General features: G+C 48.5%; 3 protein-coding genes and 1 pseudogene across 3 annotated transcripts in view; 1 reads left to right on the top strand and 3 right to left on the bottom strand.

Annotated features, from left to right (window-relative positions):
- The first annotated feature begins 22,888 nt into the window (after nt 1-22,888).
- Nucleotides 22,889-25,422, top strand: LOC136529393 (hydroxycinnamoyltransferase 4-like; annotated as a pseudogene).
- A 1,015-nt stretch (nt 25,423-26,437) lies between these two features.
- On the bottom strand, nt 26,438-29,553 carry LOC136525715 (uncharacterized). Its single transcript, XM_066518606.1, has 7 exons — nt 29,231-29,553; nt 28,876-28,966; nt 28,631-28,833; nt 28,453-28,519; nt 28,234-28,350; nt 27,035-27,575; nt 26,438-26,805 (listed from the first exon to the last, which is right to left on the bottom strand). Exons 1-7 carry the CDS (start codon nt 29,551-29,553, stop codon nt 26,438-26,440), a joined length of 1,710 nt encoding a protein of 569 aa, XP_066374703.1.
- Nucleotides 29,554-31,674: 2,121 nt separating this feature from the next.
- On the bottom strand, nt 31,675-32,136 carry LOC136525714 (uncharacterized). The gene has a single exon (XM_066518605.1). The coding sequence runs from the start codon at nt 32,134-32,136 to the stop codon at nt 31,675-31,677; it is 462 nt and encodes a 153-aa protein (XP_066374702.1).
- A 38,331-nt stretch (nt 32,137-70,467) lies between these two features.
- The window catches only part of LOC136529481 (hydroxycinnamoyltransferase 4-like), a 2,066-nt gene continuing 622 nt past the window's right edge, over nt 70,468-71,911 (bottom strand). The window contains exon 1 of the mRNA XM_066522554.1: nt 70,468-71,911. This exon is cut by the window's right edge and continues 622 nt beyond it. Coding sequence (XP_066378651.1) covers nt 70,789-71,911 — 1,123 coding nt within the window. The 3' untranslated portion in view covers nt 70,468-70,788.

Genomic DNA, 71,911 nt, shown 5'->3' with positions numbered 1-71,911 from the left:
AACTAGACGTAGGGCACATTGTCTAAACTAGTATAAACCCTATGTCATTGAGTGCTAGGCCACATCCGGTCACAACGTATGGCAAAACTACAAATATTTATGTGTTGGTCACTTTTCGCACCGACACTAGGTTTAGGATAGATGGACGTACTATTAAGAGGAGCAAACTTGTTTACATATCGGTCATCTAGTGACACTTGAGCGATCTAACTTTACATACGTGTTAGGATCGAGTGGCATTGAGAAAAGAGTGCTAATCCTTTTGAAAAAATGATTGTGAAAAGCTAACACAAGAGAACAAGGTGGTGTTAGCACATTTGCAAAAGAGAAGTCGAAAGGTGAAGAAAGGAGGTGAAACCGGGCTTGGGGCGCTGTCCTAGGGGCACTGCCACCCCCTATCCGGTGCACCGCCACCCTAGTGGCGGTGACTGGCTGGTCGAGACCAAGAGCAGGGGTTGGAGCTAGCACTGTCGTACCTTGTTCGGTGGAACCGCCATCCCTAGGGCGATGCCCACATGGACTTGGTTTCGAGCAGCAGCAGAAGGGCTATCATCGGACATGGTGGTGTACTATCAGGTGTTATCTGGTGGCACCACCACTTTTTCCTGAGGGTGGTGAGTTCGATGCTGAGGCAAGGGGGTCACCGCCACGGTCACCGACATGGTGATGACGGTGCACCGCCCTATTTTCCAGAGAGAAGGGTTTTTGGGGTGTTGGCTAGGGTGGCACCACCACCCCCTGTCCGGTGCCACTGCCGCCTGTCCGATGACCACAACTAGTCAAACTAGCCAGTGGATTCAACCATTGGGGGGACCACCACCCCATGTCCGGTGACCGCACCATCATGTCCGGTGCCCTCGTAGAAAGTGCAGCTTTGCTCCAACAGCTCTATTTGGTTTGGGGGTTATAAATAGAGGTGGAGCTCGGGCATTTGGCTAGTTGAGCACCTTGGGGTTGTGTTGCCCTTGTGTGTGCTTGGTTTGATAAGGCTCTAACTCACTTGTCCTTGCGAGAAGTGCGAATCCATTGCAAGTGAGTGATTCTAGTATGTTGCATTGTAAGATTGCATCGAGTGGCACTAGGTGATCGAGTAGCAAGCTGGTGGTGGTTGTTACTCTTGGATGTTGCTACCTCCTAGATGGCTTGGTGGTGGTCTCCGCCAAAGCACACAAAGAAGATTATGCGGTGCTCCGGAGAAGTGATTTTGAGGGGGATTGTGCTCACCCCATGGGAGCCGCAAAGAGCAACTCTTGTAAAGCGAGACACAAAGGGCAACAAGTGGTCTGGTTGGGTCAAGCTTGTGGTAAGCACTCCACGTGGGAGAGTGTGACTTGCGGGTCACCAGTAGCAAGAATGAAAGGTCCTAATTGGCTAAAGGGGGTGAATAGCCTAATTCAAAAAATATAAACCACTAGACAAACTTGTTAGACAACTAAAAGGCTATAAAGATTTTTGCTCTAGCTCTAACAAGTGTTGCAAGCCTCATATCCTAACAATTCTAGTTGCTATAATTTCTAAGACAATCAATGGCTAAGTCACTAAGAGCTCTCAAAAGCTAGCTACACTAAAGAGCTCAACTAGGTGAGAAGCTAAACTAGCAAAGGTAATATAAGCTCTCAAAACTAATTACACTAAAGAGCTTGTTACAACTAGTTGGCATGAAGTAAAGAGAGGATGGAGAACTTTATACCACCATGAAGAGGTGATGAACCAATCAACCAATCAACACAATATGAATACCAGGTGAAATCCAATGGCAAGAGACAATCAATTTTTCTCCTGAGGTTCACATGCTTGCTGACACGCTAGTCCTTGTTGTGTCGAGAAACACTTGGTGGTTCAGTGCTAAGAGGTGTTGCTCAAATCTCATCCACCCAATTGGACACTGCAAGAACCTACCCACAAGTGAGGTAGCTCAATAACACAAATAATGTACTAGAGTTGCCTTTGGCGCTCCGCCTGGAAAGGCACAAGACCCCTCATAAGCAACCGATCGAGGCCAAAGACAATCACCAACTCTGCTCAATGATCCTCCAATCACCGGGTAGTCTAGGTGTCAGCAAACACCAAGAGTAGCAAGCTCACAACCAGCCCAAATCACCCAACTAGTGCCACAAGATGATGCAACTCAATGCAATGTACTAGAGGCTCTCCAATCTCACTCAAGATGATGAAATAAAGTGAACAAGTGAGTGGAGTGTGTTGCTCAGCTTCCAAAGGGTGTGCACAAGTGTATGAGGTGCCAAGAGAGTGTCCAAGGCTGGCCACACCCTCTATTTATAGCCACATAAGCAAATAGAGCCGTTACCCCTTTGGAGCTATTTTTGTGAGGGCACTAGACAGGGCGGTGCGGTCACTGGATAGGGGGTGATGGTGCCCCCAATGGTCGAATTCCAACGATCGACCAATGGCTAGTTGGTCACCGGACAAGGTGATGGTGGCACCAGATAGGGTGTGGCTGTGCCACCCTGGCTGAGCCCCTGAAAACCCTGCTCTCTAGATAATTAGGGTGGTGCACCGCCACCCCACGGTAGTGACCAGGGCGGTGCCCTTTCAGCCCTAACTCCAGCAAGTCCTAGCCTCGGTTAAAAAGCGGTGGTGGCATTGGACAGTCACCGATGGTGCACCGTCACGCACATGGCGGTGCACACCGCTGTTTCCGGTGACCACCTCAAAGCTACTACTCTTGGACATGTCCATATGGGCACCAGACAGGCCTAGGCGGTGCACCGCCTCACCTGTGGCGGTGACCACCCCGAGGCAAAAACCTCTGTTACCTGCATTTTTTATTCTCGATTTGATCCACAAACAGTCTAACACTACTTTGCAAGGGATGCTAACTCTCAAAGTGTTTTCTTAAAAACATGTTAGAGCCAAGTTAGCATTTCTCAAAACATTTTTCATAAATATTTTTGCTTGCTCTTCGATGTGCACTAGGCCTAAATGCAATGCATGAAGTCCAATACCTAGTGGCACTAGATGACCGAATTGTCTAGTTAAGAAATACTCTTAATAGTATGACCATCTACTCTAAATATGATCACACTCTCTATAGTGTCTTGATCAGCAAAATAAAACCCCTATTTATACCTTTGCCTTGATCTCCATAGGGTTTTGTTTTTCTCTTTCTTCTTTTCCAAGTTGAGCACTTGATCATCATCTCATGTGGCCATCTCATCATTTCATGTGATCAACATCACAATTTGAGTGTCACCATGCTCCTCACTTGGATTGCACCAACCTAGCTCATATCACAACTCATGACAAAGGTTAGCGCTAGGTTTCATCAATTATCCAAAACTAAACTAGGGCTTTCAATCTCCCCCTTTTTGGTAATTATTGACAACCTATTTACAAATATATTCAATTAAATCTTTTTTAGATTCATGTTGCTTGCCTAAGCATATTACCATGTGTAAATATTATGGACAAGTTTCATCAACCCAAATTGGTAGTATTAGCTTCCCCTACATATGTGCTAAGAGTTTGGATTTGAAAGCTTGCACATATGCATGGATTAGAGGTTTAGAAGAGTAATAGCTACCAAATAATGATAAGGTGTAAAGAATGGACCTTTGAAGCGTGATACCAATCGGAGTTGCCAATATACACCATCCTTAGCACCATTAGTAACTAGACATTCACAAAAAACTAGAAAACCCCATGAGATCAATATTATATGAAAGGGTCTAGTTTTTACATGATAAGCACAAGTCTAGTTACTCTTCCTATGCATGCTAGTTTTTATTTCATCAATCATTTTCTATGATCTAGCATACACAACACAAGCATGGATATAGAATTTAAAACTTGTGCCATGCAAGCAAACATATGTAAATGCACATACAAATGCAATATATAAGTTTATGAGCTTGCTCCCCCTACTTGTGTGCTTCAAATTTTAATTGATCCTCTTTCATTTGTTATTTCATTTGTTTGCTCCCCCTATCTTTACTATCTTTTGTGAATTTCTCTCCTCCTTTGTCAACAATTAGCACAAAAGGTGAGCTCAAATTTTAGATAGGTTGGGATGAAACCATGTGAAGTGAGGATCATTTTTCCAATTTGGTTCAATCTAGATCACTTACAAAAGATATTTGATTTAGTTTAATCCAAGGGCAAGCTTCTTCACACCTCCAAATAAGGGTTATCATTCACCATGTTGAGTTAAACACTTATAGCTTATTTTTGAGATTAAACACTAGGTTCACAAGCCCACAAACATGTCATATACTACCACTAGATCATTTCAAGCATATAAGCAATAGTGGTACCATACAAGCATCAAATTCATTTAATTTCCATGAATGGGCCTAAGACATGTTAGGAATGACTAGATGCACTGAACAAGTCCTTAGCAATGGATGAATGACATGTCAATCAACTTTACCGTGCTTTGCTTGAAGGAGAGGCATGTCATATAATGGGGTGCATCAACACATACTTGAGAAGTCAAGTATGTTCAATTCACTCCTTAGCTTGCAAAATCTCTTCTCATCAAGTGGCTTGGTGAAGATATCGGCAAGTTGATCATCGGTGCCCACACTCTCAATACAAATGTCCCTTTTTTGTTGGTGATCTCTTATGAAATGGTGGAGGACATCAATGTGCTTTGTTCTTGCATATTGAACCGGATTGTTAGTGAGCTTGATTGCACTCTTATTGTCACATAGCAATGGCATTTGCTTGAACTTGATTCCAAAATCACTCAAACTAGACTTCATCCAAAGTAATTGTGCATAACAACTACTGGCCAAAATGTTGACATGTGCCTAATGTGCTCTTTCTCTCAACTTTACATCCTGCATAATCTGAATTGGAATATCCGATGAGCTCAAACCTTGTACCTTTGGGATACCACAATCCAACATTTTGTATATGCTTCAAGTACCTCAATATTCTCTTTGTTGCTTTTAAATGACTTTCTCTTGGTGAGGCTTGAAATCTTACACACATGCATAAACTAAACATCACATCCGGCTTTGATGCGGTCACATAGAGTAGGCTTTCAATCATAGATCGATACATCTTTTGATCCAATCATATTATGATCCTTAGGCCTCTCAACTAACTTCTATACTTGATTTTTTGTGAAGTTGTTTAGCTCTTCATGCATAGCATTTAGCCAATCAACATCCAATAAAGCTTCATCTATCTTCTTTGGTTCAATGGATGACACAAATGAGAAATGTTCACAAAATAATCCCAATCTTGATCTTGTTTGTACACCTCTTGAGATATCTCCAATTATAGAATCCAAAGGATGATCTCTTGCAATATTTGTTGGTGGGAGCACTTGCACTTGATTGCTTGCACTTGGTTGGTCATTTAGTTGAGATGATGCACTAGCCACTTGTTGATCTTGCACTTGAGATGATGAACTAGCTTGACTTGTATCAACTTGCACATTTCAGTTAGAGAGCACTTGATCTTTGTCATCTTCAACTTCAATCACCTCTCTAGGATTTATGTCACCAATGTCCATGTTCTTCATTGCATTGACCAATTGAGTGCCTCTCACATCATCTAGATTCTCATCTTTCTCTTGAGAACCATTGGTTTTATCAAATTTCACATCATGAACCTCCTCAAGAGTACCACTAGCTAAATTCCAAACTCTATAAGCCTTGCTAGTAGTGGAGTAACCAAGCAAGAAACCTTCATCACATTTCTTCTCAAACTTATTCAATCTAGTGCCTTTCTTCAATATGTAGCATTTGCAACCAAAAACCCGAAAGTATGCAATATTGGGCTTGCTTTCATTCAAGAGCTCATATGGTGTATTCTCTATCATGGGATGACAATAGAGGCAGTTGCTATAGTAGCACACCATGTTGATTGCTTTAGCCCAAAATAAATGACTCACATTGTACTCACTCAACATTGATCTTACCATGCCAATCAAGGTTCTATTCTTCCTCTCAACTAGTCCATTTGATTGAGGAGTGTACCTGGCCAAGACTTGATGTCTAATTCCAAACTCATCACATAAATCATCTACTCTTGTGTTCTTGAATTTACTTCCATTGTCACTTCTCACTTTCTTTATGGTTGTTTCAAACTCATTGTGAATTTTCTTGATGAATGTTTTGAAGGTTGCAAACACATCACTCTTGTCAACAAGAAAGAACATCCATGTATATCTAGTGAAATCATCCACTATCATAAATCCATATTTGCTTCCACCAATGCTAGTGTATGTGGTTGGCCCAAACAAATCCATATGCAACAACTCAAATGCCTTAGATGTGCTCACCATGCTCTTCTTAGGATGTGTGTTACCAACTTGCTTTCTGTCTTGACATGCACTACATAACTTATCCTTCTCAAATGTGACATCTTTCAAGCCTCTAACTAGATCATGCTTAATCAACTTGTTCAATTGTTTCATTCCAACATGACCAAGCCTTCTATGCCATAACCAACCCATGCTAGACTTAGTGAGCAAACATATTGACAATTGAGCTTCACTAGCATTGAAATCAACTAAGTATAGATTCTCATATCTAAAACCTTTGAATATCAAGTTAGAGCTATCTACACTTATGATCTCTACATCATCAACTCCAAATATGCACTTGAAACCAAGATCACACAATTGAGCTAACGACAATAGGTTGAAGTTCAAGCTCTCTACTAGTAGCACAATGAAAATGCTCAAGTCATTGTATATTGTAATCTTACCAAGCCCTTTGACTTTGCCTTTGCCATTATCACTAAATGTTATACTATCAATCCCATTGTCATCATTTGAGTTGATTGAATTGAACATTCTTGAATCACTGGTCATGTGTTGTGTGCACCCACTATCTAGCACCTAATGCCTTCATCCGGCTTTATAGTTTACCTACAAAAGAAAATAAATTATTTTTAGGTACCCAAACTTGCTTGGGTCCTTGAAGGTTAGTTACTAAGGTCTTTGGTACACAAATAGATTTCTTCTTTCAGCCCACATAGGTGTACCAATGAACTTAGCCTTCACACCATTCACACCATTGATAAGCTTGTAACAATAATCAAAGCAAATTGAGGATACATTAGCATTGTTCTTGTTCTTGTTCTTTATGTACGATTGCTCTAAGTGCCCTACTTACTTGCATCTATTGCAAAACCAACTATTGCTCTTAACAAAGCTAGCTTTGGGAGTAACAAAGGCCGCCTTGCCTTTCTTGGGGGTATAGCCTAATCTCTCTTTGTTAAGAGAGAACCTTTGGCTATCCAAGCACTTTAGCAAGCGGGCCTCACCGCCATAGGCCTTGCCTAGGGCGTGAGTGAGCTCATCCACCTCTCTCTTGAGAGTCTCATTCTCAACCATTAGTAAGGCATCACAAGTGAAACCATCACTAGTAGTAGAGGTAGAAGTGGTGGTGGTGGTGGATGATGAGCTACAATAAGGGTAAGTAGGAGCAATAACAATAGATTCATAAAAAGATTCATCAATTATGTCACATGTTATGCCCACGACACATGACACTACAACCCTTTCCTTATCTTGTTCAAGAAGCAAGGAATGAGCTTTCTCAAGCTTGGAGTGAGCCTTGTCAAGCTTCTCATGGGTTTCCATTAGCCTCTCATGAGTAGCATTGAGCTCATCAAAGGATTGCTCAAGAGCACTAAGCTTCTTTTGCAATTCTTTGCACTTCTTGTTTTTCTTGTTAATTATTGAGTCGGCTTGTTCTAGCATGTTCATTAGTTGTTCATTTGAGAATTCATCATCATCACTATCATTTTTACTTTTACTATCATCATTTTCACTCTCATCATATTTTATCTTGGAGCCCTTGGCCATGTACCATGATGGAATGTCAAATAGTGAAGGCTTCTTGTTGATAGCAATGCTTGCTAGAGCCTTCTTCTTGGATGCCTTGCCATCATCACTTGAATCATCATCAGTGGAGGCATCACTATCCCATGTCACCACATAGGAGCCACTCTTCTTCTTCTTCTTGAAGGCCATCTTCTTCTCCTTCTTTTCTTTCTTTTCCTTCTTGTCCTTCTTCTTCTTCTCATTTTCTTCATTATCACTATTGTAGGGACATTCCGCTACAACATGATTGGGACTCTTGCAATTATAGCATAGTCTCACATACTCCTTTATCTTAGTGTGATCTCTTCTCTTTCTTGCACCATAGCCCTTCTTCTTCATCATCTTGCCAAACTTGTGCACAAAGAGATCTAGTGCTTCATCATCACTATCATCATTGGAGCATTCTTCATCACTTGATTCTTCTTTCTTAGCCTTGCCCTTGCTCTTGTTCTTGGATGAGGTGCTAGCCTTGAATGCTACACTCTTCTTCTTCTTGTCTTCGTCTTCCTTCTTCACAACCTCATCATCATCATTATATTGATCTTCGGTCATGACATCTCCAAGTACCTCATTGGGAGATACATCCTTCAATCCACCTCTAAAGATGATAGTTCTCAATGTCTTGAATCTCTTTGGCAAGCACATTAAGAACTTATGAGAGAAGTCATCATCCTTCACCTTCTCATCCAAACTCTTGAGATCATTGATGATGACTTGTAGCCTATAGAACATCTCTGGAATGGACTCATCATCTTTCATCTTGAAGTTTGATAGCTTGTCTTTGGGCATGTAGAGCTTGGCACTTTTTACCATTGAAGTGCCCTCGTATGTTTCCTCTAATCTCACCTGAACTTCACTTGCCTTCTCAAGATCTTTGATTTGCTCAAACACCTTTGAATCAATGTCATTATATATTGTGTTGAGTGCTATGGTATTGCATTGTTTGTTGATCGTGTCATTGTTGGTGAGATTTGTAGGGTCAAGAATCACAAACTCATTCTCTACTACATCCCACACCTTGTCATTGATTGAACCAAGGTACATCTTCATCTTTCTCTTCCAATAGTCAAAATATATGCCATCAAAGAACGGTGGTTTACCCCCAACATGGTTGAACACTATTTGAGCCATATTTTGCACCGAAGGTTGTTAAGCCTTGAATCAAATGGTGATCACGGCTTTGATACCACTTGAAAGGTCCTAATTGGCTAGAGGGGGGTGAATAGCCTAATTTAAAAACTACAAACCACTAGACAACCTTGTTAGACAACTAAAAGGCTATAAAGATTTTTGCACTAGCTCTAACCAGAGTTGCAAGCCTCATATTCCAATAATTCTAGTTGCTATAATCTCTAAGACAATCAATGGCTAAGTCACTAAGATCTCTCATAAGCAAGCTACACTAAAGAGCTCAACTAGGTGAGAAGCTAAACTAGCAAAGGTAATACAAGCTCTCAAAACTAATTACACTAAAGAGCTTGTTACAACTAGTTTGCATGAAGTAAAGAGAGGATGGAGAAGTTTATACCACTATGTAGAGGTGATAAACCAATCAACCAATCAACACAATATGAATACCGGGTGAAATCCAATGGCAAGAGACAATTAATTTTTCTTCCGAGGTTCACGTGTTTGCCGACACTCTAGTCCTTGTTGTGTCGACCAACACTTGGTGGTTTAGCAGCTAAGAGGTGTTACATGAACCTCATCCACATAATTGGACACCACAACAACCGGCCCACAAGTGAGGTAGCTCAATGACGCGAGTAATGTACTAGAGTTGCCTTTGGCACTCTGCCGGGGAAGGCACAGACCCCTCACAAGCAACCGATCGAGGCCGGAGACAATCACCAACTCTACTCAATGATCCTCCAATCACTGAGTAGTCTAGGTGTCGGCAAACACCAAGAGTAACAAGCTCACAACCAGTCCAAATCACCAAACTAGTGCCACAAGATGATGCAACTCAATGCAATGCACTAGCGGCTCTCTAATCTCACTCAAGATGATGAAATCAAGTTAACAATTGAGTGGAGTGTGTTTCTCACCTTCCAAAGGGCGTGCACAAGTGTATGAGGTGCCAAGAGAGTGGCCAAGGCCGGCCACACCCTCTATTTATAGCCACACAAGCAAATAGAGTCGTTAACCCTTTGGAGTTGTTTCTGCAAGGGCACCGGATAGGGCGGTGCGGTCACCAAATAGGAGGTGATGGTGCCCCCAATGGTCGAATTCCAACGGTCAACCAATGGCTAGTTGGTCACTAGACAGGGTGACGATGGCACTGGACAGGGTGTGGCGGTGCCACCCTGACCGAGCCCTAAAAACCCTGCTCTCTGGATAATTAGGGCGGTGCACTGTCACCCCACGGCAGTGACCAGGGCGGTGCCCTTTCAGCCCTAACTCCAGCAAGTCCTAGCCTCAGTTAAAAAGCGGCGGTGGCACCGGATAGCCACCGACGGTGCACCGTCATGCACATGGTGGTGCACACCGTCGTGTCCGGTGACCACCTCAAAGCTACTGTTCTTGGCCATGTCCAGACGGGCACCGGACAGGCCTGGGTGGTGCACCGCCTCACCCATGGCGGTGACCACCCCGAGGCAAAAACCTCCGTTAGCTGCATTTTTTATTCTCGATTTGATCCATAAGTAGTCTAACACTACTTTGCAAGGGATGCTAACTCTCAAAGTGTTTTCTCAAAAACATGTTAAAGCCAAGTTAGCATTTCTCAAAACATTTTCCATAAATATTTTTGTTTGCTCTCCGATGTGCACTAGGCCTAAATGCAATGCATGAAGTCCAACACCTAGTGGCACTAGATGACCGAATTGTCTAGTTAAGAACCACTCTTAATAGTACGGCCATATACTCTAAATGTGATCACACTCTCTATAGTGTCTTGATCACCAAAATAAAACCCCTATTTATACCTTTGCCTTGATCTCTATAGGATTTTGTTTTTCTCTTTCTTCTTTTCTAAGTTGAGCACTTGATCATCATCATATGTGGCCATCTCATCATTTCATGTGATCAACATCACCATTTGAGTGCCACCATGCTCCTCACTCGGATTGCACCAACCAAGCTCATATCACAACTCATGACAAAGGTTAGTGTTAGGTTTCATCAATTATCCAAAATCAAATTAGGGCTTTAAAAGAGGACCGGCGACAACCTTGGAGCTTGTCTCAATGGAGACTAGCATGTTGGCAAGCACTGAACCTCAAGATAAAATCATCGTGTCATCCTTGTCTTCCTATTGGTTTGTAATTCCCTTACACAAGCTTGTAATTACTTTCACATTCATTGTGCTTGTGTAGCTTGCTAATTATCTTCTTGCTTGTGTAGCATAGAAGTAGCTCCCTTGCGTGACTAATTCGGTTTGAGTGACCTTGTTAGTCACATTGCTTAGTTTGTGTAGCTAAGTAATTTGCGCTCTCTAATTTGGCTTGTGTAGCCTTGTTATTGAGCATTGCAAATAAGCTTAGGTGACTTTGTGCTTTGGCTTACTAGATTGTGTAGGAGCTCCATCAGTTGTGTGAAGTACTAGTTGCATAGGTTTGTGTGATCTTGCAAGCTAGATTGGTTAGGTGAGCTCTAGCTAGCCCGGCACCTTAATTGCTTGTTTAGGATCTTTTCAAGGTGTTGATAACTTAGATAGAGGGATGTAGTCTTGACTAGACCGATAGTTTTAATTCCGCATTTATTTTGGATAGCCGGCGTGATTAATTTTAGAAATGACTATTCATTCCTTTAGTCCGCCATCTCGACCCTACAGCGGGCGACGACGGGAAGAAGGTGCCGACGGGGAGCTCTCCCTAGGTGGGGAACGGGAAGAAGGGGCCAATGGCGGGCACAACAGCCGGCGTGCGGGTGCTGGCCGATGGAGGCGCCATGGACGATGGCACAGGATGGAGGTGCCACGGGGAGTGGGACGAGCGGACGACCACATATGGAGAGTTTTTTTTTGAGAGCGCGTCTAAACGGTCACGGAACATACGCCCGTGGCGTATCATTGTCCTAATTATATCGGTTGCTATCATGGAGAATTTGTTTTTTCTTTCATTTATCCTTTCTTTTAATTTCTTTCTGCCACTGGGTTTGGGTGGCTATGGCTACATGGTCTAGGCAATTGATCATCATTTCTGCCTGCAACACCGTACCGTTACAAAGACCAATTGAGATGATCTTAAGGCTTACGTATTTTGATCGAGCATCGTCGGTAAGTGGATCATTGCTGCCTAACCTTTTTGGGCTGTAGCCTCTGAGCTTGACCTATATATTTCAGGTTGTGTGATAATGAGCAGTCAAGCTAGCTACTTATAATCAACACAAATGTAATTATCTGTTTACTCTTACCTAAACCACAGAAAAAGGACGATTAATTATTTTTTCTTAGATTGCACAGCACACTGCAGATACTCACAATGCACGCACACTCACTCGTATGAATGCACGTACACAAAACCTTATGAGTATCTTGGAAGACTGGACCGACAAATACTCGAGATTAACGAAGTCACCACATGCGCCTCGTTGTCGATAAAAACATCGCCTACAACTAAATTCACAACACCATTAAATCCTAAAAAATTCACTTCTACGGGGAGTCCAACTCAGAACATGATGTGCTACTAAGGCTATGTAATCACTAGGCTAGCGTATAGACCCTTTGCAACGATTAATTAAATTACTCTACTGGTGGTCCGGTGCTCCCGTTCCTATCCACTGCCGTCACAACAGGCACAGTGGTGTTAGACAGATAAGATGATCAGAGCATGCATTAGCTAGAGAAGAAGCATTGCACTAGTAGAGAAATGATCTTTCATTCGCTTTGATTTTGGGTTTTAGTCTCAGTATTTTTTGCGTCCGGGAGTAAAGAAAGAATTAGTTCCGGTTGAAGCTACCAACAAGGACTAAAGGCCCCTGTCCTAGCACACTTTCACAGCAAGCCACCTTTAGTCCCGGTTGATGTTACCAACCCGGACTAAAGGTCGACCTTTAGTCCCGGGTGGTGTTACCAACCCGAACTAAAGGTCCTTCAACCTTTAGTCCCGGTTGGTAATACCAACCAGGACTAAATGGTGACCTTTTAGTCTCGGTTGGTGTCACCAACCCGGATTAAAGGTCTTCTACCCGGGACTAAAGGTACCCCACAGGTCAATTCAAAAGGAGAGTGTCCAGGACCCTATCACATGTGGTGTACAGCTGAATTGGTAAGGAGTTTATGCGCGAGGAAAGAGGTCATAGGTTCGAATCTCACACATTGCAAGAGATGTCTCCCTACAATTTCGTTTATTTTTTTTCCGAGGATGGACCTTTAGTCCCGGTTATGTGACCCAGGACTAAAAGCCAAGACCTTTAATTCTAAATTCGTAGTCCCGGTTGAAAAACCGAGACTAAAGCCAGTTTCCATCCGGGACTGCAACCCATTTCTCTACGGGTCATTCTCTGCGTCTTGGCCTGCCCGGCCGTCTCTTTTGGAGCTTTTGTAAAGAAGCAGTGTAGCATCATCGATCTTTTGCACGTACGTACTAAAAGGATGAACAGACAAATAAACCAAGAAGAGTTCAGTTCACTTAGGCCTGGTTTAGATTGCAAATTTTTGCAATCTGGACACTGTAGCACGTTTCGTTTGTATTTGACAAACTTTGTCCAATCATGGACTAACTAGGCTCAAAAGATTCGTCTCGTAATTTACAACCAAACTGTGCAATTAGTTACTTTTTTACCTACATTTAATGCTCCATACATGCGTCCAAAAATTGATGTGATGGAGAGAGAGTGAAAAAACTTGGAACTTTGATGCAATCTAAACAAGGCCTTAGCCCATTAGGAGATCAGATCAAATCTCTTTATTGCCAGCCTGCATGCAACAACTCAAGCCTCTTGCAGTATGCGCCAATTGATCCACCTGCTATGCACCTCTGATGAAATGGTTGCAGTTGCTATCTACTTTGACGTATAAGGATAGTCCCAATAATAAAAACTACGTGCAATTTTTATAGCTATTAATTTTTATAGACACTGCATGTAGAAACCATGGTCTTAATAGATAGTTTGTACAGAATAATTTTTTATCCAATTAAATATACATCATCTCTTCATTCTCTACCAATCATATCCCTTAGTGTCTTAGTTCTCGTGTAGACATGGTTTCTAATTTAGACCCGGTTTCTATGATTTTTTGCTCTCTCTCTTTAATAACTACATTGCTACATCAGCAAAACGCTTAGGTGATCGTACGATTAATATCCATAGAAATCATACTCCTATATATACTAATCAAACGTCACAAAAGCATGCACCAGCAAATTAAAGCAAGCATACTCAACTGATCAAATCTCACACGTCTAGAGCCACTATATGACCAATCCAAATATTACACTATAGTACACCATATACATATTAGTTTTCTCGAACCATCGAAGGAATGTCGTCTAATATGCACAGTTCGGTGTGCTGTTCCCTCTGTTCGGCTCATACATAAGCCGTCTGAAACTGTTTTATCGTGAGAGAAAAATACTGTAGACTCTAGCTGATAAGCCGGCTGATAAGTTTAAACGAACAGGGTTGTTAGCGCTGGGACTACTCATACGTACTACTCAGATAAGATAATTTTGTTTTGATTGTTTTCTGATTTGATGGGGCCACCAGCCGCGTGCGATCTCATAAGCGCTAGCTACCTTTCGGTTTTGGTGAGTGTCCCAACGGAACCCTCCTCAGAGTAGATGCCAGCTGTTGAAAATTGAGGAAATTGGCCAAAGGGTGCTTGGTCTAGTGGCTAAGACACTCGAGCGGCACTCCACAGGTCCTGAGTTCGAATCCCCGTGGGAGCGAATTTCAGGCTGTGGTTAAAAAAATCCCCTCGCTCGCCCCAGGCCAAAGCACAGGTAAAGAGATCGGCCCACACCCCAGGGTAACGTCTCCCTGTGTACGGATGGGGCGGGGGTTCGGGGGTTTTCTCGGTCGGGGTACTGAGATCTTCTCTCTTAAGTACAATACCGTGGGGGCGGTCTTTCCCCCACCGGCCGAGTTTTTTTTTTTAAAATTGAGGAAATTGTCTCCTGTTCTTTGACCCATATCGATGGATCTTTCTGATCGGAAGCGCGCTCTCTCTCTCTCTCTCTCTCTCTCAGAATTGATCGGAAGGTCTCTCTCCCATACAGACAAGAAGTACACATTTCACCGGGTCGGGCCTAATTGTTTTGTTCCTATATTATATTTAGATCAGCATTCTCTTTTTCGTACTGCTGTATATGGATTGCCACTTAGAAGTAATTAATTAATTAATTACTCCTCTATAGGACAAGCTAGATAGATGCATGTGTGGTACAGTAGGATAGTGAGCATGTTTGCTTTCTGTGCATCTGTGCTAATTCTGCATATTTTGTGCTACCCCACTATTTGTACGGCTAAAACTTAATTAATTTCAGGACAGTGCCTGCCTGCCAGGTGCCTGCAGCTTGTGGGTGCTGGGAGAAGCAGAAGAAGCTCCAGCCAGCAGGTTCGGACAACCGAAACCGAAAGGTAGCTAGCGCTTATGAGATCGCACGCGGCTGGTGGCCCCATCAAATCAGAAAACAATCAAAACAAAATTATCTTATCTGAGTAGTACGTATGAGTAGTCCCAGCGCTAACAACCCTGTTCGCTTGAACTTATCAGCCGGCTTATCAGCTAGAGTCTACAGTATTTTTCTCTCACGACAAAACAGTTTCAGACGGCTTATGTATGAGCCGAACAGAGGGAACAGCACACCGAACTGTGCTTATTAGACGACATTCCTTCGATGGTTCGAGAAAACTAATATATATATGGTGAGTGTAATATTTGGATTGGTCATATAGTGGCTCTAGACGTGTGAGATTTGATCAGTTGAGTATGCTTGCTTTAATTTGCTGCTGCATGCTTTTGTGACGTTTGATTAGTATATATAGGAGTATGAGTATTCCATAATTTGCTATGAGCATGCTTTTGTGTTGTTTAATTTGCTGCTGCATGCTTTTGAGTTCTAGTCTTCACGACTAGATCAGTGTCGCCCAGTGGAGTATTTTCTCTTTGGCTAGATCATCTATGGTTGTGTGTGGTCTGTGCCCGGTCTCTTTGGCCGCGCACGTCGCAGCTCTGTTAGAGAGCCTGTGCTGCAGGAGCGTGTCTCCCTGCGTCGTTTGTTTCCTTTGTTGCGTGTGCTCTAGGGAACTTGTGTTGTCGGAATCCTTGATTTCCGTTAGCTTTGTACTTTAACAACTCTACTTTCTCTTAATAAAATACGTAACTCGTGGGACGGCAAAAGAAAAAAAAAGTAGGACATGTGCCCCTAGAGGTAAATTTTAGTTTACCATGGCACCATGCATCATGACGAGCGCTAGCTTTGTTTTTCTAAAACAATGAAAGTACTAGTACAGCAATAGTAGTAGTAATGCTCACTAGTACAGCCTAATCGTAGCACAATAGTTGTAGCAGGATCAGTCCTGTCTCCCTGAAGCCTGAACTCCTGAAGCCCCCAACAGGGCGGATCCAGGGGGGGGGGGGGGGGCTGGAGCCCCCCTAGAGCAGTGAAACCTTTGAAGCCCTCACGAATTTTTAGGTAAAGTTTTATAGTGGATGAGGAATTAAGACTTAAGATTGAGCAGCAGTCGAAGATATGTGTTGTTCAGCTCCTCCTAAAATTTTTTCGGGATCAAGCTTGTCCTCACTCATCAGCCAGTCAGGACTTCCATCGTCAACGTTCTCCGTCGGCAGCCGCAACGACAGCTTCCTACCCCGGGGAAGATGTATACCGTGGACCCCAATATGTGTCCATGTGTGGCTAGAGCGCGTCATCGTAATGGATGGTGCTTTTTTTTTCATGGAAAACCTAGATTACAACAGGGCACCATCAGACATGCAGTGTTTAGTTTGAAGATTATATTAACTATCACGACCGGACGCGCTCCGCTGCCCCGGTTAGAAAACACGTCAACAGCAAACACAGCGCACTACAAACACTGTGCACTACAGTGACATTCTACAGTACAGTGGCAAATAGTGTAGAACGGTGTATGGTACAGTACATGGAGCACTGAGGAGCCAGGAATTTATTCCTAGTTGAGGGATCTTATTATTATTACATCCAGCTTAAGCCAAGCGGGTAGGATTATATGTTACCTGATTATCTCTATCTTGTGATAAGTGTACTTCTATTGGTTCAAAATTTATCCTACTATATGCGTATTTCTATCTCCTAACCCACCTAACACTTGTAGGCTTAGGTTATTTTTCCCACTTCTAAAGTGCAATTATTGCATGATCGAGAGCAACTTTTCCATAGGGACACCTATGTCATTTTCCTATAACACTAGTTTGTCCTAATTTTATTTATTGTGGGACAAAGTGAGTATTCAAACTTTAGGCTTACGTAGAAAAAACACCCTCCATTAGTCCCTTTAAAACAATTATTATATTTAGTCCTATCCCAAATCCCCTCACCTCATTTTCAAATACGGGGTATTTTCTTCTCAGCATATGCATTTTACGTGGTTTTTATCCATGCTCAGCTCTTTCCCTACCAAATCCTAGCATGCCCTCTGGCATGTGACACTATCAACATGTGTCCCTCCCACGCAGCCACTAAACACCACCAACACCACCTACGTCTTCATACCAGGAGTCTTCAATCGATCCAATGCTGTTTGAGAACTGAGTGCTAGCTCAGTTTGGTGTGCGCTGCCGGTGTGCAGGCCACCCGCCTAGGTTCGATGCCTAGCATCGGCACCGGGTGTCTCATCGGCAACAGTGTTTCTCTTAATAATTTTAGTTGCTTCGCACGGATGTGCCACCACTGTCATATCTTTCAGCCATGTTCTCTTAGCCTTAGATATAGGTTGTAGGCTTAACTTGCGTACTAGGAGTGTGTGTGAGTGTGTTAGGGTGTGTGCGTGTGGTGTAAGTTAGTATGTGAGTTCAAATACTACAGCTTGTATTCAAAGGTTGAAGCACTAAAAAAAAATCCAATGCTGTTTTCCCTCCATTGTTGTTCCTCCCCCTTTGCATTTGGACAATCGCTTGTAGAGAGGATCAGATGATCGTGTCAAGAGAGGGAGATCAGTTCTCTGAATGGAAGACAAGATCATTGAAAACCGTGGGGCCAGACTACTTATGTGGCACATAATTTAAGGGTCTGTTTGGTTCGCCTAGTAGCTACTAAATTTAGTAGTTTTTAGTCACTTTAGTAACTTTTTAACCAAACGCTATGACTAAAAGGACTTTAGTCCTCTCTAGTAACTCTGGAGTTACTAAAAGTAACTAAACCGTTTAGTAGCTACTAAAGTTTAGTAGCTCGAACCAAACACCCCCTAAATGTTGGTACATAAGAGCACTATGGTGGCAGAGAAAGATTTATAAATATTTAGGATAACCCCTATGGCCCTGTTCGCTTCGCTGAAAAGCCATGGCTGAAAGTACTGTTCGCTGATTTATTGTAAGAGAAAAACACTACTCATTCGCTGAAACAGTACGGCTCATACAACAAGCGAACGGTGCCTATATGAGATAATAGAATATTAAATTTAGGAGAACTCTTAGACATGCTACTTATTTTGGGCCATTGGCTCGACCTAAAACTTGCTAAAATGAAGTAAAATAGAAATAGAATAGCATGCAATTGTTCTCTAGAAAGAGACGAACAAAACTAGCTGGCTTAGAAAGAGATGAACAAAACTAGCTGACCTAAAACTTGCTAAAATGAAGTAAAATAGAATGGCATGCAATTGTTATCTATAAATAGTCACCATAACTTTAAAAACTTTCAAATAAATGCATATTAAAGATACATGGATGTGCCCTGTAGAGTTGGATAAACAATGGAAATAGATGGAGAAAATCATACAAAGTAATTAATAAATTTATTAGGACTGTACAAGGATTAAGAGTATCTATATGTATGTTGTGTTAGAAACCGAGAGAGAGAGAGAGAGAGGACAAGGGTAATTACTTTTTATTAGTTGTATGTATTAAGCATGAACTTTTAGATTCGTGCAGAAGCATGGGTTGAAGCCTTAGTTATTTTAACATAGATACAGGGTAGTCGTTTTACGTCTAGGTTTATTTCTCCTAGTTGTCCGATTGTTTTGGGTGGTCGAGCGAGACTGTGCACTTCAGCCGTTTCCTTTTTAGGTCCGGAGTTGTTCTTGGCTTCCTCTCGTATTTTGGAATTTCTTTTGATCTGGGCTGAAGCACTGTGATCTCTTGTTTTTCTCTGTAACTCTCCTTTTTTCCTTTATCGTCTAATAAAAATAACGGCAAAGCTCTTGCCGTCCTTTTTAAAAAAAGCCTTAGTTATTTGAAATGATACTGTGATGTGTGATCTACGTTTGGATTTGTATGCAGAATGTTCTAGATGTATGATTAGTTTACTATGCTTGCTCTTTTGTGCACGCAGAGCACAACTGGCATTGTTAGTTAGAATTACACAAAAGACCAAAGCATCAGGCCGCTTTTCCAGTTCCAGGGCCAGTAGTTCCCGTTCTTTATCAGAAAAGTTAACCAAAGCATCAGGCCGCTTTTCCAGTTCCAGGGCCAGTAGTTCCCGTTCTTTATCAGAAAAGTTAGCCACAACAACTCCTCCATCTGCATCTTAAAAGATTTAGTCTACAAGAGAAATCTTTCCTTCCGTCGCCGATAATTGCAGCCTTTGGAATTTCTGTCCTTTATTAGTACTTGAGAAGGAATGTGAGAAGCTTACAGTCTTGAATATTGCCGGTAGCTCAGTGAAGGCAAAGAAATTCTGTCCCTCCTTTTGACTGCACATTCCGGCGTCGGCCTCATCACGGGCAGTGAACAGCGATGGACGCATGGAGGATGGAGCACAGGGGTAGTTAGTCAACAAATGGACACGTCAATCAGATCAGATTTAGCAGCTACACCAAACGTCACCATTGGCGTATAGTGTTGTCCGCATCAGTGTTTCAGAGTTTCCAGACGTTTTCCGTGGCGCTGTGTCACTGTCCCCTGAGCAGCCACGCGTCAAGCATCTTCATCGTCCAGAGACCAGAGCAAACAAACTTCAACAACAACAGACAACAAAAGGCAAAGAGCTGTACACCACACACACAGGTTCCAGGTTCAAGGGCATAGGACGTGTCTGGAACGCAAGAATCTCTCAGGAATTCGACATGTTTCTACGATGCTAGCTAGTGGTGAAACAATCTTTGCTTTTCAGTTCAAAAAAGAGAGCTTGGTTTGTGTCTTTTGAAAGAGCTAGCTAGCTTCCATGTCATGGAACGCTGGCTGAACATGAATCATAATTCTCTTCAGCAGCATAATGAGTCGCCAGCAGTGTGCATGAGTAGTCAGGTACACTCCTGTAATCAGTACACTTCCTCCCACCAAACGCAATGCATGACATGATTGGCTCATGCTCATCCACGACAGAGAGCTCAGAGCTGCATGCGATCGAGTATCTTATTTGTTTTCAACGGACGAATATGGTCGGTAGGTGCCATGTCCTGGCCAGAAGCAATCCATTTTTGTTTTTTCCCCATAGTCTATACACTCGATCTGTTCGTAAGCTATGACATCGTAGTCCTACTCTTCCTGTTCGTTTGTTGGTTTCAGCCAGCCCAAACCAGCCAGTCAATAGTGTTTTTCTCTCACAATAAATCAGCACCAGTCAGCTCAAACCAGCCCAGAAACCAACCAGCGAATAAGCCGACTATCATGAAAGAGGGATACGTTTTCACTAGAAAATAGGAACTTATAGTTATAGCACGGTTAGCTCGTACTTAGGCATATATAGGCACATCAGAAAAGATCACATCATGAGCATGACTTGAGGGCGACTGTATCGTTGTTAGTGATTTTGACTGCTATACAGAGGAGTTTCATCAAGACTGAACTAGCGTTGGTTCGGTATTCTAGCATACTATACGTGGCCATTTTTCCTACCTTAGCACGGTTAGCTCGTAGTTAGCCATATATAGGCACATCAGAAAAGATCACATCATGAGCATGACTTGAGGGCGACTGTATCGTTGTTAGTGATTTTGACTGCTATACAGAGGAGTTTTATCAAGACTGAACTAGCGTTGGTTCGGTATTTTAGCATAGTATACGTGGCCATTTTCCCTACCTTTCGTGTGCGTGTGTGTGTGTGTGTGTGTGTGTGTGGGGGGGGGGGGGGGGGGGGGGGGGGGGGGTGGGGGGGGGGGGGGGGCGCAATAGTCCTTGTGTCTTTTACATTTCAGAAACAAAAGAAGGGTGCAATGTAACTTTGTTTGACAACGTACGATTGTAAGTTTCATCAAGAACGAAAAGACTTCACTGAGAGGAGCTTATCAAGGCGAAAATGGAAAGTAGTCCTAGTTTTTGTGCCTCTTGTTGTTCCACATGTTTGGCTTGTTTCCCTCAAATGAAGCGTGAAGTTATTTTCAGCTGTTGTGGCACTCTTGTAGTTGTTGCTTTTGCTAGTTTTCCACCAATGAACGGTGCAGCGGTACAGCTTAATTTCTGGCCTGCTTTTTCCTTATAAACCCTATTTCTTCTTTTCTCCATGCAATAAAACTCACAACAAATCTCTTTCCATCATTCAAGGGAAAAATCACGAAAAGAATGTTTCTCCATTTGCGCTAGATGCCTTCTTTAATTTTAACTTCTTACATTTCCGTGAACAAATATTTGTGAGGGCATCTCCAAGAGCCTTCTAAATCTCACTCTTTAAATCATTATTTAGAGAGTCATTTGCATAAAAAATCACTTTCTATAACTTTTCACTCTTCAATAGTTTTTCTATATCTCATGATGCGCACTCTAGAGAGCCATTCTCGTCTTCTATTTTTTGCTAACGAAAAATCTAAAATAAAAGATGGCTATATTTGGATGATCATTTAGAAAACACCAAAATCTCTATTCCTAGCATTTAGGAAGGATATGGAGAGTCTCTTGGAGATACTCTGAGAATCCTTAGGAGGGTAGAGTTATGGCCGGACAACGAAGTGGCCACTGTTTAGAAGGGTTATATTTGTATATTTCCATACATTTCTTGCATTTTTGAAGTGAAACCCCATGCCATGCAATTGCAGAAGTGGGATGGGAAACATAAGAGTTTATGTCTGTATATCCACGAGTCGGCTCCACACCAGGCTAGACGTACTCACCGTACCAAAGCCCACAATAAATTAAGACATTGGGTCTAACTCAACACAAAAGACTAGTTTGATAGGTGCATCAGTAGACACAACCTGTTCCTGGTTGGCCATGGACTGCCTAATATTTCAGCTAAAATTCATTAATACTACTAATGATTTAGAAAGTCCAATCTAAAAAAGTTCAACTGCCTTAAGTATTTCAGTCTCCAGATTGTTTGTGCTTGATATCCGCTAGATTTAGATTACGTCATGGACTATATTATACCATAATAAATATAAGATGTTTTTGCTAGGCATACCCTAGTTCAAATCCTAGGCCCGTCATTAGATAGGTGAGAGCTGCTCATGTCTTATATTATTGTGCTCCTTCACCATTAATTTCAAATTTAAGACTAAACATATCGAGTCTTGTTTGATGGGCGAGGATCGTTCCCGCTTATATTGTTGTGTTCCTTGTTGGATATAAATGTGGTTACAACCGTATACTGCACCCTCTTCTCATTGTTGAGTTCCTCCTAGGTTTTCCGTTTTGATCCTCTGCGCGCACGACGGATTGGAAGAGCAGGCCTCCGGAACCACGCCCGCATCAGCAACACCTACTCGGGCAGCGGCGGAGCTACATGCAGGCAAAAGAGGGCCATGACCCCTCCTTGCTGATTGAAAACTCCACTAAGTTGCTATTAAACTGGTGATTAAAATTAATAAGTATGCATATTAAGTAAGAAATTAGTGCTGATGGCCCCCTCTTATTACCCCCATCAAGCTCCGCCACTATACTCGGGTGTGTTGGACGATCATATTTTTAGGGAGCATCTAACGTGGCTGCTTTGCTGCCGATCCGATCGACGACTCTGTCTTCTTCCTGATGGACGTTCGAGGGACTGCAACATCATCCTGCTTCGACTATGGTCCACGACATCGAACAACGCACTATGTCGACTAGTGCTCATAGAGCCACCGGTGCCTTGAGCATGGGTCCCTCCGCTGTGTATATTTCTAATCTTACTGTTTCTATATTCAGTAAGGTTTTTGTGCTATTAACATGATCAACATGTTCATCATAGTTGCCGCTGATAGTTCACACGTGCACATATTTGTCGTCACAAATTTATTACTATATTTCTAGATAAAATTAAACATGAAAATACCTAATTTCCTGACATTCCTTCACCATCAAGCATCAATATTTGATGTGGGGCTAAAGCTTACAAGTTTTCTCTCCATGCTAGATCGAGTCTAGGATCAGGGGGTTAGGTGACGTGCAAATCATTGTTCTACCACTGACGGCTTGGTCAATTTGAGATGCATTTCTGTAAAATAGCAGTGACACCGGACAACGTTATAACGAGCTACTAGAAGAAATTTCCTTAAAAGAACATGTGCCGTGTACGTTTCCCGGCGTGTACATTGATGCAAATGCAAATGGAGACCGAAAGTTCAATGAATCGTTCAATCATCTCACCCATCGATTTACTACCGTCTAAGGCCCTGTTTGATATAAAGAATTTTTAAAGTATTAAAAAAATATTATGGCTTTAGAAAAGAGTTTTTTTACAAAATACTTTGGTTTTTAAAAGCTATTGAGTATTTGCATGCAACGAATCTTAGTCTCTAAAACCATGGGTTTATGAAAGCTATAGAAACTTCCCTCGTGACCTCTTCTTTCTGACCCACAGTTTTTGTACTTTGACTTATAAAATTATAGTTTTATAGTTTTATGATACTACGCATCATCTACGCCCTGAGCTGTCAGCTTTCCTACACTCCCCTGCAGGCTTCAGAGACGTCGTCGTCAACAATCGACGGCAACGGAGTGTACTGCCACCCGCGTTTTCCTCAGTCGGTCAGTCCTGGCTCTCACTCTACAACCGTCGCACTTACTATACAAGGTACAAGTACACCTCCGTTTAAACCACCGAGCAACCATCATCATTCACCAGCTTCTCAGCACCACCACCCTGAGAGCTTGTTACGAGGCAATGGCGCCGACGGTGGAGGTGCTGACGTCGGAGGTGGTCGTCCCGGCCGAAGAGACTCCGGCGGGGACCATCTGGCTGTCCAACCTGGACCTCGCCGCGCGCCGCGGGTACACGCCCACGGTCTACTTCTTCCGGCCCAACGGTGACCTGGGATTCTTCACGGCGGACGTCGTCAAGGGCAGCCTCGCCAGGGCGCTGGTCGCGTTCTACCCGCTCGCGGGGCGGCTCGGGGTCGACGGCGCCACCGGGCGCGTCCAGGTGGACTGCACCGGCGAGGGCGCGGTGTTCGTGAGCGCGTGGTCGGACTACGCGCTGGTGGACTTGATGCGCGAGTTCGTGCCGTGCCGCGAGATGCGGGACCTGCTGGTGCCCCCGACGCCCGCACCGAACCCGCCATGCGCGCTGCTGTTCGTGCAGGTCACGTACCTGCGCTGCGGCGGCGTCGTCCTCGCCCTGTCCATGCACCACTCCGTGTGCGACGCGCGGGGTGCCGCGCACTTCCTCGAGACGTGGGGCGAGCATCGCGCGCTGGGGACGACGCCGACGCCGCGACCGCGAACGCCAACGCTCCCGTGCCGCCATGCTTCGACTACGGGCTGCTCGCCGCGCGCCCGGGCCCGGCGCGCGCGGTGCTGTACGACCACCCGGAGTACAAGCCGGAGCCAGAGCCGGCGGTGGTGGACGCCGGCGCCGCCGCGTCCGACGACTACGCGAGCGGGTATCATCGTCATGAGCAAGGCGCAGGTGGGCGCGCTGAGGGCGCGGTGCCCGGGGGCGTCCACGTTCCGCGCCGTGGTGGCGCTGGTGTGGCAGTGCGTGTGCCGCGCGCGGTCGCTGCCGCCCGAGACGGAGACGCGGCTCTACTCCATGATCGACATGCGGTCGCGCCTGGACCCCGCCGCTCCCGCCGGGGGGTACTTCGGCAACGCGGTGGTGCGCACGTCTGTCTCCGCCACGGCCGGCGAGGTGGTGGGCAACCCCGTGGGGTACGCGGCGCGGCGCGCGCTGGCGGCGACGAGCCAGGGCGACGACTACGCGCGGTCGCTGGTGGACTACCTGGAGGGCGTGGACGCCATGAACCTGCCCCGGAGCGGCATCTCGCGCGCGCACCTCCGCGCCATCAGCTGGGTGGGCATGTCGCTGTACAAGGCCGACTTCGGGTGGGGCGCGCCGGCGTTCATGGGGCCCGCGCTCATGTACTACAGCGGCTTCGTGTACGTCATGAACGCGGCCGGGAAGGAGGGTGCCCTCGCGCTCGTGCTGTCGCTGGAGCCGGAGACCATGCCGGCGTTCAGGAAGGTGTTCGCCGAGGAGCTCGCCAGCTTGGAGGTGCTGTAGACGTGTCGTGCATACATATAGCTCTATATAAGCCTCCAAGTAGTGGAACCCAGTTGTTTGCGTGGAATGTACGTGGTTTTTATAATAGACGTGTGTGTGCGCGCGCGGAAGGACTTCGTATATATTGCCGTTGATCTATGCCAGGTTATTACGAACGTCCATTGTTGACCTCATGATGCTGGCAACGGGTGAGCCGACCACTTTCCGGTGTTATTGAGCATATACTGTGACTAGAGGTAGAAGAAGAGATAAAGAACAAAACACATATACATAGTATAAGCATCAGCGTTGATCGAAGCTCTACAGAGAAGATGGCAAAACTGAACTCGCTCTCTTTACTGAGTGGCAGTGGGAAACTATATATACAACTCTACCCATTTAACCCTAGTACACAGACATGTCATGCTGTCATGCTGCTACAGTGACTAGATGTGACAGCAGGACTGACTTTGGCGTATGCCCCTACTGTGGCTACAGTGCGGCAGGAGAGCCTTTCGGCGCATGCCCCTGCAACAGCTACAGTGCAACAGCTACAGTGCAGCCCCAGGGGACCCTTTTCGGCACCTGCCCCCCGTCGTGCGTTCACACAGGGGAGCGGCAGATTACTTAACAATTCTTCCCCTAATCCTGCTGCTAGCCTTAGAACCCCCTCCATGCCGATCATCTTCTTCAACTCCGTGAGCCGAAGACGGCCGAGCGGCTTGGTGAGGACGTCTGTGAGTTGCCGACCAGTTTCGACGAACTCGATGACGATCTGCCTTCCATCGATGCAGTCCCTGAAGAAGTGGAACTTAACGTCGATGTGCTTGCTCCGGTCGTGGAGAACCGGATTCTTCGCGAGGACGATGGCAGGCTAGTTATCCATCATCAGTGCTAGTGGGTGAGCTTCCACACCGGTCAGCTCATCCAGCAGCTAGCGCAGCCACACAGCTTGGCACACCGCTGTGGCCGCCGCCACGTACTCTGTCTTGTACGTGGACAGTGCCACCACCTTCTGTTTCAGCGACAAGCCGATAGCCATGAGATTGGAGCCGACTCGAGGAAGACGAGCACGCCAGAGGTGCTCCGCTGTCCGTCAATGTGCCCCGCCATATCTACATCGCTGAACACAGTGAGCTGCAGCCTACTTCTATCGGTCTTGAGGAAGACGATCACCTGATCCACCGTCCCCTTGCGTAGCGCAGCAGTCACTTCACCGCAGCCCAGTGATCCTCTCGGGGATCCTCCATGAAGCGGCTGATGTAGCCCACGGCGAACGCAATGTCCGGCCCATATGGACTAGGTAGCGCAGACCGCCGACGATGCTCCGGTAAAGTGTTGCATCTACCTTCGCCGCGGTACTAGCCTTCGTTAGCTTTAGTCGCTCCTCCATCGGAGTCACGCACGCCTTGCACTCAGACATGCCGCTTCGCTCCAACAGCTTCGAGGCGTACGCGCTCTGACCAAGTGTGAGCGCCTCCTTTCCCTGTCTCACCTCGATGCCGAGGTAGTAGGAGAGCACGTCGAGATCGTTCATTCGAAAATGAGCCGTCATCTCATGCTTGAAGCTATCGATGTCCTCTGCACGCGCGCCGGTGACGATCAAGTCGTCCACATACACGCTGACAACGAGCTCCTCCTTCCCCGTCGCCGCATATAGAGCGCGTGCTCGGTTGCGCACTGTGTGAACCCAAGCTCGCCCAGCGTGGCGTCAAGCTTGGCGTTCCACGCTCGCGGGGCCTGCCATAGCCCGTAGAGCACCTTGCAAAACCTGGAGGTTGTCTAACGAAGACTGTCTCGGCTAGCTCACCGTTGAGGAAGGCCGATTTTATGTCTAGATGATGGATGTGCCAGTCCTTCGCTGCTGCCAAAGCCAGCAGCAGTCGGATAGACTCTATGCGCACTACTGGTGCAAAGACTTCCTCAAAGTCAATGCCCTCGCACTGAACAAAGTCTCGGGCGATGAGGGGTGCCTTGTGCTTGACAATGGCGCCGCGCTCATCCCACTTGACCTTGTACACCCACTTCAGGCCGATCGAACGGCATCCTAGAGGTGGATCAACGAGCTTCCAAGTCTCGTTTTCCTCGATCGCCTTCATCTCCTCCAGCATTGCCCGTCGCCAATTTGCATCGCGCTCGGCCAGCGCGAACGTGGGTGGTTCCTCTACACTGATGAGAAGCAGCTCTGGGTCATTGAACAGCCGACCCACCAGGCCTGAGGACCCTATGCCGCCAACGATGTCGTCCAGCTTGTGGGCCCGCACCTCCTCATCGTCGTGGAAGCATCCACGAACTTTGTGATGTCGCTTGGAGGTGAGGCGAACTCGATCGGCGTCGATGGAGTCCTTGTTCTGCCAGAGTCAGCACAGCACCTGGAGTGCTCGGCACTACTCCTGGACTACTCGTCACCACTCCTAGAGTGGTTGGCACAACTGCAAAACCTCTCGGCTCCACTACGGGAGCGTTCGGCACCCATCCTAGAGTGGTCGGCACCATTGTAGGACCGCTCGGCACCACTCCTGGAGTGCTCAGCACCCCTCCCGGAGTGCTCGGCACTGCACCAGGAGTGCTCGGCTCTGTTGCTAAAGTTGTCAGCACCTCCTCTCTAGTGTCTCCACCACCGTGGATGACCAAGTGCTCGATGACGAAGGTGCTGGTGAAGCCGCCAGCTTCTCCCATGCCTGGACTATCCTAGTCCCAGGCCACCTTCTCGTCGAACACGACGTTACATAAGATAACCGCCTTGCCTTCACGTAGGTCATAGATCTAGTATGCCTAGGTACCTTCCTCGTAGCCTAGGAGCACCATTGGTGTGCTCCTGTCCTCTAGCTTGGTGAGGACCGGCTTCGTCTTCCTGACGTGGCCGATGCAGCCAAATGTCTAGAGGAAGGACATGCTTGGCTTGCGCCCATACCAAGGTTCGAACGGCGTCTTACCCTTCAGGGCCTTGGTGGGTATGCGGTTGATGATGAACACCATCATGGTCACCGCCTCACCCTAGAACCTTGCCGGTATGCCCTTGGCCTCCATCATGGATTGAGCCATGTCAACCACCGTCTGGTTCCACCACTCCACCACGCCATTCTGCTGTGGCGAGTATAGCGCGGTGTGGTGTCGCACCACACCCTAATCCGCGCAGTACGCAGCGAACTCCAACAAAGTGAATTTGCCACCGTGATCAGTCCTTAGCACGCGCAGCTTCTTGCCACTCTCCGCCTCCACGCGCACCTTGAACTTCTTGATCACCGCCGCTGCCTCGTCCTTGCTCGTTAAGAGTTGCAGCCACATATAGTGACTGTAATCATCCACAAGCAGGAGAAAGTACCATCAGACACTGTTTGTGGCTGGCGTGATTGGCCCGCAGAGATCGCCGTGGATGAGCTCGAGAGCGTCCACCGCGCGATACTTGGACGCCTTTGGGAACGATAGCCTCCTCTGCTTCCTGGCCCAGTAGCTATCACACAGCTCGCCTTCATGCTTGATGTGGGGCAGCCCTCGAACCATCTTCTCCAGCTGACCGAGCGCGTCGAAGCTTAGATGGCCGAACCGGGCATGACACAACCACAGCTCCTCGGTGTGCCGTGCTGCCAAGCACATCGGCTGCTCTACCTTCAAGTCAAGCAGGTACAGTCGGTTCTAGGACCTCTTCACCTTGGCAAGAAGGCGCTGCTCCTGGTCCCTAATCCTGAGGACGCCGTCCTTGATCAGCACCTCGCTGTCGCGCTCATCAAGCTGGCCAATGCTGATGATGCTTGAACATAGCTGCGGGATGTAATATACATCCATTAGCGCGCGGTGCTCGCCGTTCTGGCACCTGAAGATGATGGTGCCACGCCCTCAGATCGCCACCCTTGAGCCGTCGCCGAACTTCACCGTGCCGGTCATGTTGCCGTCGAGCTCGAAGAAGGCTTCCTTGGAGCCCATCATGTGGTTGCTGGCGTCGGAGTCCAGGTACCACCGCTGCTCCTGTCCGCTGCCCACATGTTCGAGGTGGACTTGGGCACACGGTTCATCGAGGTTGACAGCCTTTAGAGCCTTCCTAGGCCCTTCCATCGCTGTCCCCTCTCCCTTCTCCTTGGCCTCAACGTCGTGCAGTGCATAGAACATCGCCATCAGGAGAGTGGCCTCGTCATCATCATCAGCCTGCACCAAATGAGACTTAGCCTTCTTCCCCTGCCTACGGTTTGGACACTCCTTTGTCCAATGGCCCGTCTTCCCACAGCGCCGATAGGCGTTGGGGTCGACCTTCTTCTTCTTCTCCGAAGAAGCCTTGTCGTAGCACTTGCCATCGCCATCGCGTCTGGAGGAGGATTCCCTGGACTTCTTCATCCGGGCAACCCACTCCTCCTCTGTCTACAGCAGCTTGCCGTTGTCCATCGTTGTTGTGGCCTACTCCATGCACTCGTCCACCACCCGTAGACGGCCTGTCACATCTCCAATGTGAAAGGTCCTAATATGGCTAGAGGGGGGGTGAATAGCCTATTTAAAATTCTACAAATCAACTAGAGCAATTTGATTAGTAAGACAAATAGCGTAATGCAAACTTGCTCTAGCTCTACGAGGATTGCAAGCCACTTATCCAACAATTCTAGTTGCAATGATTACTAGACACACAACTTGCTATGATACTACTCAATAAGAGCTCTCAATCCTGCTACACTAAAGAGCTCCACTAGATGAACTTAAATAACAAATCAAGCTCTCAATTCTAATTACACTAAAGAGCTTGCCACAACTAGTTTGCAAGAATATAAAAGAGTGAGTAGGGTGATTATACCCCCGTGTAGAGGGATGAACCAATCACGAGATGAAGATGAAATCAATCACCGAGAGAATGCCAAATGGCAAGAGACAACTGATTTTCTCCCGAGGTTCACGTGCTTGCCAACACGCTACATCCCCGTTGTGTCGACCAACACTTGGTGGTTCAACGGCTAAGAGGTGTTGCACAAACCTCGTCCACACGATTGGACACCACAAGAACCTACCCACAAGTGAGGTAACTCAATGATATGAGCAATCCACTAGAGTTACCTTTCGGCGCTCCGCCGGGGAAGGTACAAATCCCCTCACAATCACCGGAGATGGCCACGAACAATCACCAACTCGTGCCAATCCTCCACCGCTGCATCAAGCCATCTAGGTGGTGGCAACCACCAAGAGCAACAAGCGAAATCCACAGCAAAAAACGAATACCAAGTGCCTCTAGATGCAATCACTCAAGCAATGCACTTGGATTCTCTCCCAATCTCACAAAGATGATGAATCAATGATGGAGATGAGTGGGAGGGCTTTGGCTAAGCTCACAAGGTTGCTATGTCAATGCAAATGGCCAAGAGAGTGAGCTTGAGCCGGCCATGGGGCTTAAATAGAAGCCCCCACGAAATAGAGCTGTTGGGCTCCTCACTGCACTGAACACGGGCCGACCGGACGCTCCGGTCATATTGACCGGACGCTGGACCTCAGCGTTCGGTCGTGCGATGTGCGCCATGTGTCATCAGCTTCAAACGCCGATCGCCCGATTTCAATGGTCAATTGATGACCGGACGCGTTAGTTAGAAAGTGACCAGACGCTGGACCTCAGTGCCCGATCGTTTCCAGTAAGGTTCCAAACATGAATTTTCATGACCAGACGCGTCCGGTCAAGCCCGACCGGACTCACCCAGCGTCCGGTCACTCAACGTCTCTTCTGTACGCCCCACGTCAGCGTACGTCAGCACTAACCAGACGCACCCTGCCAGCGTCCGGTCACTTTTAGCTCCAGCATCCGATCAAAGACCGAAACACGCGCCCTCTGCTACCACTGACCGGACGCACCGGTCCAACCGAGACCAGCATCCGGTCACTTTTAGTGACCTTCGTCTTTTCTGTAAAGAGCGCCGATGGCACCGTCGGACTGTTCGCACTCTACGGGCGAACACTCCGCCGGTAAAGTTTCTAACCCTTGCTCAAATGTGTCAACCACCAAGTGTATCACCTTGTGCACATGTGTTAGCATATTTTCACAAACATTTTCAAGGGTGTTAGCACTCCACTAGATCCTAAATGCATATGCAATGAGTTAGAGCATCTAGTGGCACTTTGATAACCACATTTCGATACGAGTTTCACCCCTCTTAATAGTATGGCTATCGATCCTAAATGTCATCACACTCGCTAAGTGTCTCGATCACTAAAACAAACTGGCTCCTATAATTTTTACCTTTGCCTTGAGCCTTTTGTTTTTCTCTTTCTTCTTTTCCAAGTTTAAGCATTTGATCATCACCATGCCATCACCATCATCATAATCTTCGCCATTGCTTCATCACTTGGAGTAGTGCTACCTATCTCATAATCACTTTGATAAACTAGGTTAGCACTTAGGGTTTCATCAATTAACCAAAACCAAACTAGAGCTTCCATAATGGTGAGGGTGGACAAGTCCAGCATCGTCTCTATGGAAAGAGCGATCTATATGTACTTCATCGGCACGGAGTGGAGATACTTGAAGACCGCCTCTTCTTCGTCGATGGTGACGCCGTGGCTCCTCAGCTTGCTGATGAGCGTTTGCAGGTGGAGGGAGGAGTCCTCCACCGATTCACCATCCTTGAACTTGAGGTTGGCGTACTCCTGCTTCAACAGCTGGGCCATCGCCTTCTTTGTGTGGTCGGAACCGACGCGTATCACCGCAAATGACCTCCCATGCCTCCTTAGCAGAGTTCTTCGCACCCCCAACGACTCCCTATACTCCGCTGGCACAGCAGTGAGGATAGCCTCCAACGCTAACATGTTGTCTTCTTCGTTGTCGGTGCCCTTATCAATAGCATTCCAGAGACATCGGGATCTGAGCTTGACCTTCATGGTCACCGCCCACTCGCCATAGTTGGTGCGAGCCAGCGTCGGCCAACTGGTGCCGCTAACCTCCCGCACCATGTGCACAACGACCTCCTATCGTGGCTGGACAGCCACAGTAGCGCCGCTGCTGTCGCCCATCTCCAAACCATCCGTCATCGCTAGCGGTTAGTCCAGCGATGGTGCTTGTACAGCTCTGATACCACTTGTTGGCCCCTTGATCCTCGGAACGGGTGAGCCGACCACTCCCCGGCGTTGCCGACCACATACTATGACTAGAGGTAGAAGAAGGAAGGAAGAACAGAGCGCACACACACAGTACAAGCACCATCATTGGCCGGAGCTCTATAGAGGAGATGGCAAAACTGAACTCGCTCTCTTTACTGAATTGCAGTGGGAAACTATATATACAACTCTACCCATCTAATCCTAGTACACAGACATGTCAGGCTGCCATGCTGCTACAGTGACTAGATGTGATAGCATGGCTGACTTTGGCATCTGTCCCTGCTATGACTACAGTGCGGCAGGGGAGCCTTTCGGTGCCTACCCCTACAGCGGCTATAGTGCAGCAGCAGGGAGCCCTTTTCTGCGACTGCCCCTGCCGTGCGTTCACATAGGGGCATCAAATTACTTAACATCCATGGCATGTGAATGAGACTGTCCACAGATCTATGCTATGAAGTCTTTGGATGCCAAGTCATGCATGACTATATGAATGTCTACATTGGTTTTCATATATATGACAAATAAATAAAGTGAGTTCCTAGTTATGTGTCGACAGATTTTATGTGGTCAAATTTGTCTGGTTTTTTAAAATGTGACCTAGTTGTGATAGTTGTAGCACAGATCCTAAAGCATAATCAAACATATAGAAATCCGACAGATCTAGTACCAAAAATTCTGTCAGCAGATAAATAGCAAAAGTCATAAATAAAACAGATATTTAGATATTTCAGTCCCACATTTTTGTCACTCGCCTAATATAAACCTCACTTTCTCCATCACCTCAGTTCAGAGTTCAGACCTTGGCAAGTTTGTCGATTTGTGCGAAAATAACAGGGTGGAATCCTAATATGCAAGACAAACATAATTTGGAAGTTCAATGCTTCAGGAGAATATTCACCGCGGTCAGCCTATTTGACCCAATTCTTAGGCTCGACAAACACCGAATTAGAATACTCTCTCTATTCCAAATTATAAGTCGCATTGTTTTTTTAGTCAAAGCGAGAAGCAACTTATAATTTGGAGTGAAGAGATTAACTTGTATGAAAAACGTGGGTATCCCTGAGCTACAAGTTTTTCGCTTAGCTAACAACATTCAAAATTGCTCATCCTAAAAAAACCTCAATTGCTTATGGATGGCAAACCGGCTTCATTCTCGTGGATGGTCAAACTAGGACATCTGCCATTCGTGTCAAAGAATCAGCAAATCCGCTATCCACCCCGAATCCACGATCCACCCCCTTGCAAACTGCAGGTACACAAAGGGGATCTGGGACGATGTTCGATCATGGACTAATGGGCGCTTTCCAAGCACATAGCAGTGGCATAATTTTGCTTTCGTTGTCTTAGTTGTGGCGCATGGTGGGTTCAGAAGTTAGGATGCTAGTTAAAGGCGGTAAGATTGTTCATATTGCTTTTGTTTCTTGGGAAGCCGTGGAAAGAGCTAAAGACAAGAATTTTTTAGAGGAAGTTTAACCCACCACATGTTCTCACATCATCATAAAAATAAAGAGATGAAACTAGACTGGCTACACATCGGGTGCTAATCGACTAAGCGAGATCTTACCGACAAGATGAGGGTGCCTCTTTATCATGTTTTGGGCCTTGAGTGGCTCTTCCCTTGGCTAAGTTCTTGTTTTTTTCCTTAAATAATTTGTACTTTGTTTTGGAAAACCCTCTTCAAACAGGCCTTGTGTGGGCCGACACTTATAGTGGGCTGGCATTTGATTTACACATCCCCTCAGGACTACTGGAGCGGGTTTATATATAGGCCCCGTTTGGCTGGGCTCCCGCGTGCTCCGGCTCCTACACTGTAGTAACACTGTAGCCGGAGCCACAGGAGCCACAAAAATGAGTTCTCTGGCTCTGGTGGTGTCGGTGAGAGAGGAAAGGAGGAGAGAAAAAAATGGCTTCGGTGAATAGTATAGCTACAGTGATTCGCCAGTAGGAGCCGGAGCTACCCAGAGCCCGGCCAAACGGGGCCATAAGCTCCAAATGAATTAAAAATTTCAGCAGTATAAAAGATTAGTTGAGGCTTCCATGTGCGAGTAGAATTAGAGCCTGTTTGAATCCACCAACTAAATTTTAACTTGTTAGATTTAGCTTTTAGGGATTCAAATGGCCCAACTAAAAGACTAGCTAAAGTTTAGGTGTTTTAGCTAAACTCAGCTAAAGTTTAGTTATGATGAGGACATGACACCCATGCATATGACCATGTTTGTCCAAGTCAGCATGGGATGGAGGGGAAGGAGGCCAGCAAGGGTGTCCAAGTCAAGAAGGAGGCCCGAGGCTAATTCGGTTCGAGTCCTCGAGGTGGAGGCCCAAAGCAACTCAAGTTCGAGTCTGCCTCGGAATCCAGGACTAGTCTGCCTTAAACTGGTCACCCAGGACGCATCCGGACTCTGTTTTCGATGATCCACATATGGATAGAAAGCTAATTTGATAAGGAAGCTAATCCAAGTGGTTTCACGTCAAAATATGTTCGGAATCAACGGAAATCATTGAAACAAGTCAGCATCCAGAATATGTCAGGGTGCTGCGACACCGTCTTTTGGTCCGTTGGACCATGTATCGAGTTTGGGCCTATTAGGGGCACATCTAGGGGTCTTGCATGACCCTAAAGTCTTCATAAACAGCCGCCGCCCCTCCATTAGGGTTTGGGTTTTGCTTAGATTATTCTGTCAAGAACTGTTTCGCCGTTCATCGGTTTGTGAGACCCCAACTTCGTGAGATAATCATTCATCTGCAATTTGATTGTGTTCTTTCTGGTTCTTGCTTGTGTTCTTCATTGCGCAGGCAAGGATTAGCCTTCTTGGTGAGGTCAACCTGGTCCATGACTTGGTTGATAACCAGAGGAGCTATGGTGCTAAGATTGTAGGGTTCGATCTATCGATCTGAAGCCGGATCGGTGTGTCATTCTCCGCCACAACGATAGTTACCATCACCTGACGGAAGATCGGGATCCCCGTCTCCATTAAGTGGTATCAGAGCTAAGGTATACCGTCAGGTTCACATTTATTCCCTAGTTTTGAGTGTTTTGCATTCGTCCCATAAGTCCAGTGCCATACTCGTTTTCCCTGTCCTAGAACCTTCCGCGCCATAACCTTTGCATATTTCAGTTTCAGAGTCCGTCGTGTTGAGTTTGTGTCCTGGTTGAGGTCTTGTTGCTGGTTAGGTCATGTTAGAGTCAAGTTCATGTGTTTTCCCCTATTGTTTCCATCAAATCTTTGTTGTGACTTGTTTTGCGCACAATGTTCCCGTTTTGTCCTTTAATTCGGAGCCAATTCTTAAAACTGGTCTAGTTTTCGCATACGGACTCCGATTTTGACGTTCCATATATCAAAATCGATCAGAAAACATTTTTGGATCCGTCCATCCCCCGCCTTGTCAGGGTTCAAAAATTTTAGATTGGTCAAAAACTAGTCACAAGATCCTCTTTTTGTGGTCACAAGGTTTTTGTCGATTTTGAGCAAGTTTTCTGAAAATTCCACAGGCCACGTCTTTCACTTGTTTCAGCTCATATTTTCTGTGGTTACTTCTTTTGTGCTCCTAAGTAAAGGAAAAATATCAAAAAAATAAAATTAAAAAGTCGAAATTTCCCAAAAAAACAACGATAGCCCAAAAAATAGAAAAGAAAGAGAGGGGCAAAAGAGGAACAATATTTAGAGGAGCACATAGAGAAGATCAAAGTGAGCTGTGTTAGCGTGTGCTGTCTGGTTCCTTGTTTGTGTTGCTGTTTCCATCCATCATACTTGTTTTTCATACACCTGGCACCTTGCTATCCACCATACTTTTGTCACACACCTGGTACTTGGAACATTTTAGACCAGCAACGAGAACAAGTACTTTGGACTATAATTCAGCATTACTTTCTGTTACTGACTTGTGTGCCAGATATACATATTACTCTTTGTTTACCTTCCAAGCTCCACCAATTCTTTAGATCAGTACAGAAAAAGGGCTTTGCAATCTCGGTACCACTGCCTCACAGGTATCATGAACTAGCCGTCGGTTGTACCGCCACTGCTTGCATTGGTAAGAACTTTGTAAGAGCTTGGTAAGACGCTTCCAATTGCTGTGAAAAGTGACACCACTGCAACCACGTAGTCATTTGGTAGGGATAACTTTCACCGTTTGTTCCTTGTTTTTGTGTTTACAATGACAGGTTGTTCGTATCCACCGACTTATGATGGTATAGGTGCTGATGAGTACATGGAGTGGGAAATTGCCATCGATAACATATTTGCTACTCGCTTTATGTGTCCAAGGAGGAAGGTAAAAAATACAGCTAGTGTTTTGTGACATTCTATTTTATCTTGGTGGGAGTCTTTAGATCCTTCTGATAAACCTCAAACTTGGAATGGTATAAAACTTCTTATGCGAGAAACCTTTGTTAATCCACCTCCTGTTTTGACTTCGTATGCTGAGGTACACCATTTAGAGGAAGAGTCTGTTGTTATTCCTCTTGCTATGACTAACCCTCTGCAGAATAATGTACATAAGCGAGAGGATGACGTGGAAGAAAATAAGGAGCTCACAACCTCATATGCAAATTCAGAACCATCACTTCACCATGCACCTATTACTCCTGCTGAGAACACAGGTAATGTCCATGGTCCTACACTCATGGAAGGTGAAAATTGTCTTAATGTACTAAATTTTTCCACAAACCATGCTGTCATAGAGCAATTGTTAGTAGAACCCTCTCTTGATTTATCTCTATCCCATGATAATTTGCTTGATGTTCCTTGTGACAAAGATGAATTGGTTGAAGATGCTTCAGTTTTACATGTTTTGGAACCAGTGACTTATGCTGAAAATAAACATGTTATTCATATTTGTCGGGTACCATAAAATGGGGTACCCTGAGCGTATACCGAAAGAATCACTTAGACCCCATCAAAAACAAAGCCAAAAGGCAAACCATTGGTTAACCCCCGGCCTTGTCTGAGACCACCGGCTCTCCGCCTCGCACGGGAGGCCTCGATGGCCTACCAAATCTCCGCCTCGCTCGAGGCCTCGCGTGGGAGGCCTCAGATGGGGAACCAATTCTCCGTCTCGCCCAAGGCCCCACGCGTAAAGCCTCAGACGAGATGTCGATTCTCCTTATCGCTCGAGGCCGGCTCGGCAATAACCCGTCGCTTCTACCTCGATCGGTCTCCCCGACGGAGTGTCATGTCCCATTACTACACCAACCACTCCCGCGATATCAGCCGGATGGCGGCTCGACACTACAGAGCGACGGACGAGACGGGAAGTCGCATCAATGCCATACCATCCAGGACAGGATGGGGCAGGGGTTACCGGCCACTGTGCTCTGGTGCTATGCCCACGACCAGCACCCGCACTACACTATGCCACCTAACCCCTGCCCTAGGAACAACGCGGCGTGGGGAGTCAAGTCCGGGTCACCATAGCCTCGGAATAAGCGTACGAGACCAACTGCTCCCTCCAAGCCTCGGCAATCTACTTCAGGGTCTTGGTAACCTCAGGATTCACGCCCGCCGAGCCTCCCATGATGGCTTGGCCTCGGTACCAACTGAGCCTCGGCTTCTCACGCGGTCAACACACAGTGACCGGCACGTCGGCCGCTACGCCCTGCTTCAAGCTAACACTGGAGCTCCCATGTCGCATAGGATCGGATGTGACCGGCGCGTTGCCCCAGTACTTCAAGGACAGGACCACTCCATCATTCATGCCGCCACAGTAACATGCTACAGGGCTTGGACATGCCGCCTCCATTCGCACGACGCCGCATAGTTAACACATGTATCACCCTTGTCCCCCCTTCAACTATAAAAGGAAGGGACTGGGGCCGTTTCTAAAGGGGAGAGGTCGAACGTTTACGATTAGGCCTACGCCCACGCGATGAACTCACGCATAAACGTGCGGACGAACACACAAGCTTCTCCGCTGCTTGAGATCAACAACTCAAGTAATCCACGCCGCTCCATGCAGAGACCTAGGACTAGCTCCCTCTCTTGCCCTGCTTGTAACCCCCTACTATGAGCATTTCGGTGCAAGGAATACAAGATCGATCTCTCAGACTAGACGTAGGGCACCCATTGCCCGAACCAGTATAAACCTTGTGTCTCTTTGCATCACCATCCGGGATTAGGAACACATAGTACAAATTTACTAGTTGGTTGAGGGCTCGCCGGTCTAAAACACCAACAGTTGGCGCGCTAGGTAGGGGCCTCTGTGTGTCAGCTTCGTCATCCCAACAAGTTTTGGATGGTAGACCCCGTACGACCGCTATGTCTCGGCACAGTGATCTGGTTCAGGAGCCTAGAGTTCATGTCTCTAGGATCTGAGTATGACATGGTACTCCTCACACCCCGAGCCTCGTCGACCGATGACGACATCACACATCGGTAGCCCAGGCACAGGCGGTGCCAGAGCCGCCGCCCTTGTCATGCCCACCAAGCGCGACGCGAGCGGGATCACCCCGACACTGCACAAACCTAGGGCGACACGCCATGCTCTGCCGGTATCCCATGCCCAGTTGTTGGCACAAGGTCCCTGGTTGGGGACCTGTCTAGCCTAAGCCTGGACAAGGGAAAGACGCCGGTGGCGTGCGGCGATGCCCCGTCATCAAGCTCTGCCCCACCATGTCCTGAGGAGCCAACTCCGGCGGAGCAGAACCCGGCGATGGAACCATCCCCATACCCCTTCGGGTTGAGAAATGCCGCCGCCTCCTACGCTTACACCTACGCTTCCGCTCACGCAGAGCCCTTAGGACGCCGCTAGCGCTTCGCCCTCGACTTCGACACCACGACTTCGACCCACACCGACACTGACTCCTTCGAGGAGGACGAGGCATGGGCTGGAGTGGATTTCTCCAGACTCCACGACCCTAAAGCCATGCGCCGCTTCTTGGCCGCGAGCGACTACTGCTTCGGCTATTCCGACTCCGACGACGAAGGCACTTATGACCCCACTCGCGAGTGTTTCCACATCGGGCTTGGGATGCCGAGAGCTGGCGAGGAGGACAAGGGGGTAGGCAACCGTTCCCCGCTTCACCAGCGAGCGGGCGACGCCACACCTCCACGCGTTGTCCCACCGGCAGCGCAGAACGGGAACCTTGCCCTCGCACAACCTCAATGCCCGGACCTAGAACAGCTCCGTGAGCTTCAGGCCAAGGTCAAACAAGACCGACTCCTTCTGCAGCAGCTCTGAGACACTCTCGAGCAGGAGCAGCGAGGTCGCGGCAATGGCAGAGGAGCCCGACGGAGGGCCCACGATGTCCACCACCACATCAACGACGACGAAGGGAGCGAGCAACCCCCAATCTTCAATCGCGCTTGCCAGAACATCGTGGCTACGGCGATGCTAGTCCGTACGATGCCCGAGCCCTCTACCATGGAGGGGCAACGTTTCTGTGGCGAGCTCCAGGATCTCCTCGAGACCGCCATAGTGCAGCAGGCTGAGAGTTCCGCCTCCTGATGGCGCGGGGGCACCTCGGACCTTCCCACGGCACCGCCTCAGTAGGATAGGGAGGCCTCAGTTCGTCCTGAGCCCGCTCGAGCACCGACAATCAACAGGGTCCCCTTACTGCATGACCGCCTTGGCAACCAACGCGAGGCGTGGGGTGACCACGAGGTGGTCAGTAGGCGATGATGCCACGACAATGAGGGGCCCACCCACAGCTACCATCCGCACCGAGGTGGCCGCTATGACAGTGGGGAGGACCGCAGTCCTTCTCCTGAACCGCCTGGCCCTTGAGTCTTTAGCAGGGCCATCCGTGGTGCTCAGTTTCTGGCCCGGTTTCACCAATCGGCCAACCTCACGAAATACAGCGGCAAAACCAACCCCGAGCTTTGGCTGGCCGATTATCGCCTGGCTTGTCAGCTAGGCGGCGCGGACAATGACCTGCTCATCATCCGCAACCTCCCCTTGCTCTTGTCAGACTCTGCGTGAGCCTGGCTCGAACACCTTCCTCCCTCATAGATCCATGACTAGCGTGACTTGGTCAGGGTCTTTGTCGGGAATTTCCAGGGCACATACGTGCGCCTCGGAAACTCCTGGGACCTTAAGAGCTATCACCAGAAACCAGACGAGTCCCTCCGAGACTTCATCCGACACTTCTCCAAACAGTGCACCGAGTTGCCCAGCGTCAGTGACTCAGAAATCATCTAGGCTTTCCTCTCTAGCACCACCTGCCGAGACTTGGTCCGAGAGTTAGGCCAGAATGTGCCGAGCTGGGCTGCCGCACTCCTCGACATCGCCACCAACTTCGCCTCGGGCGAAGAGGCAGTTGGGGCCATCTTCCCCGATAACGACGCCAAGGGGAAGCGGAGGGACGAGGCCCCCGGGGCCTCGGCTCCCCGCCTCCCCAAGAAAAACAAAAAGGGTCGCTAGGGGAAACAGGAGGTCCTCGAGGCCGGTCTAGTCACGGCCGCAGAGCGCAAGAATCCCTGAGGCCCTAGGGGCCCCGGGCTCTTCAATGACATGCTTAGGAAACCCTACCCTTACCACCATGGCCCGGTGAAGCATGCCCTCGAGGATTGCTCTATGCTCCGGTGTTACTATGCCAAGCTCGGGCTCCCCGACGACGATGCCAAGAAGAGAGGCGCCGGTGACCGGGACGACGATAAGGACAATGGGTTCCCCAAGGTACACAACGCCTTCATGATCTTTGGCGGACCCTTGGCGTGCCTCATGGCGCACCAGCGAAAGAGGGAACGCCGGGAGGTCTTCTCGGTTAAGGTGGCCACTCCCCAATACCTCGACTGGTCTTAGGAGGTGATCACCTTTGATCGGGATGACCATCCCTACCATATTCTGAATCCCGGGCAGTACCCACTCGTTGTCGACCCGATCATCGGCAACACCCGACTCACCAAGGTGTTGATGGACGAAGGCAGTGGCCTCAACATCCTCTACGCCAACACCCTAGAGCTCCTGGAGCTCGACCAGTCGCAGCTCCGGGGTGACGCCACGCCTTTCCACGGCATCGTGCCGGGGAAACGCATGTGACCCCTCGGGCGCATCGACCTGACCCTTTGCTTTGGCACCCCCTCCAACTACCGCAAGGAGGTCCTTACCTTCGAGGTGGTTGGATTCAAGGGAACCTACCACACCATCCTAGGGCGGCCGTGCTACGCCAAGTTCATGGCGGTCCCCAACTACACCTACCTCAAGCTCAAGATGCTGGGTCCCAACGGCGTCATCATGATTGAGTCCACGTACGAGCATGCATACGACTGCGACGTCGAGTGCATCGAGTACACCGAGGCTCTAGTGGAGGCTGAGACCCTCATCGCCAACCTCGACCGGCTCGATGGTGGGGCGCCTGACTCCAAGCGTCGCGCCGAGACATTCAAGCCCACGGAGGCCATCAAGCTCGTCCCAGTCGACCCCGCATGCCCCGACGACCGGGCACTGAGGATCAGCGCCACCCTCGACATCAAATAGGAAGCCGTGCTCGTCGACTTTCTCTGCGCGAATGCCGATATGTTCGCATGGAGTCCCTCGGACATGCCAGGCATACTGAGGGAGGTCGCTAAGCACGCCTTGGACGTCCGGGCTGGCTCCAGACTGGTGAAGCAGCGCCTGCGCCGATTCGACGAGGAAAACCGCAGAACCATCGGTGAGGAGGTGTAGAAACTTTTGGTGGCCGGATTCATCAAGGAAGTATCCCATCCAGAGTGGCTTGCTAACCCTGTGTTAGTCAAGAAGAAAAATAGGAAGTGGAGGATGTGTGTAGATTACACCGGTTTGAATAAAGCCTGTCCGAAAGTCCCCTTCCCATTACCTTGAATTGACCAAATTGTTGACTCCACTGTAGGATGCGAGACCCTATCTTTCCTTGATGTGTATTCTGGTTACCATCAAATCAAGATGAAAGAGTCCGACTAGCTCGCGACTTCTTTTATCACACCATTCGGCATGTACTGCAATGTGACTATGCCTTTTGGCCTTAGAAACGCAGGGGCCACTTATCAGCGGTGCATGACCTAGGTCTTTGGCGAGCACATCGGGTGAACCATCGAGGCCTACGTGGACGACATCATTGTCAAGTCCAGAAAGGCCGAGGATCTCGTCGATGACCTGGAGATAGCCTTCAAATGCCTTAGAGAGAAGGGCATCAAGCTCAACCCCGAGAAGTGTGTGTTCGGGGTTCCCCGAGGCATGCTCTTGGGATTCATAGTCTTGAAACGTGGCATCGAGGCCAACCCAGAGAAGGTCTCAGCCGTGACCAGCATGGGACCAATCTGAGACCTCAAGGGAGTGCAGAGGGTCATGGGATGCCTTGCGGCCCTGAGCCGCTTCATCTCACGCCTTGGTGAAAAAGGCTTGCCTCTGTATCGCCTCTTGAGAAAATCCAAACACTTTTCTTGGACCCTCGAGGCCAAAGAAGCCCTCACCAAGCTCAAGGCACTGCTCACCAATCCTCCTGTCCTGGTACCGCCAGCCAGGGATGAGGCCCTCTTACTCTACGTCGCCGCAACGACCCAAGTGGTTAGCGCGGCCGTGGTAGTGGAGAGGCAGGAAGAGGGGCACGCTCTACCCATCCAACGACATGTTTACTTCATCAGCGAAGTGCTCTCCGAGACCAAAACACGCTACCCCCACATCCAGAAGCTGATCTACGCTGTAGTCTTGGCTCGGTGCAAGCTGCGTCACTACTTCGAGTCCCACCCAGTGACCGTGGTGTCGTCTTTCCCCTTGGGAGAGATAATCCATAACCGGGAGGCCTCGGGTAGGATAGCCAAGTGGGCCGTCGAACTCATGGGGGAAGCCTTGACTTTTGCGCCTCGGAAAGCGATTAAGTCTCAGGTCTTGGGCGATTTTGTGGCTGAGTGGACCGACACCCACCTGCCACCTGCTCAAGCTCAGATGGAGTGCTGGACCATGTACTTCAATAGGTCTCTGATGAAGACCGGGGCAGGCGCCGGCCTGCTCTTCATCTTGCCCCTCAGAGTACACATGCGCTACATGGTTCGGCTCCACTTTGCCGCCTCCAACAACGCAGCCGAGTACGAAGCCCTCGTCAATGGCTTGCAGATTGCCATCGAACTTGGAGTACGGCGTCTCAATGTCCGGGGCGACTCGCAGCTCATCGTCGATCAAGTGATGAAGGAGTCAAATGCCTCGACCCCAAAATGGAGGCGTACTGCAAGTTGGTACGTCGCCTAGAAGACAAGTTCAATGGTCTCAAACTCAACCACATCGCGTGGAAATTCAACGAGGCCGCGGACGAACTAGCTAAGATGGCATCGGCACGGGCCCTGGTCCCCTAACGTCTTTGCCAGAGACCTCCACAAGCCTCCATCGACTATGCCTCAGCAGCGGAAGAGGGCCCATCGGCCAAACCCACCACAGGGCTCGATGCCCCCTCTGCCGCCAAGACTCCTTCGGCCGAACCCGAGGTCATGGAAGTCGACACAGAGCCTCCCGAGGCCAACCAGGGCATGGACTAGCGAGTCCTATTCCTTGATTGGCTCGCTCAGGGAGAGCTTCCTATAGACAGGATTGAAGCCAGACAGCTCGCGCGGCGAGCCAAAGCTTACGTCCTCAGCAACGGCGAGTTATACCGGCGAAGCCCATCTGGCGTCCTCCAACGATGCATCACCACCGAGGCAGGCCAAGCCCTACTTTGGGACTTGCACGCGGGAGCCTACGGGCACCATGCGGTGCCTCGGACGCTCATCGGAAACACCTTCCGCCAAGGGTTCTACTGGCCAACAGCGGTTGCTGATGCCACCAAACTGGTACGCTCCTGCGAGGGATGCCAGTACTACGCACGATAGATGCACCTCCCCGCCCAAGCCCTCCAAACCATCCCCATTACATGGTCATTCGCCGTATGGGGGCTCGACATGGTTGGGCCTCTATAGAAGGCCCCCGGGGGCTACACCCATTTGCTGGTAGCAATCGATAAATTCTCCAAATGGATCGAGGCTCATCCGATCAATCAAATCAAGTCCAAACATGCGGTGCTATTCTTCACCGACATCATCCATAGGTTCGGGGTTCCGAACACCATCATCACTGACAATGGGACATAATTCACCAGCCAAAAAATCCTGACGTTCTACGATGACCACCACATCCGTGTGGCCTGGTCGGTCGTAGGACACCCTAGGACAAACAGCCAAGTAGAACGTGCCAACGGCATGATCCTACAAGGCCTCAAGCCAAGAATTTACAACCGGTTGAAGAAGTTTGGCAAGAAATGGCTTGTCGAGCTCCCATCGGTCATTTGGAGCCTAAGGAACACTTCGAGCCGAGCCACGGGGTTCACACCATTCTTCCTGGTCTATGGAGCCGAGGCCATCCTCCCCACTGACTTGGAGTATGGCTCCCTAAGGCTATAGGCATACAACGAGCAAAGCAACCACACCGCCCGAGAGGACGCCCTCGACCAACTGGAGGAAGCCCGAGACATTGCACTGCTACATTCAGCCAAGTACCAACAAGCTCTACGTCACTATCAAGCCTGGCGCATTCGAAGCCGAGACCTAAAGGTGGGCGACCTGGTGTTGAGGCTGAGGCAGAGTAACAAGGGCCGCCACAAGCTGACCCCACCATGGGAAGGACCGTACATCGTCGCCCAAGTGCTGAAGCCCAGGAATTACAAGCTAGCCAATGAGAAGGGCGAAATTCTCACCAACGCTTGGAACATAGAACAGCTACGTCGCTTTTACCCTTAAATTTCCAAGCATTGTATACATTGTTTCTCAAAATACAATTAAGAAGCGTTCTTTAGTTGTTCTAATTTTTCAAGAAACCCCCCGAGCCCATCGTGGGCCTTGGCATTACGATAACACCATAAGGGAGACTCAGCTCTGCCTCTACAGAACTGAGCCTCCCTCAGGGGCTAGAAGGGGGGAGTCCCCCCTAAGTCCCACGCACCATTTTTAGTTGTTTTTCGCAAAAATTTCTACGCCAAACTCTCTAGCGCGCTCTAACATATCGATTGTAAAAAAACCTAAGGACCGAAAGACTGTCTCAAGGCCGAAAGGCCGGCTGAGTTGCGAGACGACCTACGCCCTCGGGCTACGGCACTCCCTCACCACCTTTCACCCAAGGGGCAGCTTAGGCTCCAAGGAAGTTTTTTTTGCAAGAGATCTGATCAGAGACAACAGAGGGCAGAGGCTCGGAAATACAAGAAAAACGATTAAGAAGCACGAGTACTTTAAAAAAGGCCTCGACGGCCACAAGCATTACGATACAAAATTAATCCCTATTCTATTTACATGGCCTCTTAGGCCCAGGTCATGGCTCAGGGTCTCCAGCATCGACGGACGGCATGGAAGGGACCACCTCCTCTTCGAATAACTTGGCCAGCGCCGTGTTGGGGCCCTCCGCCACCTCCATCAGCTTCACGACCGCCTCATCGGCCTCCTCGTCATCGTCGGGCAAGACGTAGCCATTGTAGATGGCCTTGAGGTCAACGCCGATGTAGTGCGAGGCAATGACAGCCAGGGCACGCTTGACGCCCGTGTGCAATGCTCCTCGGAGCTGCTCGTGCACTTGGCCGCTCAAAGCAATCAGGCGGCTCCCAAGGGAGCTGCCTGACTGGATCCCCTCGACCTCCAGGGCCTCGTAGGCAGTACGAGCGGCGCCCTACAGCGCGTTGTGCTCCTCGATCTTGGCATCGAGCACCGCCTGCACCGCGACGGAAGCCTCGGCGACCCGGGAAACCTCCTTCTCCAACTCTACGCCAAAACAAACAGAATGTGGTTGAGTGCAAAGGAAAACAAGCCATACAGGGGCGGAGGCCTACGGGACTCACCCTCGACTTTCTCCTTCCAGCGCTGGGCCTCGACTCGAGAGGCCTCGGCCTTCTCCTTCCAACACTGGGCCTCGACCCGACAGGCCTCGGCTTTCTCCTTCCAGCCCTAGACCTCGACTCGGGAAACCTTGGCCGCCTTGGAAGCCTCTTTCTCTAGCTCTGCATCACACCAGGGAGTTAGGGGTCAAACACGAGAGAAACAAGTAAATCAAGGGGAACAGGACTCACCCTCGACCTTTCCCTTCTAGACCACAGCCTCGGTCCGGGAGGTCTCGGCTACCTTCAGGGCCTCTGCCAGGGCGCCTTTCACCAGCAAGTGCGCACTCTGCTCCGCATCCAGCTGTCTAGCGAGGGCCTTGCCAGAGGCCAAAGCTTCCTCAGCTCGAGACCTGAAGGCGTCTCGATCACCGACCACCCGGGTCAGCTCCTCCTCCAGCTCCTTGGCCCGTGCCGCCAAAGGGGCGGCCTGCCCCCGAACCGTGGCCGCCTCGGCCTTCGCATCGGCACAACGAAGGCGGAGGTCCTCCACTTCCGTGCTCCACACCGACAGAAGCTCATTGGTGCCGGCAAGCAGGTCCTTCTACCGCTAGAGCTGGTCCCAGACATCCCTCTCCTACCGGAGAAAGACCGACTTCCCGAGGGACCGGGTCTCGAGCTCCTGGATAAGCAGAACAGGGGTCATGCACTGCAAGAAAACTCGGAAAAAGACGACACCACACGAGAAAGGAAGGTGCGTACCTAGGCGACGCTGGGCAAACTGTCAGCCATGACGAACAGCGCTGTCCGCAGCGACCGTTCCGCTAGCTGGCGGTATTGCTCGAAGGTATCCCAGCGCCCTCCTCGGCCATGTCCTCAAGGGCGAACAGAGGCTCCCTCGCAGGGTCGTCCTGGCTTCGCCACAGGACACGCAGGTGATCCCACCCGCGGGGCTCGAGTCGTACCCGCACGAGGGCCGAGCCACCCTCGCCAGAGGTCAGAGCTGGCCGCCTCGGCATCCGCCCCCTCCTTCCACCGGGAAGTATCGTCGGAGGAGATCGAATGGACCTCCACTTCCCGGGCGCTCTCCCGCAACGGCGGCGGGCCTTGGACCGGGGGCGGTACTAAGGCTTCCGCTGCCGTCATCTCCACTTCCAAGGCCACCAGCTTCGCCGCGCTCACACCGGCCTCCGCTACCCCGGCCTTGGTGGTCCCGGGGGCTCCGACCTCTGCCACCGTGGCCTCGGTGGTCCTGGGCGCCCCGGCCTCCGTCGCCTCAGCCTCGGAGGTCCGAGGGACCTCGGCCTTGGTGGCCTCAGCGACCAAGGATGCCTCAGCCCCATCTGACCCACGGGCCTCGGCCTCGCGGGGCGTAGGCGCTCCCTCCCCCGCCTGTGTCGGGGCTGCCTCGGCAGCCTCTCCTTGGGCGGCCGGCTCCTTCGGGTCAGCCCTCGCCGACACCGCGCCACTTTGTATGGTGGCTTGCGCCTCCGCCACCTAGTGGGCGGTGGAGCTGGGGCAGACCTTGAGCGCCTTAAGGGGCGCCAAGGCGGGCACCTCCATAGGTTGCTTTTGGCTGAAGACAAAAAAACTTACAGGGTCAGCATACGACCGAAGAACGAACAGGAAATGCTACAACTCTGTCGAAAAGACGCTTACCTCGAGCGGGGCTGTAACCACTTCGGCACGACGGCCCTCCTCTGCAACGGCGGCAGCGGCGGCGGTGGCACGGCTTCTATATCCGCCAGTGCCAACCGGTCCTCACCGGACCCTAGTGCCTCCTCAACCCTCTGTGGGGGCAGTCGCGTTGCCCCCACCGCCGCCTACTCTACCTCAGCCATCGAGCCCAATGGGCTGATGGCTCGCTTCCCCAACGCCCACGCCTTCGGCGTGTCGGCCTTGGCCCCAGGGCGGGCGATCGCCGGCCCCGAGGTGTCCTCTCCTCCTCCTCTTGGGAGCGCCGAGCCGCTCGCCGATGCCCTGGGCGCCATCTCCCCGACGTCAAGGAGATGGTCCAGGGGACCCCGCCCCCTCTCGCTCTCGTCATCTCCGTCCAAAGAGTCCTCCGACAATGAAGGCAACGGGGATGCCTCCACCGGGAGACCGTCCTGCCTCTGCTGCCGGCGGCGCTTCTCCAATTCCTTGTGCACAAGGATCTTCCTCGTGTGCTTCGCCACCTCGGCGTCCTTCCACCTCTTCTGCGCCTCGGTGTGCGCCCGGTTGACCACCCACCGCCTTGCGTCCTCGGGAACAGGTGGTGGGTAGTCTCGCACATCCCTCATCCCCTGCAGGAGCAATGAACATGGGTAAGGGAACAAGTAAATGGTGAGGAACGGGGAGGCCTCGGGGGCTACAGCGGCGCGTGACTTACCAGCAAGAGGAACCCCCATGATGGGCGCATCATGATAGGGGTCAGGCCACCGCTCCTCAGCTTTGCCTCCACCGTCTCCCTCACCCGACGAAGAATCTCCTCATTGGAGAGGGCGGAGGCGGACATCTAGATGCCCTCGATCGGCTCATCTAGTCTCATCTCAAACAGGCGCCGCCGCCGAGCCATCAGCGGCAGCACCCTCCGGCGGTGGAAGGCAGCCACGACCACAGCCGCTGTAAGGCAGTGGCCCTGCAGCCTCTCCAGCCCCTCCAAGAGCGGCTGCAGCTTGGGCTGATCCTCCCTTGGGACGCCATACTTCCACTTCTCCGGACAGCTCTCCACGATCTACCCGGTGTAGGGGGGAAGTCCGCCGTCGTCGTTGCGAAGATAGAACCAGCTGGTGTACCAGCGGTGATTGGGTGACGCGAGCTGGGCCGGGATGTAAAGATGCTGATGGTCCTGGCGCACTTGGAGAGTGCAGCCGCCGGCCCTCACCGCCTTCCTCATGCCTGACGTGCCCGTCGGCTTGGTGGTATGCCCCGCCCGGAAGAGGTGGAGCCACAGCTCCCAATGGGGAGCAATCCCCAGATACCCCTCGCAGATGGCAACGAAGATGGCCGCCTGCGCGATGGAGTTGGGGTTGAAGTTGTGGAGCTCCATGCCGTAGTAGTGTGGGAGCACCCACATGAACCGGTCCGCTGGCAAGCTAAGGCCGTGCTCATGAAAAGACACGAAGCTCAGGATGTAACTATCGCGGGGCCTCGGCTCCGGCTCGCATGACGGAGCAATCCACTCTGGCCTGTTGGGGTCGGTAACCGGACAGAGAAGACCGTTGTCGACGAGCGACTGGAGCATCTCCACAGATACGTCAGATGGACCCTAAGGGTCCGCCTCGATGACAACAATGTTGCCAGCCATGAGTGCGGTGGAGAATTCGACTACGGCGGTGAGCCTCTCTCTCTCCCTCTCTCTCTCTGCCTCACCCTTCTCCCTTCTTCTTCCTAGTGCTCTCTGCTCTAGCGATGGCTCAAGGGCGGCAAAGGCTAATGCAGGCAAGATAAGGAGGGGAGGGGCGAGGCTCATTGCGTATTTATGCAGGAAGAAGGCGAAACGGACGGGCAACGAAATCAGGGAAGTTTCCCTCAGATCCGGCACAGTTAATCCAAATTCGATTTTACCGCCCACGTACCCACATTTTCCTCATTAATCACGTGAACAGTTATGTTCCATCCGCTGACACAACGTAGTGTCCAACCGCTGCAGCGGCAGGCACCGTTCCGCCTCCCAGAGAAAATCGCCTCAAAAGGCGTCCTTGCTGTTGTCAAGCCGATGGGGGAGGATATCCCCCACTCGATTCCTTTCAGGCGAAGGAACTGGGCACCGAGCCCGTTACGGTCCAGGGGTTCAAAGGCTAGGCCCCGAGGGTTTCGATAGCTGCCATAGGGCAACAGAGTTAGGAACGACTACGGGCGAGCCCGTACGGGGCCGAGGCCTAAGCAAGCGAAACGCTTGGGACACCCTAAGTTGTGTCCGAGACCGGCAGGGAGGTCTCCGAATGGGATCACACCGTAGGGAGGCATCGAGCCACCAGGGCCCCGCGAACGGCCCCGACACCCACTAGAGAAGCCCTCTGGTACTTTTGGAGTGCGTCTCTGGACCGCTAGCCAACCCCTATCGAATGGGGCACGGGCCTCCACTCGGACTTACCCGATAACAGCTCACCGGAAGTGTCACCGCTCGCGCCCACCGAGGGTAGCCTGGCATATTCCACCCCTCCTTCCGAGCGAAAAGGAAGCGCGAGGGTCGCACGAAAAGCCAAGGGAACTCCTGATCACCCTCTCGCTTCATGCAGAGGCTCGGGGGCTCTTCCTGTAATCTTGCCGAGACCCAGCGACCCAGGCTCGCACTCGAGGGGGCTCGGCAAAACAACCCCTCCTTCCGAGCGAAAAGGATGCGTGAGGGTCATACAAAAAGCCAGGGAACTCCTGGCGGCCCTCTCGCTCCGTGCAAAGGCTAGGGGGCTCTTCCTACAAATATGTCAAGACCCCGCGACCCAGGTTCGCACCCGAGGGGGGCTCGGCAAACAAACCCTCACGCGCGAGGGGCGTACAAAAAGCCAGGGGAACTCCTGATCGCCCTCTTGCTCCGTGCAGAGGCTCAGGGGCTCTTCCTGCAACTTTGCCGAGACCTAGCGACCCAGGCTCGCACTCGAGTGGGCTCGGCAAACAACCCCTCCATCCGAACGAAAAGGATGCGTGAGGGTCGAACAAAAAGCCACGGGGACCCCAGACCGCCCTCTCGCTCCGTGCGGAGGCTCGAGGGCTCCTCCTGCACCCAAGACGAAGACAAGCGACCCAAGCCCGCACTTGAAGACTCAGAAAAATGTGATAAAGGGCATCGAGCCCGTTACAGTCCAAGGGTTCGAAGGCTGGGCCCCCGAGGGTTTTGACAGCCGCCCTAGGGCAACAGAGTCAGGGACGACTATGGGCGAGCCCGCGCATGGCCAAGGCCTAAGCAAACGATCGCTTGGGACGTCCTAAGTCGTGTCCGAGACCGGCAGGGAGGTCTCCGAATGGGATCCCACCGTAGGGAGTCATCGAGCCACCGGGGCCCAGCGAATGGCCCCGGCACCCATAGAGAAGCCCTCTGTGTAACACCTCGGGTGTTTAAATATTAAAATCTGACATGTCATCATATGCATTGCAAAGCATTTGGCATTTGGTGAAAACTTTGAGATGCATACACTAAAACGAGTTTATATTCATGTGGTATGTGTTGAATTGTATTGTTTGACTTAAATTCAAAGTTTGTTTTTGGAGTTTTTCAAGTTGTTTAGAAAAAAAAATTGAGAGTAATTTGTGAATTTTGGCGAATGGCAATTTTGTAATTTCTATGAACAGTGTTCACCGCCTAAGCTACATTGCCGTCGGACCTTCTTCGACGTTCCAGGCGCGTCGTGACCGTCCTTGATGTCGCGCTGGCACGGAAACGGCTCTGTCGTGGCTTCCTTGAGCTTCTGCGCCGCGCTATAAGTACCAAGACGCAGTCGTCGTCGTTTTTCTTTTTCCTTTGTTTTCACCACCGCCGTTGCCATCTCGGTAAAGGTCATCCTAGTTCCATCTTTTCCTTGCGAATCCAGCCAGCTAACATTGGTCGCCGGAAATTGCCAAGAATCCGCTGTCCACGTCTTTCTTCCTCGCGGTCGGCAACTTCATCTCCGTGGGCGTGTCATTGTGGTCAGAGCCCTCCGGTGAGCCGTTGTCCGTAATCAGTGTACTTACGGCTTTGTCTCGATGCTGTAGTACTTAATCAGTTGTTGTTTAATCATTTTGATCACTGCAGTCGTCGGTTCTCCCTCACCGACGATCTTTGCTCCGCCGTGATCACCGTAGTCGTTGTCACGCCTCTCCGTTGCTCCTCCGACCCTGCTCGTTGCTCAGTCATGTTCGGGGTGAGGTGCTGAACCCTTCTGTGCTTAGTGTTTAACCTCTATCGTGCTTGTGTCACCAGTGTAGTGATCGGATAGTTCACCGTAGTGATTGGATAGTTCACCATAGTGGTCGGATAGTTCACCGTAGTGATCAGATAGTTCACCGTAGTGGTCGGATAGTTCACCGTAGTGATCGGATAGTTCACCGTAGTGGTCGGATAGTTCACCGTAGTGGTCGGATAGTTCACTGTAGTGGTCAGATAGTTCACCGTAGTGGTCGGATAGTTCACCGTAGTGATCGGATAGTTCACCGTAGTGATTGGATAGTTCACCGTAGTGGTCGGATAGTTCACCGTAGTGGTCGGATAGTTCACCGTAGTGATCGGATAGTTCACCGTAGTGATCGGATAGTTCACCGTAGTGGTCGGATAGTTCACCAAAGTGATCGGTGCTGGCGTGGTCACATCAGTTACGAATATGGGTTGGTTAGTTTGGTTTGTAACTGTACTGCGAAGGAAAATTGTATCCAATTTATTAATTTTTGCATCCATCATCGAGCATCATGTTTCATATTCCGCATCATGTTAAACATGGCAATGTTACTACGTGTAGTAAACGAAGGTGAACACGTGGTAGTTAATCAAGTTGCGGAGGAAGTTGATCTGTCTGTTGAGGTCGGATCGAATACTTGTGTGACGTCGCAGGAACCAGACTTTTCCGTCAACGAAGGCAAGCCCCGGATGCATACAACCCTACCTTGTGTTTTACAAATTAATTTCGCTTTTGCTTTTCGTTACTGCATTAAGTGATTAGGAGTTAAGTAAGAGCCTAATTGGTGCATTACCATCCTTGTTATTCCATATTTACCATATTACCAGTTTTAAACTCGTATATGCCTAGTTTTGCTTAGCTATGCGTAGAACGATGAAAGTCGGGTGATTACCTGTCACCTGCAAGTTTTAAATGGAACATTGGTTACTTATGTTATCACGTGATATGGGAATGTGGAGCAATAAATCTAGACCGGGTGGACTCGGTGTGTGTGAGCCACAAGACATGGAGGTCTTGTGAGCGGGTTCTTTCCGCCTGTGTCGATTAAGGCACGTCCGTTGTTGAATTGCATGAGGTGAGAATTTGTAGTACTAACCACATACTCCGGTAAGCCTTAACTTGGCGATGCTATTACGAGAATGGCTACTCACGCACTGGGAGTGGAGAGATGGCGGGAATAGCGTGTACCCTCATGGCTGGAATGTGGCCGGATTTGAGGTGTGCTGTATTCTCGGGTGGCGCGGACCCGTTCTTGTTTTAGAGGATCCAAGGGTAGGTTGGTATATGTAGGTCAGGGACCTGCATATGTCGTGTGGTCTAGAATTCCCAGCTGGGTTTATAATCGGTTCGAATCGTCGTTGCTCCTCGGTTATGGAGACTCAACTCACTGTTCATCATCGTAGTACTAATAACTGGAACTCAAATAAGGCTTGTGAATGTGTTGGATATGAAGTTTCATGATCTCATCATGGATCGTGTCAGCTTTGTATATGATTTTATGAAGCTTTCTATATAAAGACTTTTGTTAAAGAGCTTTTACGCAAAAGAACTTTGATTATTGCTAAAACCATACCTTGAATCCCTGAGCCTGCATTCCTAAGTTATCAGTTCTTATTTCGGTTAAGTCTTGTTGAGTACTTTTGTACTCAGGGTTCGTTGACCCTTGTTGCAGGTGAGCCTCATGAGCAGATCTGTTTTGGATCGTGCTGCATGACAGTTGTACCTTGTGATGACGATGAGAAGTAAATGTGTGGCCCTTGGGCAGGGCAATCTCCTTGTGTGTTTTGTATTATATTATAATGCCACTCCACTATTTCGTTTTGTAATAAACATCGAACCTAGTGGCGAGGTTTGAAACTACTGTTTTGTAAATTATGTTATTGTAAGACTTCCGCTGTTGTTTTTACTCTGGTGTCGATATTTGAATAAATGTTGTAATACTGCAATGACTCTGTAACGTGATCCTGCTCGGAAATCGTGGATGATTCGGGGTTCCCCGAGGACACCCGACAGTCTTTTTAAGTTAATGGAAACATATGCATAAATGTCAAAGGTCGTCGGACAGTGACAGGTGCATGTGGGCCCTATAACTTAGGTGGTTCTGCCACACTATGGTATCAGAGCGATCGTTACAAGGTTTTTGTGTATTGTTTTACAAAAACTTCAAAAGGATTTGGATGACTAAATTTAACTTGGTAATTTGGTCCAAATTGCTTCTGACTTATCTTGTTTCTTTCTCACCATTTCTTATTGGATTAAAAGGGTCTTGTGTGGTGGAGTAGTAATCTTACTATGCCCTATATAAAAATAAATGTTGTTTATGTGCATTATAAACTTTGATGTTTTTGTTCGTAAGAACGATTCATGCATCATTATTAATTCACTCGTTACTTCCTTCACCTCTTAGTCTGGAGTTGAGTAGTGAGACTGGTTTGAGTAATGTAATCCATCATAGCTGCTCTTTAGACTTTGATCAAATGGTCTTACTTGGATTAAATTGGTTTCCTACAGTATGGCTCGTGCCAAGATGACACCCCGTAAGTCCACTGGACCCAAAGGAGTTCCTCGTCACCAACTTGCCTCTAGAAACGATGGTGCTAGCAGTAGCAGTTCTAGGCCTGATTCCCCAAGCAGAGATACAGAGGATTTCTGCAGAATTAGCACAAGCTACTAGAGATAGGGCTTTGGATGCTATACAGTTAGGAGAATTACAGGATCAATTGAGGCGTCTCACCACCGCACACAGGAACTGCGAAAGCATGTTAGTTCGTATGGTGGAGGGACGAAATGAGGCTTGGCATAGGGAAAATGTAGCTAGAGCTAGAACTCATGAGCTAGAATTCTATGTAGAAGATTTAGAAGAACATAATACCTATCTACATGAGGAAGTTCATAGGCTTAGCAATCTACTAAACCCGAATCATGAGCCTCAAGCTGATGCCATGGACCCCGGTGTCATCCTTGCCGATGATAACGAATCGGAAGAGGAAGAAGAAGAAGATCCTGAAGAATTAGTAATGATCAATGAAAGTGATGATGAAGGCGGTAATAATTCCGGAATGGATACCGAGCCTGAAGTTTGAAATAATCACAGAAAAGAGTAGAGTTGTATAATAGTTAGTTATAGTTAAGTTATGTATCTTGTTTTGGTACTTACAGGTTCTGGTGTTTATAGTAGTAAACCCTATGTAATGTGTCTGGAGTAAGCTTTTGTGCAATTCAATAAAGGCTTGTGAATAAAGTTTGGTTTGTTATGAGCAGATGCGTCGTACGCGGGGATCGCATATTCCTGGTACTTCACAAGATGATGATGATATCCCTAACCCGCCACCAATACCAACCAATCTGGCTGATGCTATCGCTGCATTAGTCAATGTAACTGTGGAAAATTCTCGTTTGCTTCATGAGATGGCTCAAAGTAATCAGAATCAGATGCATGGAAACCGTGGCCGCAATCATAACAGGCATGAGGCTACCTATGTGGATTTCACAGATACAAAACCCCCGGTGTTCACCAAGGCAGATGAACCACTGGAGGCTGATGACTGGCTTAGGACCATGGAGCAGAAATTTGATCTTATTCACTGCACAGAGTTTCAGAAACCGGTGTTTGCTGCCCAGCAACTTAGAGGTGCAGCTGGTGCTTGGTATGCAAATCTAATGGCCATGCAACCCGCAGGCATTCCGTTAACTTGGATAGAATTTCGCACTGCTTTCAGAGCCCATTATATCCCAGAAGGAGTGATGGCTATGAAGCTGGATGAATTCCTTGCTTTGAAGCAAGGAGATCAAACCGTAATGCAGTATGTGGGAAGATTTAATCATCTATCGCAGTATGCATCTGAACATGTCAATACGGATGCCAAGAAAAAGAAATGGTTCATGAGAGGTCTGAATACCAAACTGCAGACAATGATGACAGCCTGTACGAATATCACTTATCATGAGGCAGTAAATATTGCAATTGCTTCAGAGGCAAAGTATCGGCAGCATAAGGAACTCAAGAAGAAAAAGAATGTGCCGTCTGGACCTTTTGGTGGAAACCAAAAGAGGCAGAGAGTGATTTATCATCCCGTAAACCATTATCGTCCTCCTTATCGTCCGCCGCAGTTCCAAGCCGGGCAACAGTCAAATGTCCGTCCTGCTATAACCTATCCGAACTCACAGTCAACCAATGCTCCTGGTGGCAATGCTCCAACATCACAGGGTCACAACTATCCATGTTACAATTGTGGAAGGACTGGTCATTTCTCCAGGGAATGTCCATATCCTAGGCAAGCTAATCAAAATTATCAGAAGACCCCTGCCAATCAACAACAAGGTCAGGCACCAAACAAGAACCACAATCAGAATGCTCAGAAGGGCAAAGATGAGAGGAAGACAGGAAGGGTTTTCTATATTCAAGCCGGGGAAATTCCTGAAGGAGAGCCAGTGATGATGGGTATGTTTCCTGTCGCCAATCACCCTGCAGTTATACTTTTTGATTCTGGCGCATCGCATTCATTCATCAATAGAACATTTGTCATGAAGTATGAAATTTCAATTGGGGCAACAAAGGAAAGTTTTTTTATACAGTCGCCCGGGGGACGTCTGTGTACTAAGGAAATGGTATACCAGGTACCCGTAAACCTGGGTGGGCATATTTTCCCACTACCATGATTATCCTTAAGGATCAGGATATAGATGTAATCTTGGGAATGAATTGGATGTATCAGCATAAGGCTGTTATAGATGTTTTGAATAGGACCTTAAGAGTAAGTTTGCCTGATAGTAATTCTCAACTTCTCATCCAACTTCCAACACTAAGAAGATCAGTGGGCAAGATTTGTGCAACTACTGTCAAAGAGATTAGAGATATTTTGGTAGTGTGTGAATTTCCGGATGTGTTTCCTGAAGATTTACCCGGTCTACCACCCGATAGGGATGTACAGTTCAATATAGAGTTACAACCTGGAACAGCTCCGATTTCTCGGAGAGCTTATAGGATGCCACCTAAGGAATTGGCCAAGTTGAAGACTCAGTTACAAGAATTGATTGAGAAAGGGTTTATCCAACCTAGTTCTTCACCTTGGGGATGTCCGGCAATTTTTGTGAAAAAGAAAGAAGAGACCCTGAGGTTATGTGTTGACTATCGTCCATTGAATGAAGTGACCATCAAAAATAAGTATCCATTACCTCGGATAGATTTGCTTTTTGATCAGTTGGCTAGAGCCAAAGTTTTCTCCAAGATAGATTTGAGATCAGGGTATCACCAAATTAAGATAAAGCCTGAAGATATTCCCAAAACGGCATTTACCACAAGATACGGATTATATGAATACTTGGTGATGTCTTTTGGTTTGACAAATGCTCCCGCTCATTTCATGTACCTGATGAATTCAGTATTCATGCCTGAACTAGACAAGTTTGTAGTGGTATTTATAGATGATATACTAGTATATTCCAAGAATAAGAAAGAACATGCGGAACACCTCAGAATTGTTCTGACTCGTTTGAGAGAACATCAATTGTATGCCAAGTTCAGCAAGTGTGATTTTTGGCTTAAGGAAGTGTAATTTCTTGGACATGTCTTGTCAGCCGAAGGAGTTGCAGTTGATCCCGACAAAGTGAGGGATGTGCTTGATTGGAAACCGCCAACCACAGTTCATCAAGTTCGGAGTTTTCTTGGATTGGCGGGGTATTACCGTCGATTTATTCCAGAATTCTCTAAAGTATCAAAACCTATAACTGAATTGTTGAAGAACCAAGTCAAGTTTGTCTGGTCATCAGATTGTGAAGAGGCTTTCCAGACTTTAAAAAGGCTGTTGACTACTGCACCAGTGTTAGCTCAACCTGATATCGAGAAGCCGTTTGATGTTTATTGTGATGCTTCAGGTATTGGTATTGGATGTGTGTTGATGCAAGAAGGTCGAGTCATTGCCTATGCATCTAGGCAACTTAAGCAACATGAAGAACACTATCTGACCCATGACTTGGAGTTAGCAGCTGTGGTTCATGCTCTAAAGATTTGGTGACATTACCTGCTTGGTAATACGTGCCATATTTACACCGATCACAAAAGCTTAAAGTATATCTTCACTCAGTCAGAATTAAACATGCGACAAAGAAGATGGTTAGAACTGATTAAGGATTATGATTTGGAAGTACATTATCACCCGGGTAAAGCAAATGTGGTTGCAGATGCCCTTAGTCGCAAAAGTTATTGCAATTGTCTGACAGTGAGAACAATGGGTTTGAATTTTTGCCAAGAAATAGAGAAGTTGAATGTAGAAGTAATTCAACAAGGAAGTTTGACCAACATAATTGTTGAAGCTACTATTCGAGATCAAGTTATTGCTGCTCAAAAGGAAAACAAGGGTATCTCCCATATCAAGGAAAGAGTCAGGGATGGAAAAGCAGAATGTTTTAGTATAGATGATGAAGATGTGTTATGGTTCAAGGATCGCCTGGTGGTACCAAAAGTTCCTGAGTTGCGGCAGTCAATTCTAGATGAGGCACATGCTACTAGGTTATCTATCCATCTGGGAAGCAACAAGATGTACCATGATTTGAAGCAAAGATTCTGGTGGACTAAAATGAAAATAGAGATTGCTAGATATATAGCGAAGTGTGATACCTGTCAAAAGGTGAAAGCTATACATTTGAGGTCTGCTGGTGAATTACAACCGTTACCTATTCCCTCTTGGAAGTGGGAGGACATCAGTATGGATTTTATTGTTGGTCTACCCAAGACATCAAAGGGATTTGACTCAGTATGGGTTATTGTAGATCGACTCACTAAGTCAGCACATTTTCTTCCAGTCAAGACCATATATCCTACGATCCAATATGCTAAGATGTATTTGGCAAGAATTATGAGTCTCCATGGAGTACCCAAGACTATAGTGTCAGATAGGGGTACACAATTTGTCTCCAGCTTTTGGAAACACTTACATGCTTCGTTAGGTACCAAACTTCTATATAGTACAGCTTATCATCCGCAGACTGATGGGCAGACTGAAAGAGTCAATCAAGTACTTGAAGACATGTTAAGATGTTGTGTCCTTAACTATTCCAATAAGTGGGATGAGTGCTTACCTTTGGCTGAGTTCTCATACAACAATAGTTATCAGGAAAGCATTAGAATGGCTCCATTTGAAGCACTCTATGGTCGTAGATGCAGAACATCATTGAGTTGGTCTGAGCCAGGAGAGAGAAGATTCTTTGGAGTTGACCTTGTGAAAGAAACAGAAGACAAGGTTAGGCAAATACAGAATAATCTGAAGATAGCTCAGTCCCGCCAAAAGAGTTATGCGGATAGACGACGGAGACCATTGGTATTCAACAAAGGAGATTTTGTATATATGAAAGTATCACCAATGAAGGGAGCTAACCGTTTTGGTGTTAAAGGAAAGTTGGCACCCCGATACATTGGGCCGTATCAAATTTTGAAGAGGTATGGAAAAGTGGCATATCGCTTGAAATTACCTGAACATCTCACAGCTGTGCATAATGTGTTCCATGTTTCTCAATTAAAGAAGTGTCTCCGAGTGTCTGAACAGAATGTTGAAGTTGAAGGAGTGGAACTAGAGCCGGATCTAACTTATTCCGAATATCCTGTCCGAGTGTTAGATCAGAAAAATCGTGTTACTCAAAGACGGACAATCAAGTTCTATAAAATACAATGGAATCAACATTCAGAAGAGGAAGCTACCTGGGAATCAGAAGATTACTTGTTAGAAAAGTTTCCAGAGTTTCTAGCGTCAATATAGAATAGAATAATGTTAGTTGAGTTCGGTTGTACAAGTTGTGTTTTGTATAGGGACCTCAGCAGTTTTATGGACAGATTTGGTATGTGTTCTCACGACACCTTTCCTTTTCCATTACTTACTCTATGGCTTTGAATCTCGGGGCGAGATTTCTTTTAGGGGGAAGGATTGTAACACCTCGGGTGTTTAAATATTAAAATCTGACATGTCATCATATGCATTGCAAAGCATTTGGCATTTGGTGAAAACTTTGAGATGCATACACTAAAACGAGTTTATATTCATGTGGTATGTGTTGAATTGTATTGTTTGACTTAAATTCAAAGTTTGTTTTTGGAGTTTTTCAAGTTGTTTAGAAAAAAATTTGAGAGTAATTTGTGAATTTTGGCGAATGGCAATTTTGTAATTTCTGTGAACAGTGTTCACCGCCTAAGCTACATTGCCGTCGGACCTTCTTCGACATTCCAGGCGCGTCGTGACCGTCCTTGATGTCGCGCTGGCACGGAAACGGCTCTGTCGTGGCTTCCTTGAGCTTCTGCGCCGCGCTATAAGTACCAAGACGCAGTCGTCGTCGTTTTTCTTTTTCCTTTGTTTTCACCACCGCCGTTGCCATCTCGGTAAAGGTCATCCTAGTTCCATCTTTTCCTTGCGAATCCAGCCAGCTAACATTGGTCGCCGGAAATTGCCAAGAATCCGCTGTCCACGTCTTTCTTCCTCGCGGTCGGCAACTTCATCTCCGTGGGCGTGTCATTGTGGTCAGAGCCCTCCGGTGAGCCGTTGTCCGTAATCAGTGTACTTACGGCTTTGTCTCGATGCTGTAGTACTTAATCAGTTGTTGTTTAATCATTTTGATCACTGCAGTCGCCGGTTCTCCCTCACCGACGATCTTTGCTCCGCCGTGATCACCGTAGTCGTTGTCACGCCTCTCCGTTGCTCCTCCGACCCTGCTCGTTGCTCAGTCATGTTCGGGGTGAGGTGCTGAACCCTTCTGTGCTTAGTGTTTAACCTCTATCGTGCTTGTGTCACCAGTGTAGTGATCGGATAGTTCACCGTAGTGATTGGATAGTTCACCATAGTGGTCGGATAGTTCACCGTAGTGATCAGATAGTTCACCGTAGTGGTCGGATAGTTCACCGTAGTGATCGGATAGTTCACCGTAGTGGTCGGATAGTTCACCATAGTGGTCGGATAGTTCACTGTAGTGGTCAGATAGTTCACCGTAGTGGTCGGATAGTTCACCGTAGTGATCGGATAGTTCACCGTAGTGATTGGATAGTTCACCGTAGTGGTCGGATAGTTCACCGTAGTGGTCGGATAGTTCACCGTAGTGATCGGATAGTTCACCGTAGTGATCGGATAGTTCACCGTAGTGGTCGGATAGTTCACCAAAGTGATCGGTGCTGGCGTGGTCACATCAGTTACGAATATGGGTTGGTTAGTTTGGTTTGTAACTGTACTGCGAAGGAAAATTGTATCCAATTTATTAATTTTTGCATCCATCATCGAGCATCATGTTTCATATTCCGCATCATGTTAAACATGGCAATGTTACTACGTGTAGTAAACGAAGGTGAACACGTGGTAGTTAATCAAGTTGCGGAGGAAGTTGATCTGTCTGTTGAGGTCGGATCGAATACTTGTGTGACGTCGCAGGAACCAGACTTTTCCGTCAACGAAGGCAAGCCCCGGATGCATACAACCCTACCTTGTGTTTTACAAATTAATTTCGCTTTTGCTTTTCGTTACTGCATTAAGTGATTAGGAGTTAAGTAAGAGCCTAATTGGTGCATTACCATCCTTGTTATTCCATATTTACCATATTACCAGTTTTAAACTCGTATATGCCTAGTTTTGCTTAGCTATGCGTAGAACGATAAAAGTCGGGTGATTACCTGTCACCTGCAAGTTTTAAATGGAACATTGGTTACTTATGTTATCACGTGATATGGGAATGTGGAGCAATAAATCTAGACCGGGCGGACTCGGTGTGTGTGAGCCACAAGACATGGAGGTCTTGTGAGCGGGTTCTTTCCGCCTGTGTCGATTAAGGCACGTCCGTTGTTGAATTGCATGAGGTGAGAATTTGTAGTACTAACCACATACTCCGGTAAGTCTTAACTTGGCGATGCTATTACGAGAATGGCTACTCGCGCACTGGGAGTGGAGAGATGGCGGGAATAGCGTGTACCCTCGTGGCTGGAATGTGGCCGGATTTGAGGTGTGCTGTATTCTCGGGTGGCGCGGACCCGTTCTTGTTTTAGAGGATCCAAGGGTAGGTTGGTATATGTAGGTCAGGGACCTGCATATGTCGTGTGGTCTAGAATTCCCAGCTGGGTTTATAATCGGTTCGAATCGTCGTTGCTCCTCGGTTATGGAGACTCAACTCACTGTTCATCATCGTAGTACTAATAACTGGAACTCAAATAAGGCTTGTGAATGTGTTGGATATGAAGTTTCATGATCTCATCATGGATCGTGTCAGCTTTGTATATGATTTTATGAAGCTTTCTATATAAAGACTTTTGTTAAAGAGCTTTTACGCAAAAGAACTTTGATTATTGCTAAAACCATACCTTGAATCCCTGAGCCTGCATTCCTAAGTTATCAGTTCTTATTTCGGTTAAGTCTTGTTGAGTACTTTTGTACTCAGGGTTCGTTGACCCTTGTTGCAGGTGAGCCTCATGAGCAGATCTGTTTTGGATCGTGCTGCATGACAGTTGTACCTTGTGATGACGATGAGAAGTAAATGTGTGGCCCTTGGGCAGGGCAATCTCCTTGTGTGTTTTGTATTATATTATAATGCCACTCCACTATTTCGTTTTGTAATAAACATCGAACCTAGTGGCGAGGTTTGAAACTACTGTTTTGTAAATTATGTTATTGTAAGACTTCCGCTGTTGTTTTTACTCTGGTGTCGATATTTGAATAAATGTTGTAATACTGCAATGACTCTGTAACATGATCCTGCTCGGAAATCGTGGATGATTCGGGGTTCCCCGAGGACACCCGACAGTCTTTTTAAGTTAATGGAAACATATGCATAAATGTCAAAGGTCGTCGGACAGTGATAGGTGCATGTGGGCCCTATAACTTAGGAGGTTCTGCCACACTCTAGTACTTTTGGAGTGCGTCTCTAGACCGCTAGCCGACCCCTATCGAATGGGGCACGGGCCTCCACTCGGACTTACCCGATAACAGCTCACCGGAAGTGTCACCGCTCGCGCCCACCGAGGGTAGCCTGGCATATTCCACCCCTCCTTCTGAGCAAAAAGGAAGCGCGAGGGTCACAGAAAAAGTCAGGGGAACTCCTGATCGCCCTCTCGCTCTGTGCAGAGGCTCGGGGGCTCTTCCTGCGATCTCACCGAGACCCCGCGACCCGAACTCGCACTCGTGGGCTCGACGAATACGATAAAATCCCTCGCTCAACGTGAGAAAAAGATCTTGGAGGAATAATTCCACTCCCCCAGGGCCTCGGGGGCTACACTCGGTGGGTGCGCTCGCGCGCACCCACCAAGGCCTCGAAGTACGAAACACTATCCCGCCAGGAGCTACTGCAAGTCAAGCCTCGTCAAAACCTCAAGAAGAGCGCTCACGCTCTCCCTGAGGCTCGGGGGCTACTGTCGGGTACCATAAAACGGCGTACCCTGAGCGTATACCGAAAGAATCACTTAGACCCCATCAAAAACAAAGCCAAAAGGTAAACCATTGGTTAACCCCCGGCCTTGTCCGAGCCCACCGGCTCTCCGCCTCGCTCGAGGCCTCGCACGGGAGGCCTCGACGGCCTGCCAAATCTCCGCCTCGCTCGAGACCTCACACGGGAGGCCTCGGATAGGGAACCAATTCTCTGTCTCGCCCGAGGCCCCGCGCGTAAAGCCTCGGACGAGATGTCGATTCTCCGTATCGCTCGAGGCTGGCTCGGCAATAACCCATTGCTTCTGCTCGACTGGTCTCCCCAATGGAGCATCACGTCCCATTAATGCGCTAACCACTCCCGTGATATCAGCCGGACGACGGCTCGACACTGCAGAGCGGCCGACGAGATGGGAAGTCGCATCAACGCCATACCGTCCAGGACAGGACGGGGCAGGGGTTACTGGGCACTGTGCTCTAGTGCTGTGCCCATGACTAGCACCCGCACTACACTATGCCACCTCACCCCTACCCCAGGAACAACATGGCGTGGGGAGTCAAGTCCGGGTCACCATAGCCTCAGAATCAGCGTACGAGACCAACTGTTCCCTCCAAGCCTCGGCAATCTACTTCAGGGTCTCGGCAACCTCGGGATTCACGCCCGTCGAGCCTCCCATGATGGCTCGGCCTCGGCACCAACTGAGCCTCGGCTTCTCACGCGGTCAACACACAGTGACCAGCATGTCGGCCGCTACGCCTTGCTTCAAGCTAACACTGGAGCTCCCACGTCGCACAGGATCGGATGTGACCGGCGCGTCGCCCCAGTACTTCAAGGACGGGACCACTCCATCGTCCACGCCACCACAGTAACAGGCTACAGGGCTCAGACATGCCGCCTCCGTTCGCACGACGCCGCATAGCTAACACATGTATCACCCTTGTCCCCCCTTCAACTATAAAAGGAAGGAACCGGGGCCGTTTCTAAAGGGGGAGAGGTCGAACGTTTACGATTAGGCCTACGCCTACGCGACGAACTCACGCATAAACGCATGGACGAACACACAAGCTTCTTCGCTGCTTGAGATCAACATCTCAAGCAATCCACGCCGCTCCACGCAGAGACCTAGGACTAGCTCCCTCTCTCGCCCTGCTTGTAACCCCCTACTACGAGCATTTCGGTGCAAGGAATACAAGATCGATCTCTCAGACTGGACGTAGGGCACCCATTGCCCGAACCAGTATAAACCTTGTGTCTCTTTGCATCACCATCCGGGATTAGGAACACGCAGTACAAATTTACTAGTTGGTTGAGGGCTCGCCGGTCCAAAACACCGACAATATTGCTACTAAAATTGATGAGTTCAAACTGTTGTCTTCTTTACATACTTTGGGTTACATTGAATTTGATGTTTTGTGTAACCTAGATTGTTTGGAAGAGAGCCTTTTTAAATATGCTGATTTGCCTTGGTTTTCTAAACACACATATCATGTTATTGGCAGATATAACAACAAGGGACAATATATGATACATCGGGTATACATTCGTAATAATATGAATTCTCCTTTTGTTGTATAAGATTATGATCGTTTAGAGGGCAGCCATAATAATACAAACATTTTCTCATGTTCCTTAAAGAAACAAGTTCACTTCCAAGAAGGGGAGCATTGTTGGTTGCTACCTATGTCTGCTCGACCATCTATTCCTGCATTGTCTTTGGTTAGTTCTAATCTTTTGCAGGATAGTGTTGACATACATCGTGTGCATTCGGATCATGGAGTCTACATGCTTGCTGAAATTTTTATGCGAGATGACATGCTAGAAATTTGGAAACATGGTCATGTTCCTTCTCACAATTATTTCAGTTTTCTTTGTCCTCGCAACCCCGTTCTCCTTTATGTTGTGCAGGATCAGTTTCAAGCACAATCGACGCCGAGGACGGCTTTTCATCAAGAAAGGGAGGATGATGAGGACATGACACACATGCATATGACCATGTTTGGCGCATGGGATGGAGGGGAAGGAGGCCAGCAAGGGTGTCCAAGTCAATAAGGAGGCCCGAGGCTAATTCGGTTCGAGTCCCCGAGGTGGAGGCCTAAAACAACTCAAGTTCGAGTCTGCCTCGGAATCCAGGACCAGTCTTCCTTAAACTGGTCACCCAGGACGCATCCAGACTCCGTTTTCGATGATCCACATATGGATGGAAAGCTAATTTGATAAGGAAGCCAATCCAAGTGGTTTCATGTCAAAAACTGTTCGGAATCAATAGGAATCATCAAAACAAGTCAGCGTCCAGAATCTGTCAGGGTGCTGCGACATCGTCTTTTGGTCCGTTGGACCATGTATCGAGTTTGGGCCCATTAGGGGCGCGTCTAGGGGTCTTGCACGACCCTAGAGTCTTCATAAACAGCCGCCGCCCCTCCATTAGGGTTTGGGTTTTGCTTAGATTATTCTGTCAAGAACAGTTTCGTCGTTCATCAGTTTGTGAGACCCCAACTTCGTGAGATAATCATTCATCTGCAATTTGGTTGTGTTCTTTCTTGTTCTTGCTTGTGTTCTTCGTTGCGCAGGTAAGGATTAGCCTTCTTGGCGAGGTCAACCTGGTCCGTGACTTGGTTGATAACCAGAGGAGCTGTGGTGCTAAGATTGCAGGGTTTGATCTTTCGATCGGAACCCGGATCGGTGTGTCATTCTCCGCCACAACGATAGTTACCATCACCTGACGGAAGATTAGGATCCCCATCTCCATTAAGTTATGTCTATCAGCCGGAAGATCCAAACACTATGGCTAAAGTTTAGCTCGGAGAACTTTTAGCTGGTTAAAGTTTAGTTTTCAAATTTTATAGCTAGCTAAACTTTAACGGGTGGATCCAACGTAGCCTTATATTGCTTTTTTTTTCTTCCAAAAATCCAGTACAAGCATGCACGTCCGTAGGCGGAGCCTGAAAAAAAATATAGGTGGGGCGAATTCTAACGATAGACTGAACCAAAAATCATATGGACAAAATCACACTGCATTCACCTGTTACGACAATTCTGACAAAAGAAAGCTACAATTTAATGAAATATGGCAAAAAAAAAAATGGATAAGTAGCACAGGATGTCCTCCTCCTCTCCTCCGTCCATCGCCGCTCTACCGCTATGATTTGCTGCCTCGCTACCCGGCACCCGTGGCCCGCCGCTCCTGCCCCTGGCCGGCTACTGGAGGGCCGCTCCTGCCTCATGCTCACGTAGTCACGTGGCCGGCTATCCGGCCGCGGCCGCTGCAATCTACGGCGCCGCTGCTATTCCTGCCAGCTGCCGCTGCGGACCTGCGGTTGCTCCTCGCTCTAGGCTCCGGCAGGTGGCGGCAGTGGGCCTTCGTAGTTGGCACAGCGCCGGGCGCTAGCAAGGGTTGGAGACGGGAAGCTGCAGATGGAGTTTGGGGATTTTAGCGGCCATCATTGGCTGAGGGGACGGACGGACGGACGGTTGGGCCTTCACGTGGGTTCTTGGCCTGCTGCTGAGCTAGTGGATTGGACCAAGACACTGCCAAACAGGCCAGCCGCTCGCTCGTCCAGTTGTTGCGGTCTCGCCGAGGGTCGCAGACGCTCGGCAGCCTGAGGTGGGACCGTGGGAGGCCGAAGAAGTGGGGGTCTGGAGATAAGGAAGAAGTGGGGTCCGGGGGTCAGGAGGGCCGCCGCTAGGGTGGCTCCGTCCCTGACGTCACTTAAAAAAAAACTAGTCCTTCCGGTATACTCTCTTCGTTCCAAAATAAATTGTTTATAGCATTTGAATTTTGTCACGAAATAAATGCATTTGTAGGTACAGTACACTTAGATAAGTGCTCTCCGCACCTCACTCTAGGGTTAGCTAATGAGTGATGACCTCACTCCTGACGTGGTACGGTGATGCATATGCATGGACTCAGGCTGCGTTTAGTTCCGAAAATTTTTAGCTTTTGATTACTGTAGCACTTTCATTTTTATATGGCAAAAATTGTCCAATTATGGACTATTTAGGCTTAAAAGATTCGTCTCGTAATTTCTCGGCTAACTGTGTAATTAGTTTTTTTTTCGTCTATATTTAGTACCCCATGCATGTACCGCAAAATTTGATGTGACGAAAAATCTTGAAAACTTTTTGTTTTTGGCTTTGAACTAAACGGGGCCTCAGCGAGCGACCTTTCTGCACGATGGGAACCAAAACTCTGACCGCACTACCGTGAGCAGCAGGCCGGCCGTCGGCACGACCATTAATTCCGGTCCAGAGAGAACGAACCTACACGCACCACGTAAGGGGAAAGATCGTCCCATGACGCTGACATCACATCGGCCATCTATCTTTGAACGGAGATGGAGCTTCCTTTCCTCTGTCCTGTCCACCGAAGAAAACAATTCTCGGATTTCTAGGAGTCAAACAACCTAAATTTTAATTAAATTTATATAAAAATGTACAAACATTCAAGGTACAAAATAAGTGTAATTAGATTAGTTATAGAATGTATTTTCATAACAAATTTATTTAGAGACATAAATGCTAATACTATTTGCTATAAACTTGTTTAAACTTGAACTCGATTGATCGGCACGGATACCATAATTATATTTTTTTGGTGGACGGAGGAAGTACCACATGTGCGTACACGAAATATCCACGTCGAAGCGAGACTGGTTAATTACGGGGCCGTTTGGTAGCGCTCCTGGGCCGGCTCCAGGAGCTATTTTTACGATGACTCCTGCTACCAAACGGGTGTGAGGACATCAGCTCCATAGGAGAAGTCCCGGAAATTACGATGGGACAGAGCGAAGATGGGAGATGGAGCCGAAAAATCGAGCTTCCCTCGGCTCCCTGTCAGATGCGTGGGCCCTGGGCAAGTTTGCCCTCGACGTGCGCGGGGAAGACGGGGCATTGTCGCCGGTGCAGCCACCGGCCATCAAGAAGGATCCGCCGGGCCGGGCTACGCGTAGATAGTGGGGACTGGTCAGATTTGTATCCCAATAACTTTTTTGACGTTCGCTCCGATCCAGATGCTGCTGGGAAATATTCTACGTTTTCGCGTCATGAAATAATTGACTTATGACAACTCTAGAAATCTATTTATTCAGGGACGGAGAGAGTGCTGGTGAGCAAGCGTGGCTGTGTGGGTGCATTGTTTTTTATTTCATGGCGCGAGAAGCTGGCAGCCTGAAGTCATGCATGCTTGCTCCGGGTAGAATCGTTTTGGAGCTAGCAAGCATCACGCCAGAGCAAGCAGACAAAAGAGCAGCAAAGATTAAAGATATATGCCGGTTGCTTCCTGATTGATTGCTGTCTCCTTGCATTTCGCGTATGCATACACGCAGCTCAGCGATTGGGTGACTTGTTTCCATCCATCCATCTAATCGGACGGAGATCGCATTTGATTAGACTTAGTTTAGTCTCGTGCAAATGAGTGTGTATCCATGAAAAAAAAATATGGTACTATCCCGGTGCATAGCAGCTGCCAGTCAGAGGTGTCAATCAAGATTAGTTGCACGCGCCTACCGTCTACCCACGGGGATGGCATCTACTATTTCTAATCTAGAGCAGATAGAATAGAAGTATTAGTAATTGTTCTGCAACATCAACTGTCTTGGTAGTGATGGTGCTCTGCTCTGCTTTGTGTTGTGTCGTTTGTGGCTGTTGTGATTGTGACCGTGCTGATGTTGGAATTAGTATCATTAATTCCACTAGGTTGAAAGTGGTTTTTTAGTGGTGGGGTTTCGTGGTTCACGTTGTCATGGATTTATCACATGGTTGTCAAAAGTTACGGAAAAAAGGAACAGCAGGTAATGCATTGGAATCTTCGTAGAGATAATTTGTAGTAAATTCAGTGATGATACTTAGGTAGGGTTTCTTTGCATCCTCGTAACTTCTTGTAACAAAACTGCAGTAGCTGTGGTAAACAAGTTTATAATTTTTTATAAACTGGGTGGTTGGATACCTCAATCAAAATATACTATAAGCTGGACGTGTGGCAAGGGAGCAATCTTGGTTGTTTTCGCCAGCTAGAGATCTTTTTACCAGCTTTCTATAAACTCTAGTTGATTCAAACAAGGCCTTACTTGTACATGGCGAGAATTCATAAGCTTTTGAGTACAATAATAGACTGTACAAGAACTATATATACTTTTCTTAACTAGGTGATGATAATGATTTACTTTGCATAGGAGGGAGTAAAATTTTCCATGCGTGATGTAGTTTGATGCTGCTCTGCTTTTATTTTGCCTGTGGCTGTCATGAAATCAGCATTATCCACCTCGCTTGCATTTGCAAGTGCTGTCGTTCTAAAGTAGTCTAGACTTTGTATTATTATTAGTGCGTAGTGGTGGTGCACGTGTGGTTTTGTCTGGCTTTGTAATAATAGAGGAAAATGGGGGAAATTAATAACTCCCTTGCAAAATGGCGCCAAGAGACGACTCAGGTGAGCTTTTGTTTGGTCGATCGGGATATGCAACTGCACAAGCACGCACGGTGGTTTCTACACAGGTTCTAGTTGGCAAGTGCCCTGGACGTCTGCTGGGTGGCTGAGGACGCGTACATCTGTCCATCTATCCATTAGCTACCAAACGAACAATGAGCCAAAAGGCAGCACCACAGAAATACAGGTGATTGCTCCCTGCCTTGGCGTGTCTGTGCTATCATTTTTCTCCTAATTAAATTACTACTCTTTCCACGTTCTAATTTATAAATTACTCTACATTTTCTAGATACATAACTTTTAGTATGTATTCTAACATCATGTATATATATCTAGGCTATGCACCTAAAAAAAATCAGAACGACTTACGGTTTGAAACTGAGGGAGTACGTGGTTATATAGAAGTTCTGAAAAGGTAGTAATACAGTAATGCACTAGAACCCTGCAAAGCGAATTCAGGCGCTTTTGTGTATACTACTAGACGACCAGATGTTTGGAATGCTGACGTGTCTAGGGAGGGCTTTCTATCTACAAATCAGTCAATCACTATTGGGTGGATAGTAGTCAATCTGGACTAGATACAAGTAATCAGCTGTGTTTGTATCTGATCGATGCGTGATGTTGATTCCATCCGATGTCTTTTTGTTTACGGCGGCTGTGGTGATAAAATGATGGGATGGCCAAAATAAGCATTATCTTCTGTCATATTTGACAAAAGCTGTTCTTGTACACTTTTTTCTCAGCTTCCCAATGATTTGCTGCTAATAAGTTACCGAAAGGAGTGACTTGACAGGGTTGATCAACGCGCGTTCCGCTGCAAATTAACAAACAGATACGTGCGTTACATTGCATGCTTTGATTCATGCCAAATTAAAACGTGATGATGTGACATGATCGAGCTTATGATAATGACTCTATCTCCAACAACCGACGACCGACAAGTCACCTGAGGTAATAGAGACAACGGTGGTACGGTAGGTATCTGCTGGTCCGGCTGGTGTGTACTGTACACAACTACACATACACCTCCTACCAAGTACCAACCCCCCTCAGCAGCAGCAGCAGGAGTAGTAGTACGTAGTACGACGCATGCACACGGTTACGTTGGCGTAGGCGTGCTATCTTCTTCATCGTCATCATCATATCGTGTGGAGACGAGCCACCTCCTCTGCGAACACCTTCCTGAACTCGGGCATGCTCTCGGGCTCCAGCGACAGCGCGAGCGCGACGGCGCCCTCCTTCCCGGGCGCCTGCATCACGTACACGAAGCCGCTGTAGTACATGAGGGCGGGACCCATGAACACGGGCGCGCCCCACCCGAACTCGGAGTCGTGCAGCGACATCCCCATCCAGCTGATGGCGCGGAGGTGCGCGCGCGAGATGCCGCTCCGGGGTAGGTTCATGGCGTCCACGCCCTCCAGGTAGTCCACCAGCGACCGCGCGTAGTCGTCGCCCTGGCTCGTCGCCGCCAGCGCGCGCCGCGCCGCGTACCCCACGGGGTTGCCCACCACCTCCCCGACCGTGGCCAGCGCCGACGTGCGGATCACCGCGTTGCCGAAGTACCCCGGGGGCAGAGGCGGCGCCAGGCGCGCGCGCATGTCCACCATGGAGAAGAGCCGCGTCTCGGCGTTGGCGGGGAGCGACCGCGCGCGGCACGCGCACTGCCACACCAGCGCCACCACGGCGCGGAACGTGGACGCGCCCGTGCACCGCGCCTTGAGCGCCGATACCTGGGACTCGCTCAGCGTGATGATGGCGCTCGCGTAGGTGGAACCCGCGGCCACCGCGTGCTCCGGCGCCGGCTCGAGCTTGTACTCCGGGTGGTCGTACAACACCGCGCGCGTCGCCGGGGGACGCGCGCTCAGCAGCCTGTGGTCGAAGCACGGCGGCAGGGGCGCGTCGCCGCCACCGCCGCGGGCGATGCTCGCCCACGTCTCCACGAAGTGCGCGGCGCTCCTGGCGTCCACGACCGAGTGGTGCACGGCGAGGCCGAGCACGACGCCGCCGCAGCGCAGGCGGGTGACCTGCGCGAACAGCAGCGGGCACGGCGGGTTGGGCGCGGGCGTGGCGGGTACCAGAAGGTTCCGCATCTCGTCGCACGGCACGAACTCGTTCAGCAGCTCGTCCAGCGCGTACTCCGACCGCGCCGTCACGAACACCGCGCCCTCGCCCGTGCAGTCGATCTGGACGCGCCCGGTGGCGGCGTCGAGCCCGAGGCGGCCGGCCAGCGGGTAGAACGCCACCAGCGCCCGGGCGAGGCTG

This window comes from Miscanthus floridulus, chromosome 19 (assembly GCF_019320115.1).
Source record: "Miscanthus floridulus cultivar M001 chromosome 19, ASM1932011v1, whole genome shotgun sequence".
NCBI lineage: Eukaryota > Viridiplantae > Streptophyta > Magnoliopsida > Poales > Poaceae > Miscanthus > Miscanthus floridulus.
This window is presented reverse-complemented; position numbering and strand designations above follow the sequence as displayed.

What these genes read in the sequence shown, in the direction of transcription:
- LOC136525714 (XM_066518605.1), bottom strand. Translation starts at nt 32,136, where the DNA reads ATGGTGCGGGAGGTTAGCGGCACCAGTTGGCCGACGCTGGCTCGCACC.
- LOC136525715 (XM_066518606.1), bottom strand. Translation starts at nt 29,553, where the DNA reads ATGAAGAAGTCCAGGGAATCCTCCTCCAGACGCGATGGCGATGGCAAG. An exon ending in AGCAGCGCCTTCTTGCCAAG is followed by an intron (nt 28,834 to 28,875) that starts GTGAAGAGGTCC and finishes CTTGACTTGAAG; the next exon opens with GTAGAGCAGCCGATGTGCTT. An exon ending in AAAATCGGCCTTCCTCAACG is followed by an intron (nt 26,806 to 27,034) that starts GTGAGCTAGCCG and finishes GCGCGCGTGCAG; the next exon opens with AGGACATCGATAGCTTCAAG.